This window comes from Caloenas nicobarica, chromosome 6 (assembly GCF_036013445.1).
Source record: "Caloenas nicobarica isolate bCalNic1 chromosome 6, bCalNic1.hap1, whole genome shotgun sequence".
Classification (NCBI taxonomy): domain Eukaryota; kingdom Metazoa; phylum Chordata; class Aves; order Columbiformes; family Columbidae; genus Caloenas; species Caloenas nicobarica.
In genome coordinates this window covers 42682396-42743343 of record NC_088250.1, presented here as the reverse complement: position 1 = coordinate 42743343, position 60948 = coordinate 42682396, and the positions used below count along the sequence as shown (strand labels likewise).

General features: G+C 52.6%; 1 long non-coding RNA gene across 1 annotated transcript; it reads right to left on the bottom strand.

Annotated features, from left to right (window-relative positions):
* Positions 1–13428: 13428 nt before the first annotated feature.
* LOC135990499 (uncharacterized) lies at positions 13429–17180 on the bottom strand. Its single transcript, XR_010606421.1, has 3 exons — positions 16918–17180; positions 15947–16397; positions 13429–13573 (listed from the first exon to the last, which is right to left on the bottom strand). It is a non-coding gene; the product is annotated as an uncharacterized LOC135990499 (long non-coding RNA).
* Between the last annotated feature and the right edge of the window lie 43768 nt (positions 17181–60948).

Genomic DNA, 60948 nt, shown 5'->3' with positions numbered 1-60948 from the left:
TTATCTAACAATGTCTAAGGGTTAGCTACTACCGGGTGTCAATCTGCGGTAATTTTGTTTATTGCTCTCCAATCTTGCACTAACCTATAGCTTTTACTGTCTGGTTTCTTTACAGGCCGGACTGAAGTGTTCGCTTCTGACCCACCTTCTATCAGCAGCCTAAACTGCAAAAAGTTACCGGTCATTTCTTTTACCCCTTCTCTATCCTCTAATTTCAGAGGATATTGTCTAGTTCTGACTGGTCCAGCTCCAGCTTTCAAATTGATTTTCGCTGGTTCTGCATTCTTTGATTTACCAGGAACTGCCGAAGCCCATACCCCTGCAAATACTTGATCCAATATTTCCCGAGCTATTTGGCTTTGCTTGTCAGTTTGAATCATTGCCAATTAAAATCCCGGCTCTTTTATCTTGAATCTCACTTTCCCCCGTTTGAATGTTATGATTGCTTTCAATTGTTTTCATAGGTCTCGTCTTAGTAACAGTTTTGGAGACCTAGGCGTATATAAGAACTTATACATTCCGATTGGTTTTCCTAACTTATATTTGATTGGCCGTAAAAATAAAGCTTTCTCTTGTTGGCCCGTAGCTCCCACTACAGTTACAAAATCTTTATCTAAGGGTATCGTTTCCTGGTTCAAAATAGAACAAGATACTCCAGTATCAATTAAAAACTCCATTTCTTTTCTGTGTTTCCCTGGCTTTACTATGACCGGTGGATCTGCTCGGCTGGATTCCTCAGGTTCCCGTCAATCAACTTCTGCCACTGACCACTACATCTCATCGAGGTTTCTCTATTCACGTTATCCCCAGGTGGCTCCCCAATCCTCCCGGTGAGCTAAAATACACCCTAGCGGGCTCTTTTTCGGCGTTTTTTCTGATTGGCTGCTTTCCACGCCACCGCGCCGTCCCATTGGCTGCTCCTCCCCGTGTTCCGCCCCCACGAACCCTCCTCGGGGCGCAGCCGCGCGAGGACCGCGCCATTTGCGCCCGTTTTCCCCACAAGCACGGCTCCCAGAGCCGACTCTCCGGGGCGGCGGAGCCGCAGCGGAGCCGGCCGGGCCGGGCACTCACCGGGGCCGCGCAGAAACGGCGACGAACGGCGGCGCGGCGGGACCGCTCCGGGCTCCAGCGGGGCGCGCACACGGAAGGTAAATGGGGGCTCTCAGGTAACCAAAAGACAAGCTCAGCTGTCCTGAGAGGAGCAGGTAGAAATCAGAGGAGTTCTAAAGGGAGCGGAGGGGCAAACAGAGCGGTCTTGAGAGGGTACAAGAGGGAAAAATGAGGCCTCTGGGATGTGCCAAAAGCAAATGGGGAAGTTTTGAGGGGAAGAGAGAAAAAGAGGGGAATTTAATGAAGCAAAAGCTCAAACGGGCACCTTGATGCCACCAAAGAGCCTGCGGGCACGCAAAGGCAGGCGGGGCAATCACAGAGGAACTGGAAGGAAACGGGTTTCTGAGGGAACAAGGTGGCGAGTAAGCCTGTGAGAGGCCCAGAAGCAAATGGATGTGTCCTGAGGAGAGCAAATCGAAAGGTTCTTACCTCTGAGAAGTTCTCCTTGACTTTTGTTCCACCAGCAGCCGTCCTGTGGTCTCGGCACAGCCTGGGGATCCCTGACCTGCACCACCACAACCTTTAACAGGACATCCGGCAGTTCTAGAACCTGAATGACAAACAGCAAGTACTTCTCCAGGACAGCTTTGATGTAGGATTGTTTTATTTTGTTTTCCCTGCAGAGGACAGGGAGAAATTTCTCCTCCCCACAGTACCACTAAACACCCTACCCATGATCCTTCAGGCATTTTGGGGCTGTAACCCCCCCATCTCTCACTGGCCTGCTCCTCCAGTACCATCAGCACACCCCCCAGTAACATCATCATCACCCCCTCAAATCCCCCCTTCTTTTCTCTCCAAAAAAAGGTAGAAAAGGGAAATAGACCCCACAGGGCAGCTCCTTGCTCTCATAATGCCATTTACATATGTACATACCACAACTCCTCAAAACAGGGGGCAGCGCCCCGAACAGTCGCAGCCCCCATCCCACAGGCCGGCAGCTGCCCCATGGCACGGTGGGGAGGGAAGATGTTGCCACGTCTCCCGCTTGGGCTCTGCTCCCCCACGTTCTGTTCCCCGCCTGGGCTGCGGGATCTGCTGACCATCAGGTGTTCATAGCTCCCCCTATGAAAAACAAAAATTCAAAATTAGAGTTCAGCATCTTAAGAAAATAGCACAGAAAGAAGCAGAGGAATTAGTCAGAATAAGGGATCGCCCAGCGGCAGCGCTTGTTGGCCGTGCGCTGCAGAAAAGAAAAAAAGAAAGAAAAGAAAACAAGAAAAGGAATGATCTCTTCCAGGCGGTTTCTCTAAACAGTCGAGAGATTATAAAATTGCACGTGTCTTTTCCAAGCAGAATGAGCCTGTGATTCCACGAAAAAGGAGGGCAAGGAGCAGGTCAGCTTGTCAGAGAAAGACAGGGACAGGGCGCAAGACAAGGCGACACAGAGAGAGAGGCAAAAGGGACAGGGAGGCAGGGCAAAGGGAAGGAGAGGCCAAGATCAGAGACAAGCAGCAGGACAGAGACGGTGGGGAAAACTCCTAGAATGGGCAGCGGGAGAGACAGACCAAGGAGAAACGGGCGCCGGGCCGCGGGACAGGGAGCGGGGCAGAGCGTCACGGAAACAAAAACAAAGAGGGAACGGGACAGAGAAACGAGAGGAAAGACAAGGAGAAGGGCAGAGAAACAGGAATGGGGGCGGGCAGGGAGCAGGACCGAGAGATGGAGCGAGGAAGGGAAAAAAGGACGGGGGCAGAATGCAGGGAGAGAAACGACGACAGGGAGCAGGACAATAGCATGGGCTGCAGGACAGAGACGGAGGAATTGCAAAAACACAGACACGAGGAGCACCACAGAATGACAGCCAGGGGAAAGAGGCACAGAGAGCGGGACGGCGCCGGAGCGGAAAAAAACAAACCAAACCAACGGTGCTGGGCCGCTGGAGGGAGATACGCAGAAAGAAAAAAACACCCAGGAAGAGAGAAAAGAAAGAGGGGATGGCTGGCTGGGGGAGGGAGGGGAAAGCAGTTAGGAAGGGCGGGAGAAGGACCGCCACAGAACAACAGAAAAGCCAGCGAGGCCAGGCAGGGCAGGGGGGCCGTGACACTGCTTGTCTAGCAGTATAATCTGCGATCTGCCCATTTATTTCCAATTTCCTGATCACTGCTCCCTTTCGATGCCCTTTGCAACGCACGATGGCAACTTTTCTAGCAACGGCACAGCTTCCAACAACTGGAGTATCATATTTAATCTGTCTTCCTTCTGCTGTTAATCAACTTTGTTCTTTTCAAATGGCACGCACCATTCTAAAAACATACTTTGAAACAGTGCAAATATTAACCTTCTTCTCTTTGGGTAATTCTAAAGCTCGTGTGAGCGCAGCTTTCTGGGCAGAAGTCTCTGCAGGTAAAGGTTTAGTTTCGATTACCTTGTGGGTAGTTGTCACCGCACACCCGGCTTGACGTACTCCTCGCTTTACGCAGAGCTGCTTCCGACGGTGAACCAGGAGCCTTCGGCATCCTCCAGTGGCCGGCTGCTCCTTTAGATCCGGTCCGCTGGAGTAAACAGCTTCTGTTGTTTCCGAGCAATCGGACAGCACAGGCTCCGAAACAGATCCACTGAGGAGAGAAGCCGGATTGACAATGTCAGTAGTAGCAATATTTCCATCATCTTGTTCCACCCACACGGCCTGGTATTTCAGGGGACGCTAATACAGTCATTTGCTGTCCCACAGTGAGCTTACGAGCTTCCCGCACGTCGAGCGCGACAGCTGCCACGGCTCAAAGACAGCCAGGCCAGCCTTTGCTCGCTTCGTCTGGTTGCTTAGGGAAGCAGACCACGGCTCGCTCAGGAGACCTTAACCGCTGCGCCGGAACACCCAAAGCAATACTTTGCCTTTCGTGTGAGTGCAACCAAAATGGTTTGGTGACACCTGGGAGGCCCAGGGCCGGAGCCCTCGCCAGTTCCTTTTTCAGTTGCGAAAAAGCCCTCCCGGCTTCTCCCGTCCAATTCAACTCGGAGCTGTTTTCTTTTAACAGTTCGTACAAAGGCTTCACTGAGAGTCCATCATTAGGAATCCAAAGCCCGCACCAACCTGTCCTTTCGAGAAATGTCCGCAGCCCTTTTACCGTCGCCGGTTCCGGCGTCCGGCAAGCAGGTTCTTTCCGCTCTGTCCCCAGCTCTCGCCGTCCTCCGGAGATCTCCAATCCCAGATAAGTCACTCGGTGCCGCATCAGCCGGGCCTTCTGTTGGGAAACCCGATGCTCACTTAATCGCAGAAAATCAGTCAGCTTACAGTCCATCGCACACAACCCTCTTCGGGTTCTGTGCCTATAAGGAGACAACAAAGTCCCGTTGCCCGGAAGAGCTTCCCAGGCGTCACGTTCTCGTGCTAACTGGTTTCCGAAAATCACAGGGCTGCTCCTGAATCCCCGGGGTGACACGACCCAGGTTAATTGGGTCTTTCTCCCACTTAAAGGGATTTTCCCACTCAAAAGCAAAAAGCTTCTGACTCTCTTTGGCTAATGCAAGACAGAAAAAGGCATCTTTGAAATCCAACACAGTAGACCATTTGTGATTATCTCGCCATTTATCTAACAATGTGTAAGGGTTAGCTACTACCGGGTGTCAATCTGCGGTAATTTTGTTTATTGCTCTCCAATCTTGCACTAACCTATAGCTTTTACTGTCTGGTTTCTTTACAGGCCGGACTGAAGTGTTCGCTTCTGACCCACCTTCTATCAGCAGCCTAAACTGCAAAAAGTTACCGGTCATTTCTTTTACCCCTTCTCTATCCTCTAATTTCAGAGGATATTGTCTAGTTCTGACTGGTCCAGCTCCAGCTTTCAAATTGATTTTCGCTGGTTCTGCATTCTTTGATTTACCAGGAACTGCCGAAGCCCATACCCCTGCAAATACTTGATCCAATATTTCCCGAGCTATTTGGCTTTGCTTGTCAGTTTGAATCATTGCCAATTAAAATCCCGGCTCTTTTATCTTGAATCTCACTTTCCCCCGTTTGAATGTTATGATTGCTTTCAATTGTTTTCATAGGTCTCGTCTTAGTAACAGTTTTGGAGACCTAGGCGTATATAAGAACTTATACATTCCGATTGGTTTTCCTAACTTATATTTGATTGGCCGTAAAAATAAAGCTTTCTCTTGTTGGCCCGTAGCTCCCACTACAGTTACAAAATCTTTATCTAAGGGTATCGTTTCCTGGTTCAAAATAGAACAAGATACTCCAGTATCAATTAAAAACTCCATTTCTTTTCTGTGTTTCCCTGGCTTTACTATGACCGGTGGATCTGCTCGGCTGGATTCCTCAGGTTCCCGTCAATCAACTTCTGCCACTGACCACTACATCTCATCGAGGTTTCTCTATTCACGTTATCCCCAGGTGGCTCCCCAATCCTCCCGGTGAGCTAAAATACACCCTAGCGGGCTCTTTTTCGGCGTTTTTTCTGATTGGCTGCTTTCCACGCCACCGCGCCGTCCCATTGGCTGCTCCTCCCCGTGTTCCGCCCCCACGAACCCTCCTCGGGGCGCAGCCGCGCGAGGACCGCGCCATTTGCGCCCGTTTTCCCCACAAGCACGGCTCCCAGAGCCGACTCTCCGGGGCGGCGGAGCCGCAGCGGAGCCGGCCGGGCCGGGCACTCACCGGGGCCGCGCAGAAACGGCGACGAACGGCGGCGCGGCGGGACCGCTCCGGGCTCCAGCGGGGCGCGCACACGGAAGGTAAATGGGGGCTCTCAGGTAACCAAAAGACAAGCTCAGCTGTCCTGAGAGGAGCAGGTAGAAATCAGAGGAGTTCTAAAGGGAGCGGAGGGGCAAACAGAGCGGTCTTGAGAGGGTACAAGAGGGAAAAATGAGGCCTCTGGGATGTGCCAAAAGCAAATGGGGAAGTTTTGAGGGGAAGAGAGAAAAAGAGGGGAATTTAATGAAGCAAAAGCTCAAACGGGCACCTTGATGCCACCAAAGAGCCTGCGGGCACGCAAAGGCAGGCGGGGCAATCACAGAGGAACTGGAAGGAAACGGGTTTCTGAGGGAACAAGGTGGCGAGTAAGCCTGTGAGAGGCCCAGAAGCAAATGGATGTGTCCTGAGGAGAGCAAATCGAAAGGTTCTTACCTCTGAGAAGTTCTCCTTGACTTTTGTTCCACCAGCAGCCGTCCTGTGGTCTCGGCACAGCCTGGGGATCCCTGACCTGCACCACCACAACCTTTAACAGGACATCCGGCAGTTCTAGAACCTGAATGACAAACAGCAAGTACTTCTCCAGGACAGCTTTGATGTAGGATTGTTTTATTTTGTTTTCCCTGCAGAGGACAGGGAGAAATTTCTCCTCCCCACAGTACCACTAAACACCCTACCCATGATCCTTCAGGCATTTTGGGGCTGTAACCCCCCCATCTCTCACTGGCCTGCTCCTCCAGTACCATCAGCACACCCCCCAGTAACATCATCATCACCCCCTCAAATCCCCCCTTCTTTTCTCTCCAAAAAAAGGTAGAAAAGGGAAATAGACCCCACAGGGCAGCTCCTTGCTCTCATAATGCCATTTACATATGTACATACCACAACTCCTCAAAACAGGGGGCAGCGCCCCGAACAGTCGCAGCCCCCATCCCACAGGCCGGCAGCTGCCCCATGGCACGGTGGGGAGGGAAGATGTTGCCACGTCTCCCGCTTGGGCTCTGCTCCCCCACGTTCTGTTCCCCGCCTGGGCTGCGGGATCTGCTGACCATCAGGTGTTCATAGCTCCCCCTATGAAAAACAAAAATTCAAAATTAGAGTTCAGCATCTTAAGAAAATAGCACAGAAAGAAGCAGAGGAATTAGTCAGAATAAGGGATCGCCCAGCGGCAGCGCTTGTTGGCCGTGCGCTGCAGAAAAGAAAAAAAGAAAGAAAAGAAAACAAGAAAAGGAATGATCTCTTCCAGGCGGTTTCTCTAAACAGTCGAGAGATTATAAAATTGCACGTGTCTTTTCCAAGCAGAATGAGCCTGTGATTCCACGAAAAAGGAGGGCAAGGAGCAGGTCAGCTTCTCAGAGAAAGACAGGGACAGGGCGCAAGACAAGGCGACACAGAGAGAGAGGCAAAAGGGACAGGGAGGCAGGGCAAAGGGAAGGAGAGGCCAAGATCAGAGACAAGCAGCAGGACAGAGACGGTGGGGAAAACTCCTAGAATGGGCAGCGGGAGAGACAGACCAAGGAGAAACGGGCGCCGGGCCGCGGGACAGGGAGCGGGGCAGAGCGTCACGGAAACAAAAACAAAGAGGGAACGGGACAGAGAAACGAGGGGAAAGACAAGGAGAAGGGCAGAGAAACAGGAATGGGGGCGGGCAGGGAGCAGGACCGAGAGATGGAGCGAGGAAGGGAAAAAAGGACGGGGGCAGAATGCAGGGAGAGAAACGACGACAGGGAGCGGGACAATAGCATGGGCTGCAGGACAGAGACGGAGGAATTGCAAAAACACAGACACGAGGAGCACCACAGAATGACAGCCAGGGGAAAGAGGCACAGAGAGCGGGGCGGCGCCGGAGCGGAAAAAAACAAACCAAACCAACGGTGCTGGGCCGCTGGAGGGAGATACGCAGAAAGAAAAAAACACCCAGGAAGAGAGAAAAGAAAGAGGGGATGGCTGGCTGGGGGAGGGAGGGGAAAGCAGTTAGGAAGGGCGGGAGAAGGACCGCCACAGAACAACAGAAAAGCCAGCGAGGCCAGGCAGGGCAGGGGGGCCGTGACACTGCTTGTCTAGCAGTATAATCTGCGATCTGCCCATTTATTTCCAATTTCCTGATCACTGCTCCCTTTCGATGCCCTTTGCAACGCACGATGGCAACTTTTCTAGCAACGGCACAGCTTCCAACAACTGGAGTATCATATTTAATCTGTCTTCCTTCTGCTGTTAATCAACTTTGTTCTTTTCAAATGGCACGCACCATTCTAAAAACATACTTTGAAACAGTGCAAATATTAACCTTCTTCTCTTTGGGTAATTCTAAAGCTCGTGTGAGCGCAGCTTTCTGGGCAGAAGTCTCTGCAGGTAAAGGTTTAGTTTCGATTACCTTGTGGGTAGTTGTCACCGCACACCCGGCTTGACGTACTCCTCGCTTTACGCAGAGCTGCTTCCGACGGTGAACCAGGAGCCTTCGGCATCCTCCAGTGGCCGGCTGCTCCTTTAGATCCGGTCCGCTGGAGTAAACAGCTTCTGTTGTTTCCGAGCAATCGGACAGCACAGGCTCCGAAACAGATCCACTGAGGAGAGAAGCCGGATTGACAATGTCAGTAGTAGCAATATTTCCATCATCTTGTTCCACCCACACGGCCTGGTATTTCAGGGGACGCTAATACAGTCATTTGCTGTCCCACAGTGAGCTTACGAGCTTCCCGCACGTCGAGCGCGACAGCTGCCACGGCTCAAAGACAGCCAGGCCAGCCTCTGCTCGCTTCGTCTGGTTGCTTAGGGAAGCAGACCACGGCTCGCTCAGGAGACCTTAACCGCTGCGCCGGAACACCCAAAGCAATACTTTGCCTTTCGTGTGAGTGCAACCAAAATGGTTTGGTGACACCTGGGAGGCCCAGGGCCGGAGCCCTCGCCAGTTCCTTTTTCAGTTGCGAAAAAGCCCTCCCGGCTTCTCCCGTCCAATTCAACTCGGAGCTGTTTTCTTTTAACAGTTCGTACAAAGGCTTCACTGAGAGTCCATCATTAGGAATCCAAAGCCCGCACCAACCTGTCCTTTCGAGAAACGTCCGCAGCCCTTTTACCGTCGCCGGTTCCGGCGTCCGGCAAGCAGGTTCTTTCCGCTCTGTCCCCAGCTCTCGCCGTCCTCCGGAGATCTCCAATCCCAGATAAGTCACTCGGTGCCGCATCAGCCGGGCCTTCTGTTGGGAAACCCGATGCTCACTTAATCGCAGAAAATCAGTCAGCTTACAGTCCATCGCACACAACCCTCTTCGGGTTCTGTGCCTATAAGGAGACAACAAAGTCCCGTTGCCCGGAAGAGCTTCCCAGGCGTCACGTTCTCGTGCTAACTGGTTTCCGAAAATCACAGGGCTGCTCCTGAATCCCCGGGGTGACACGACCCAGGTTAATTGGGTCTTTCTCCCACTTAAAGGGATTTTCCCACTCAAAAGCAAAAAGCTTCTGACTCTCTTTGGCTAATGCAAGACAGAAAAAGGCATCTTTGAAATCCAACACAGTAGACCATTTGTGATTATCTCGCCATTTATCTAACAATGTCTAAGGGTTAGCTACTACCGGGTGTCAATCTGCGGTAATTTTGTTTATTGCTCTCCAATCTTGCACTAACCTATAGCTTTTACTGTCTGGTTTCTTTACAGGCCGGACTGAAGTGTTCGCTTCTGACCCACCTTCTATCAGCAGCCTAAACTGCAAAAAGTTACCGGTCATTTCTTTTACCCCTTCTCTATCCTCTAATTTCAGAGGATATTGTCTAGTTCTGACTGGTCCAGCTCCAGCTTTCAAATTGATTTTCGCTGGTTCTGCATTCTTTGATTTACCAGGAACTGCCGAAGCCCATACCCCTGCAAATACTTGATCCAATATTTCCCGAGCTATTTGGCTTTGCTTGTCAGTTTGAATCATTGCCAATTAAAATCCCGGCTCTTTTATCTTGAATCTCACTTTCCCCCGTTTGAATGTTATGATTGCTTTCAATTGTTTTCATAGGTCTCGTCTTAGTAACAGTTTTGGAGACCTAGGCGTATATAAGAACTTATACATTCCGATTGGTTTTCCTAACTTATATTTGATTGGCCGTAAAAATAAAGCTTTCTCTTGTTGGCCCGTAGCTCCCACTACAGTTACAAAATCTTTATCTAAGGGTATCGTTTCCTGGTTCAAAATAGAACAAGATACTCCAGTATCAATTAAAAACTCCATTTCTTTTCTGTGTTTCCCTGGCTTTACTATGACCGGTGGATCTGCTCGGCTGGATTCCTCAGGTTCCCGTCAATCAACTTCTGCCACTGACCACTACATCTCATCGAGGTTTCTCTATTCACGTTATCCCCAGGTGGCTCCCCAATCCTCCCGGTGAGCTAAAATACACCCTAGCGGGCTCTTTTTCGGCGTTTTTTCTGATTGGCTGCTTTCCACGCCACCGCGCCGTCCCATTGGCTGCTCCTCCCCGTGTTCCGCCCCCACGAACCCTCCTCGGGGCGCAGCCGCGCGAGGACCGCGCCATTTGCGCCCGTTTTCCCCACAAGCACGGCTCCCAGAGCCGACTCTCCGGGGCGGCGGAGCCGCAGCGGAGCCGGCCGGGCCGGGCACTCACCGGGGCCGCGCAGAAACGGCGACGAACGGCGGCGCGGCGGGACCGCTCCGGGCTCCAGCGGGGCGCGCACACGGAAGGTAAATGGGGGCTCTCAGGTAACCAAAAGACAAGCTCAGCTGTCCTGAGAGGAGCAGGTAGAAATCAGAGGAGTTCTAAAGGGAGCGGAGGGGCAAACAGAGCGGTCTTGAGAGGGTACAAGAGGGAAAAATGAGGCCTCTGGGATGTGCCAAAAGCAAATGGGGAAGTTTTGAGGGGAAGAGAGAAAAAGAGGGGAATTTAATGAAGCAAAAGCTCAAACGGGCACCTTGATGCCACCAAAGAGCCTGCGGGCACGCAAAGGCAGGCGGGGCAATCACAGAGGAACTGGAAGGAAACGGGTTTCTGAGGGAACAAGGTGGCGAGTAAGCCTGTGAGAGGCCCAGAAGCAAATGGATGTGTCCTGAGGAGAGCAAATCGAAAGGTTCTTACCTCTGAGAAGTTCTCCTTGACTTTTGTTCCACCAGCAGCCGTCCTGTGGTCTCGGCACAGCCTGGGGATCCCTGACCTGCACCACCACAACCTTTAACAGGACATCCGGCAGTTCTAGAACCTGAATGACAAACAGCAAGTACTTCTCCAGGACAGCTTTGATGTAGGATTGTTTTATTTTGTTTTCCCTGCAGAGGACAGGGAGAAATTTCTCCTCCCCACAGTACCACTAAACACCCTACCCATGATCCTTCAGGCATTTTGGGGCTGTAACCCCCCCATCTCTCACTGGCCTGCTCCTCCAGTACCATCAGCACACCCCCCAGTAACATCATCATCACCCCCTCAAATCCCCCCTTCTTTTCTCTCCAAAAAAAGGTAGAAAAGGGAAATAGACCCCACAGGGCAGCTCCTTGCTCTCATAATGCCATTTACATATGTACATACCACAACTCCTCAAAACAGGGGGCAGCGCCCCGAACAGTCGCAGCCCCCATCCCACAGGCCGGCAGCTGCCCCATGGCACGGTGGGGAGGGAAGATGTTGCCACGTCTCCCGCTTGGGCTCTGCTCCCCCACGTTCTGTTCCCCGCCTGGGCTGCGGGATCTGCTGACCATCAGGTGTTCATAGCTCCCCCTATGAAAAACAAAAATTCAAAATTAGAGTTCAGCATCTTAAGAAAATAGCACAGAAAGAAGCAGAGGAATTAGTCAGAATAAGGGATCGCCCAGCGGCAGCGCTTGTTGGCCGTGCGCTGCAGAAAAGAAAAAAAGAAAGAAAAGAAAACAAGAAAAGGAATGATCTCTTCCAGGCGGTTTCTCTAAACAGTCGAGAGATTATAAAATTGCACGTGTCTTTTCCAAGCAGAATGAGCCTGTGATTCCACGAAAAAGGAGGGCAAGGAGCAGGTCAGCTTGTCAGAGAAAGACAGGGACAGGGCGCAAGACAAGGCGACACAGAGAGAGAGGCAAAAGGGACAGGGAGGCAGGGCAAAGGGAAGGAGAGGCCAAGATCAGAGACAAGCAGCAGGACAGAGACGGTGGGGAAAACTCCTAGAATGGGCAGCGGGAGAGACAGACCAAGGAGAAACGGGCGCCGGGCCGCGGGACAGGGAGCGGGGCAGAGCGTCACGGAAACAAAAACAAAGAGGGAACGGGACAGAGAAACGAGGGGAAAGACAAGGAGAAGGGCAGAGAAACAGGAATGGGGGCGGGCAGGGAGCAGGACCGAGAGATGGAGCGAGGAAGGGAAAAAAGGACGGGGGCAGAATGCAGGGAGAGAAACGACGACAGGGAGCAGGACAATAGCATGGGCTGCAGGACAGAGACGGAGGAATTGCAAAAACACAGACACGAGGAGCACCACAGAATGACAGCCAGGGGAAAGAGGCACAGAGAGCGGGACGGCGCCGGAGCGGAAAAAAACAAACCAAACCAACGGTGCTGGGCCGCTGGAGGGAGATACGCAGAAAGAAAAAAACACCCAGGAAGAGAGAAAAGAAAGAGGGGATGGCTGGCTGGGGGAGGGAGGGGAAAGCAGTTAGGAAGGGCGGGAGAAGGACCGCCACAGAACAACAGAAAAGCCAGCGAGGCCAGGCAGGGCAGGGGGGCCGTGACACTGCTTGTCTAGCAGTATAATCTGCGATCTGCCCATTTATTTCCAATTTCCTGATCACTGCTCCCTTTCGATGCCCTTTGCAACGCACGATGGCAACTTTTCTAGCAACGGCACAGCTTCCAACAACTGGAGTATCATATTTAATCTGTCTTCCTTCTGCTGTTAATCAACTTTGTTCTTTTCAAATGGCACGCACCATTCTAAAAACATACTTTGAAACAGTGCAAATGTTAACCTTCTTCTCTTTGGGTAATTCTAAAGCTCGTGTGAGCGCAGCTTTCTGGGCAGAAGTCTCTGCAGGTAAAGGTTTAGTTTCGATTACCTTGTGGGTAGTTGTCACCGCACACCCGGCTTGACGTACTCCTCGCTTTACGCAGAGCTGCTTCCGACGGTGAACCAGGAGCCTTCGGCATCCTCCAGTGGCCGGCTGCTCCTTTAGATCCGGTCCGCTGGAGTAAACAGCTTCTGTTGTTTCCGAGCAATCGGACAGCACAGGCTCCGAAACAGATCCACTGAGGAGAGAAGCCGGATTGACAACGTCAGTAGTAGCAATATTTCCATCGTCTTGTTCCACCCACACGGCCTGGTATTTCAGGGGACGCTAATACAGTCATTTGCTGTCCCACAGTGAGCTTACGAGCTTCCCGTACGTCGAGCGCGACAGCTGCCACGGCTCAAAGACAGCCAGGCCAGCCTTTGCTCGCTTCGTCTGGTTGCTTAGGGAAGCAGACCGCGGCTCGCTTAGGAGACCTTAACCGCTGCGCCGGAACACCCAAAGCAATACTTTGCCTTTCGTGTGAGTACAACCAAAATGGTTTGGTGACACCTGGGAGGCCCAGGGCCGGAGCCCTCGCCAGTTCCTTTTTCAGTTGCGAAAAAGCCCTCCCGGCTTCTCCCGTCCAATTCAACTCGGAGCTGTTTTCTTTTAACAGTTCGTACAAAGGCTTCACTGAGAGTCCATCATTAGGAATCCAAAGCCCGCACCAACCTGTCCTTTCGAGAAACGTCCGCAGCCCTTTTACCGTCGCCGGTTCCGGCGTCCGGCAAACAGGTTCTTTCCGCTCTGTCCCCAGCTCTCGCCGTCCTCCGGAGATCTCCAGTCCCAGATAAGTCACTCGGTGCCGCATCAGCCGGGCCTTCTGTTGGGAAACCCGATGCTCACTTAATCGCAGAAAATCAGTCAGCTTACAGTCCATCGCACACAACCCTCTTCGGGTTTTGTGCCTATAAGGAGACAACAAAGTCCCGTTGCCCGGAAGAGCTTCCCAGGCGTCACGTTCTCGTGCTAACTGGTTTCCGAAAATCACAGGGCTGCTCCTGAATCCCCGGGGTGACACGACCCAGGTTAATTGGGTCTTTCTCCCAGTAAAGGGATTTTCCCACTCAAAAGCAAAAAGCTTCTGACTCTCTTTGGCTAATGCAAGACAGAAAAAGGCATCTTTGAAATCCAACACAGTAGACCATTTGTGATTATCTCGCCATTTATCTAACAATGTGTAAGGGTTAGCTACTACCGGGTGTCAATCTGCGGTAATTTTGTTTATTGCTCTCCAATCTTGCACTAACCTATAGCTTTTACTGTCTGGTTTCTTTACAGGCCGGATTGAAGTGTTCGCTTCTGACCCACCTTCTATCAGCAGCCTAAACTGCAAAAAGTTACCGGTCATTTCTTTTACCCCTTCTCTATCCTCTAATTTCAGAGGATATTGTCTAGTTCTGACTGGTCCAGCTCCAGCTTTCAAATTAATTTTCGCTGGTTCTGCATTCTTTGATTTACCAGGAACTGCCGAAGCCCATACCCCTGCAAATACTTGATCCAATATTTCCCGAGCTATTTGGCTTTGCTTGTCAGTTTGAATCATTGCCAATTAAAATCCCGGCTCTTTTATCTTGAATCTCACTTTCCCCCGTTTGAATGTTATGATTGCTTTCAATTGTTTTCATAGGTCTCGTCTTAGTAACAGTTTTGGAGACCTAGGCATATATAAGAAGTTATACATTCCGATTGGTTTTCCTAACTTATATTTGATTGGCCGTAAAAATAAAGCTTTCTTTTGCTGGCCAGTAGCTCCCGCTACAGGTACAAAATCTTTATCTAAGGGTATCGTTTCCTGGTTCAAAATAGAACAAGATACTCCAGTATCAATTAAAAACTCCATTCCTTTCCTGTGTTTCCCTGGCTTTACTAGGACCGGTGGATCTGCTCGGCTGGATTCCTCAGGTTCCCGTCAATCAACTTCTGCCACTGGCCATTACATGCCATCGAGGTTTCTCTATTCACGTTATCCCCAGGGGGCTCCCCAATCCTCCCGGTGAGCTAAAATACACCCTAGCGGGCTCTTTTTCGGCGTTTTTTCTGATTGGCTGCTTTCCACGCCACCGCGCCGTCCCATTGGCTGCTCCTCCCCGTGTTCCGCCCCCACGAACCCTCCTCGGGGCGCAGCCGCGCGAGGACCGCGCCATTTGCGCCCGTTTTCCCCACAAGCACGGCTCCCAGAGCCGACTCTCCGGGGCGGCGGAGCCGCAGCGGAGCCGGCCGGGCCGGGCACTCACCGGGGCCGCGCAGAAACGGCGACGAACGGCGGCGCGGCGGGACCGCTCCGGGCTCGAGCGGGGCGCGCACACGGCCGCCGAGAGCGCCGCCCGCGCTTGCCAGCGGCCATCTTTGCGCATGCGTACCGGGAAGCCCGCGGGACTCGCCCCCTCCTGCCCGCCCCTTCGCTTCCCTTCCCGCAACCCGATTGGCTGCCTATGCACGTCAATTTCCATTCTCCCCGCCTATCACCACCCCTCCCCGTTTGCCCCGCGCTGCGCTCCGCTCCGCCCCTCCAGCTTTCTCGCGCGTCCTGATTGGCCCGCTCTGCACCCCCCTTCGCGTTCTCTCCACCCACTCGCTGGAACCTCCAGGCGATTTGCATAGCCGGCGCGGCTTTCCCTTCTATTTAATTTCTGCTTCCATTTCCAGTTCTTTCTCGGTCCCTTAGAGCCCTCGGATGCTCCATCTGCATACATATATATATACACACATATATAAAATATACATATAGGTATCTCTCTATATAGCATCTATAGAAACTTAATTTCATATGTGTATATATACATATGCATAAATATATATGACTAGAAATAGAAATACAGCTTCCCAGGGAAAACAACTCCCATGGCGCTGGGCTGCAGAGCAGCGAGTGGGTGGGGAGGACAGAGCTACGGGGGGAGACAAGGGGCGCTTTGGGGCAGCGCAGGTGCCCCGGGGGTCCGCGAGCAACGGGGCGACGGGGGGGCAGTGTGGAACGGGGGGGCCGGAGAGGAGAGAGGAGGGAGCGGGGACACGTCTCACGGGGGAAAAAATGCCCGCGGGGCACGTTTGGAGAGAAATCGTTTGGGGAGGGGCAGAGACACGCGGGAGGCAGCGCAAGTAGAAAGGTGCGCGGGGCGGGGGGGGCACGGGACGTGTGTGGGGGTGACCTGCACCTGGGGGGTCCACCCGGGACCACCCACAGCAGACGACTCACCTGGGACAACCCGCAAAGGAGAATTCGCTCTGAAGAACTGACCCACGACAGAGACTCCACACCGGATCATCCCCAGCAATGCCCCTGCAACTGCTGGCGTTTCACTCCGTATTTGCCCCAAAACGGGGGTAGTGTGCCTGTCCGTAAGACAAGTTGGTTTTTTTTTTTTTTCCTTAACCTCTTCAAAAATGCCTAATTTTGAGAGGTTTGGGCACTTTTTCACAACATGCTTTTGGTTTAATGCACGAAAATATGGTTCATTTTGCTTTCCAGCTGCACGCAGCCAGGGAGAGTTCGCTTTCCCCAGGGCCTAAAATTGTTCTTTTTCTTATTATTTTCCCCATTGCACATGCAGACTCGGGGTGTTCGGCGTGTTTCGCAGCTGCTGTGGCGGTTCATGCTCTCTGTGCGCAGCCCCAGAAGGGGGCATCAGGCGTTCACAGCTCCCCCTCTGAAAAACAAAAGCTCCAAATTAGAGTTCAGCGTCTGAAAAAAAATAGCGCAGAAGAAAGCAGAGGAATTCAGTCGGAATAAGGGAGAGGAGAGCAGCTGAGCTAACGGAGGATTTGGGGGAAATGAGCCACCTTGAAACACAAGGCATCTTTTAAAAGACAGAGCGAGTTGAGCAATTCGAGACAACATTAAGACAAACTGACACCATTTGGGACACACTCAGCGGACAAGGAAACGCTCTCGCTGACGCTAGAAAGCGTCTCGCCCCTTCCCTCCGGCACCGCCGCAGGAGACAACCCCAGCGAGGCCGCGGGACGGGCTCGCGCCGCCAGCGGGATCTGCGCTCACGGATCCGCCGCCACAGCTCCGGCCCTCGCGACGCTGCTGCTGCTGCTGCTGCGCATCTGGCTCAGTCAGTAAAGCTGAAAGCGTGCAGCTCCAGAGAGCGACGCTAAAAAGTAAAGAACCAACCGCGGTCATTCACTTTATACTAAAAAGGCGTGCGGATGGTTACTTACACCAGAAAAAACCCTTCTCTTCCATTTTCCTTTGGCGTTTCCTTTGGCACGGGCGCCTGCGCCATCGCCCAGCGGCAGCGCTTGCTGGCCGTGCGCTGCAGTACCCGAGTTTCGCCACACGACGGCAGCACCGAGGCGCGCCGCGGCACCGCATTGGGGCGGCCGCCTGCAGTACCGCGCTTTGCCCACAGGGCGGCAGCACTGAGACCCGGCGCGGCAGCCCCGGGCGAGCAGGCGGGCCGCGTTCCGCGGGAATCCCGCAAAAAAACCCAAACCAAAACAAACCAAAAAAACCAGAGAGCCGCGGCAGGAAAGCGCCCCTGTCGCAGGGACGGCCGCAAGTCCCAAAAACGAACACCGCCGCCCGCCAGCCCGGTGCCGGAAGGCTAACGCGCCCCGCTTGCTCTGCTGGCCGACGGCACCCGGAGGCAGCGCCTCTGAGTCCCGACCCCAGCAGTCCCCGGCCCGCGGCAGCATGCAAGCACGCGATCGGCCCGCTCTGCACTTGAATTGCCATTCCCTCCGCCCATCGCCTCCCCGCCCGAAGCGCAAAGCCACGTGCATATTGGGCGCGAGGTCTTGCGCTGTCTTTTTGTGTGTGCGTTTTCTTTTTCTTTCTCTTGTGCCACGTTGTCCAGAAAGGGGAAGCTGAGCGCGTGGGTGCCACGGCTCCACGGGGCTCCTCTCCACGGGGAGGGCGCTCGGGCCGGGAAGGACCCTGAGCCTGGCGTGGGTGGACACATCCCATCACACGTACAGACACAGAACCCGCCGGGCCTCGCCCTGAGCTTCCGCACTTCCGCCAAAGCGGCAACCCGCTCGCCACGCCGCCGAACCTGCAACCGCACCTTAGCTCTGTTTTTAAACATCCCCCTGACAAAAGGGGGCTGCGCCGCTCCCGGAGAGACTGCAATACCGGGAACGGGCGCTGCACCGGAGACACGGCTCCAGGCCGCAGACCTTTAGCCCACCTGCCCTAAGAGTCACATGCCTCTCACCAGCTTCGCGAGCTCGGCCATGAGGGCAGGAGGGGGAAACCTAACTAAACACCTCCCCACCGCACTGGCCCATCCCGTTCCTCCTGTTCCAACGTCACGGTCACCCTCGCCACGCCCGCACTCACCTGCCGCCTATTTCGCCGCTCCGTTCCCCTCGCTCCCTCCCACCGTCCCGCCGCGCTCAGCGGGCACCGACACCCGGCGGGAGGTTCCCGCCTGTCACCTCATGCCCCTCTGCCGGCTCCGGGGACCTCACCAAGGACTGCCCTGCCCTGAACCGCCTGCCTCCAGATCCCCGGGAGCCGGCCGCAGCGAGAGCTCCGCAGCCTCCCGTCCCTCGCCCCGACGCCCGTCCCGTTCATTCCCGGTACCCCCCCGAGACACCACGGACACGCTTGCCAGGGAGCTAGCTATTCCAACTGGATTGAGTCGGCGCGCTCTCATTGGCTGCTTTCCACTCCACCGCGCTGTCCTCCTATTGGATGCTCCTTCCCGCGCTCCGCCCCCACAAGCCCGCGCCTGCGCCGGACCTGACTGAGGACTGCGCCCATTTGGGCATGCGCAGTAGGGACTTCACAAGCACCGCCCCTCCCGCAACCTCATTGGCTGCCTACGCACGTCAATCGCCATTCTCTCCGCCTATCAGCGCTCCGCCCCTCAACCTTGCTCGCGCCGTCTGATTGGCCCGCTCTGCATCCTCACTCGCCTGCTCGCCGCCCTGCGGGGACCCCGAGCCCATTTGGCCGTGCAGCTTCAAAGACGGAAACTAAAAAGCAAAGAACAAACCGCGGTCATTCGCTTATCCTAAAAAGGTGTGCGGATGCCTACCCACACCACAAAAAGCCCTTAGCTTTCATTTTCCTCCGGCACTACAATTGCATAGGTGTGAACTCGTAAAATTAAACCATCCATCTCCCAGACACACGCTTCGAACTTGACTACGGTGGGTTTCTGTTTGTCTTACACCAACGGACTTGCACATTTCTGAGCAAACACATTCCTTTTGAAGCACAGCCCCTCCCGGGGGAAAAACACGTCTTAGTCATTGAAAAAAATAAAATCCGACTTGGAGCTCCCAAACATTAGGGAGCGGCGGGGAAACAAACGAAAGCGAAGACCAACAGCAGCATCGTAAAGTAGTATTCAGCTTCAATTCTGATCACGTACTTAAAAGCCTCTCTCAGCCCTACGAACGATTAGTCCTTTTCTGGAAGGACACATTTTTTCACCTGAATGTCCTCAATTGAAGACTCCACTAAACAGAACGGGGATCGAGCCGCAGGACAACATGCCATCGACATATTAACAAGGAAAAAAAACCCACAAGTAAACCCCAGGTTCGATTACTAGTTTCCATCCCGTTGCATTCCTTACATTTCAACTGGCACCCAGGTGCTCCAAAATTAACTATACCCATGCCACTTCTCACTAAAAATTCAGTTCTACGTTTAAACATTCAAGGCTATTTCCAGTGTGCCCATAAATTCACTGTGAACAAAGACAAGAGAAACGCTCGACCCTAAGGAGCGCCAGCCGGCAGGTTTCTCCCCCCTCTGCCCGGGACCGAGAAGACGCCGCCGCCGCTGCCGCCTCCTGCCGCCTCCTCGCCCGTGCCCACTCGCAGCGGGGCTGCCCCACGACAGCCGGGGGCCTCTTTTTTTTTCCCGGCGGCCGGTCCGACCGCTGCCCCCCCGCTTTCTGACGGCCACGGCCACGACCCCGCCCGCAGCGGCAGCGCCCCCCTCGCCCCCGCCCCGGCACGGGCACAGGGCGCCGCTTCCCAGCTGCAGTACCGGCCTGTGGCCACCAGACGGCAGCACCGAGCGCGGTCGCGCCGCGCACCCCGCGCCGCCGCAGCGCGCCCGCTTCTTTTCAGACCCCTGGCCCTTCTTCTTGACCCGTGGGCAGCTTCAGCTGCCCTGGAACGCGCTTTCCCAGAGCCGCGCGGATGACAGACACGCATACCCACGTACACTTCCCCAAGCCTAAGCGTAGCCAGGATTCCCTTCCTCGCCCTCAACGTTTTTGTTCAAGAGTCCAGCAGCTCACCTGTCCTCGCGAGCTGCCTCGCTGCAAACAAACGAACAGAAAAGGAAAAAAAAAGAAAAGAAAACAAGAAAAGGAATGATCTCTTCCAGGCAGTTTCTCGAAAGAGTCGAGAGATTATAAAATTGCACGTGTCTTTTCCAAGCAGAATGAGCCTGTGATTCCACGAAAAAGGAGGGCAAGGAGCAGGTCAGCTTGTCAGAGAAAGACAGGGACAGGGCGCAAGACAAGGCGACACAGAGAGAGAGGCAAAAGGGACAGAGAGGCAGGGCAAAGGGAAGGAGAGGCCAAGATCAGAGACAAGCAGCAGGACAGAGACGGTGGGGAAAACTCCTAGAATGGGCAGCAGGAGAGACAGACCAAGGAGAAACGGGCGCCGGGCCGCGGGACAGGGAGCGGGGCAGAGGGTCACGGAAACAAAAACAAAGAGGGAACGGGACAGAGAAACGAGGCGAAAGACAAGGAGAAGGGCAGAGAAACAGGAATGGGGGCGGGCAGGGAGCAGGACCGAGAGATGGAGCGAGGAAGGGAAAAAAGGACGGGGGCAGAATGCAGGGAGAGAAACGACGACAGGGAGCGGGACAATAGCATGGGCTGCAGGACAGAGACGGAGGAATTGCAAAAACACAGACACGAGGAGCACCACAGAATGACAGCCAGGGGAAAGAGGCACAGAGAGCGGGGCGGCGCCGGAGCGGAAAAAAACAAACCAAACCAACGGTGCTGGGCCGCTGGAGGGAGATACGCAGAAAGAAAAAAACACCCAGGAAGAGAGAAAAGAAAGAGGGGATGGCTGGCTGGGGGAGGGAGGGGAAAGCAGTTAGGAAGGGCGGGAGAAGGACCGCCACAGAACAACAGAAAAGCCAGCGAGGCCAGGCAGGGCAGGGGGGCCGTGACACTGCTTGTCTAGCAGTATAATCTGCGATCTGCCCATTTATTTCCAATTTCCTGATCACTGCTCCCTTTCGATGCCCTTTGCAACGCACGATGGCAACTTTTCTAGCATCGGCACAGCTTCCAACAACTGGAGTATCATATTTAATCTGTCTTCCTTCTGCTGTTAATCAACTTTGTTCTTTTCAAATGGCACGCACCATTCTAAAAACATACTTTGAAACAGTGCAAATATTAACCTTCTTCTCTTTGGGTAATTCTAAAGCTCGTGTGAGCGCAGCTTTCTGGGCAGAAGTCTCTGCAGGTAAAGGTTTAGTTTCGATTACCTTGTGGGTAGTTGTCACCGCACACCCGGCTTGACGTACTCCTCGCTTTACGCAGAGCTGCTTCCGACGGTGAACCAGGAGCCTTCGGCATCCTCCAGTGGCCGGCTGCTCCTTTAGATCCGGTCCGCTGGAGTAAACAGCTTCTGTTGTTTCCGAGCAATCGTACAGCACAGGCTCCGAAACAGATCCACTGAGGAGAGAAGCCGGATTGACAATGTCAGTAGTAGCAATATTTCCATCATCTTGTTCCACCCACACGGCCTGGTATTTCAGGGGACGCTAATACAGTCATTTGCTGTCCCACAGTGAGCTTACGAGCTTCCCGCACGTCGAGCGCGACAGCTGCCACGGCTCAAAGACAGCCAGGCCAGCCTTTGCTCGCTTCGTCTGGTTGCTTAGGGAAGCAGACCACGGCTCGCTCAGGAGACCTTAACCGCTGCGCCGGAACACCCAAAGCAATACTTTGCCTTTCGTGTGAGTGCAACCAAAATGGTTTGGTGACACCTGGGAGGCCCAGGGCCGGAGCCCTCGCCAGTTCCTTTTTCAGTTGCGAAAAAGCCCTCCCGGCTTCTCCCGTCCAATTCAACTCGGAGCTGTTTTCTTTTAACAGTTCGTACAAAGGCTTTACTGAGAGTCCATCATTAGAAATCCAAAGCCCGCACCAACCTGTCCTTTCGAGAAACGTCCGCAGCCCTTTTACCGTCGCCGGTTCCGGCGTCCGGCAAGCAGGTTCTTTCCGCTCTGTCCCCAGCTCTCGCCGTCCTCCGGAGATCTCCAATCCCAGATAAGTCACTCGGTACCGCATCAGCTGGGCCTTCTGTTGGGAAACCCGATGCTCACTTAATCGCAGAAAATCAGTCAGCTTACAGTCCATCGCACACAACCCTCTTCGGGTTCTGTGCCTATAAGGAGACAACAAAGTCCCGTTGCCCGGAAGAGCTTCCCAGGCGTCACGTTCTCGTGCTAACTGGTTTCCGAAAATCACAGGGCTGCTCCTGAATCCCCGGGGTGACACGACCCAGGTTAATTGGGTCTTTCTCCCACTTAAAGGGATTTTCCCACTCAAAAGCAAAAAGCTTCTGACTCTCTTTGGCTAATGCAAGACAGAAAAAGGCATCTTTGAAATCCAACACAGTAGACCATTTGTGATTATCTCACCATTTATCTAACAATGTGTAAGGGTTAGCTACTACCGGGTGTCAATCTGCGGTAATTTTGTTTATTGCTCTCCAATCTTGCACTAACCTATAGCTTTTACTGTCTGGTTTCTTTACAGGCCGGATTGAAGTGTTCGCTTCTGACCCACCTTCTATCAGCAGCCTAAACTGCAAAAAGTTACCGGTCATTTCTTTTACCCCTTCTCTATCCTCTAATTTCAGAGGATATTGTCTAGTTCTGACTGGTCCAGCTCCAGCTTTCAAATTAATTTTCGCTGGTTCTGCATTCTTTGATTTACCAGGAACTGCCGAAGCCCATACCCCTGCAAATACTTGATCCAATATTTCCCGAGCTATTTGGCTTTGCTTGTCAGTTTGAATCATTGCCAATTAAAATCCCGGCTCTTTTATCTTGAATCTCACTTTCCCCCGTTTGAATGTTATGATTGCTTTCAATTGTTTTCATAGGTCTCGTCTTAGTAACAGTTTTGGAGACCTAGGCGTATATAAGAACTTATACATTCCGATTGGTTTTCCTAACTTATATTTGATTGGCCGTAAAAATAAAGCTTTCTCTTGTTGGCCCGTAGCTCCCACTACAGTTACAAAATCTTTATCTAAGGGTATCGTTTCCTGGTTCAAAATAGAACAAGATACTCCAGTATCAATTAAAAACTCCATTTCTTTTCTGTGTTTCCCTGGCTTTACTATGACCGGTGGATCTGCTCGGCTGGATTCCTCAGGTTCCCGTCAATCAACTTCTGCCACTGACCACTACATCTCATCGAGGTTTCTCTATTCACGTTATCCCCAGGTGGCTCCCCAATCCTCCCGGTGAGCTAAAATACACCCTAGCGGGCTCTTTTTCGGCGTTTTTTCTGATTGGCTGCTTTCCACGCCACCGCGCCGTCCCATTGGCTGCTCCTCCCCGTGTTCCGCCCCCACGAACCCTCCTCGGGGCGCAGCCGCGCGAGGACCGCGCCATTTGCGCCCGTTTTCCCCACAAGCACGGCTCCCAGAGCCGACTCTCCGGGGCGGCGGAGCCGCAGCGGAGCCGGCCGGGCCGGGCACTCACCGGGGCCGCGCAGAAACGGCGACGAACGGCGGCGCGGCGGGACCGCTCCGGGCTCCAGCGGGGCGCGCACACGGAAGGTAAATGGGGGCTCTCAGGTAACCAAAAGACAAGCTCAGCTGTCCTGAGAGGAGCAGGTAGAAATCAGAGGAGTTCTAAAGGGAGCGGAGGGGCAAACAGAGCGGTCTTGAGAGGGTACAAGAGGGAAAAATGAGGCCTCTGGGATGTGCCAAAAGCAAATGGGGAAGTTTTGAGGGGAAGAGAGAAAAAGAGGGGAATTTAATGAAGCAAAAGCTCAAACGGGCACCTTGATGCCACCAAAGAGCCTGCGGGCACGCAAAGGCAGGCGGGGCAATCACAGAGGAACTGGAAGGAAACGGGTTTCTGAGGGAACAAGGTGGCGAGTAAGCCTGTGAGAGGCCCAGAAGCAAATGGATGTGTCCTGAGGAGAGCAAATCGAAAGGTTCTTACCTCTGAGAAGTTCTCCTTGACTTTTGTTCCACCAGCAGCCGTCCTGTGGTCTCGGCACAGCCTGGGGATCCCTGACCTGCACCACCACAACCTTTAACAGGACATCCGGCAGTTCTAGAACCTGAATGACAAACAGCAAGTACTTCTCCAGGACAGCTTTGATGTAGGATTGTTTTATTTTGTTTTCCCTGCAGAGGACAGGGAGAAATTTCTCCTCCCCACAGTACCACTAAACACCCTACCCATGATCCTTCAGGCATTTTGGGGCTGTAACCCCCCCATCTCTCACTGGCCTGCTCCTCCAGTACCATCAGCACACCCCCCAGTAACATCATCATCACCCCCTCAAATCCCCCCTTCTTTTCTCTCCAAAAAAAGGTAGAAAAGGGAAATAGACCCCACAGGGCAGCTCCTTGCTCTCATAATGCCATTTACATATGTACATACCACAACTCCTCAAAACAGGGGGCAGCGCCCCGAACAGTCGCAGCCCCCATCCCACAGGCCGGCAGCTGCCCCATGGCACGGTGGGGAGGGAAGATGTTGCCACGTCTCCCGCTTGGGCTCTGCTCCCCCACGTTCTGTTCCCCGCCTGGGCTGCGGGATCTGCTGACCATCAGGTGTTCATAGCTCCCCCTATGAAAAACAAAAATTCAAAATTAGAGTTCAGCATCTTAAGAAAATAGCACAGAAAGAAGCAGAGGAATTAGTCAGAATAAGGGATCGCCCAGCGGCAGCGCTTGTTGGCCGTGCGCTGCAGAAAAGAAAAAAAGAAAGAAAAGAAAACAAGAAAAGGAATGATCTCTTCCAGGCGGTTTCTCTAAACAGTCGAGAGATTATAAAATTGCACGTGTCTTTTCCAAGCAGAATGAGCCTGTGATTCCACGAAAAAGGAGGGCAAGGAGCAGGTCAGCTTGTCAGAGAAAGACAGGGACAGGGCGCAAGACAAGGCGACACAGAGAGAGAGGCAAAAGGGACAGGGAGGCAGGGCAAAGGGAAGGAGAGGCCAAGATCAGAGACAAGCAGCAGGACACAGACGGTGGGGAAAACTCCTAGAATGGGCAGCGGGAGAGACAGACCAAGGAGAAACGGGCGCCGGGCCGCGGGACAGGGAGCGGGGCAGAGCGTCACGGAAACAAAAACAAAGAGGGAACGGGACAGAGAAACGAGGGGAAAGACAAGGAGAAGGGCAGAGAAACAGGAATGGGGGCGGGCAGGGAGCAGGACCGAGAGATGGAGCGAGGAAGGGAAAAAAGGACGGGGGCAGAATGCAGGGAGAGAAACGACGACAGGGAGCGGGACAATAGCATGGGCTGCAGGACAGAGACGGAGGAATTGCAAAAACACAGACACGAGGAGCACCACAGAATGACAGCCAGGGGAAAGAGGCACAGAGAGCGGGGCGGCGCCGGAGCGGAAAAAAACAAACCAAACCAACGGTGCTGGGCCGCTGGAGGGAGATACGCAGAAAGAAAAAAACACCCAGGAAGAGAGAAAAGAAAGAGGGGATGGCTGGCTGGGGGAGGGAGGGGAAAGCAGTTAGGAAGGGCGGGAGAAGGACCGCCACAGAACAACAGAAAAGCCAGCGAGGCCAGGCAGGGCAGGGGGGCCGTGACACTGCTTGTCTAGCAGTATAATCTGCGATCTGCCCATTTATTTCCAATTTCCTGATCACTGCTCCCTTTCGATGCCCTTTGCAACGCACGATGGCAACTTTTCTAGCAACGGCACAGCTTCCAACAACTGGAGTATCATATTTAATCTGTCTTCCTTCTGCTGTTAATCAACTTTGTTCTTTTCAAATGGCACGCACCATTCTAAAAACATACTTTGAAACAGTGCAAATATTAACCTTCTTCTCTTTGGGTAATTCTAAAGCTCGTGTGAGCGCAGCTTTCTGGGCAGAAGTCTCTGCAGGTAAAGGTTTAGTTTCGATTACCTTGTGGGTAGTTGTCACCGCACACCCGGCTTGACGTACTCCTCGCTTTACGCAGAGCTGCTTCCGACGGTGAACCAGGAGCCTTCGGCATCCTCCAGTGGCCGGCTGCTCCTTTAGATCCGGTCCGCTGGAGTAAACAGCTTCTGTTGTTTCCGAGCAATCGGACAGCACAGGCTCCGAAACAGATCCACTGAGGAGAGAAGCCGGATTGACAATGTCAGTAGTAGCAATATTTCCATCATCTTGTTCCACCCACACGGCCTGGTATTTCAGGGGACGCTAATACAGTCATTTGCTGTCCCACAGTGAGCTTACGAGCTTCCCGCACGTCGAGCGCGACAGCTGCCACGGCTCAAAGACAGCCAGGCCAGCCTTTGCTCGCTTCGTCTGGTTGCTTAGGGAAGCAGACCACGGCTCGCTCAGGAGACCTTAACCGCTGCGCCGGAACACCCAAAGCAATACTTTGCCTTTCGTGTGAGTGCAACCAAAATGGTTTGGTGACACCTGGGAGGCCCAGGGCCGGAGCCCTCGCCAGTTCCTTTTTCAGTTGCGAAAAAGCCCTCCCGGCTTCTCCCGTCCAATTCAACTCGGAGCTGTTTTCTTTTAACAGTTCGTACAAAGGCTTCACTGAGAGTCCATCATTAGGAATCCAAAGCCCGCACCAACCTGTCCTTTCGAGAAACGTCCGCAGCCCTTTTACCGTCGCCGGTTCCGGCGTCCGGCAAGCAGGTTCTTTCCGCTCTGTCCCCAGCTCTCGCCGTCCTCCGGAGATCTCCAATCCCAGATAAGTCACTCGGTGCCGCATCAGCCGGGCCTTCTGTTGGGAAACCCGATGCTCACTTAATCGCAGAAAATCAGTCAGCTTACAGTCCATCGCACACAACCCTCTTCGGGTTCTGTGCCTATAAGGAGACAACAAAGTCCCGTTGCCCGGAAGAGCTTCCCAGGCGTCACGTTCTCGTGCTAACTGGTTTCCGAAAATCACAGGGCTGCTCCTGAATCCCCGGGGTGACACGACCCAGGTTAATTGGGTCTTTCTCCCACTTAAAGGGATTTTCCCACTCAAAAGCAAAAAGCTTCTGACTCTCTTTGGCTAATGCAAGACAGAAAAAGGCATCTTTGAAATCCAACACAGTAGACCATTTGTGATTATCTCGCCATTTATCTAACAATGTGTAAGGGTTAGCTACTACCGGGTGTCAATCTGCGGTAATTTTGTTTATTGCTCTCCAATCTTGCACTAACCTATAGCTTTTACTGTCTGGTTTCTTTACAGGCCGGACTGAAGTGTTCGCTTCTGACCCACCTTCTATCAGCAGCCTAAACTGCAAAAAGTTACCGGTCATTTCTTTTACCCCTTCTCTATCCTCTAATTTCAGAGGATATTGTCTAGTTCTGACTGGTCCAGCTCCAGCTTTCAAATTGATTTTCGCTGGTTCTGCATTCTTTGATTTACCAGGAACTGCCGAAGCCCATACCCCTGCAAATACTTGATCCAATATTTCCCGAGCTATTTGGCTTTGCTTGTCAGTTTGAATCATTGCCAATTAAAATCCCGGCTCTTTTATCTTGAATCTCACTTTCCCCCGTTTGAATGTTATGATTGCTTTCAATTGTTTTCATAGGTCTCGTCTTAGTAACAGTTTTGGAGACCTAGGCGTATATAAGAACTTATACATTCCGATTGGTTTTCCTAACTTATATTTGATTGGCCGTAAAAATAAAGCTTTCTCTTGTTGGCCCGTAGCTCCCACTACAGTTACAAAATCTTTATCTAAGGGTATCGTTTCCTGGTTCAAAATAGAACAAGATACTCCAGTATCAATTAAAAACTCCATTTCTTTTCTGTGTTTCCCTGGCTTTACTATGACCGGTGGATCTGCTCGGCTGGATTCCTCAGGTTCCCGTCAATCAACTTCTGCCACTGACCACTACATCTCATCGAGGTTTCTCTATTCACGTTATCCCCAGGTGGCTCCCCAATCCTCCCGGTGAGCTAAAATACACCCTAGCGGGCTCTTTTTCGGCGTTTTTTCTGATTGGCTGCTTTCCACGCCACCGCGCCGTCCCATTGGCTGCTCCTCCCCGTGTTCCGCCCCCACGAACCCTCCTCGGGGCGCAGCCGCGCGAGGACCGCGCCATTTGCGCCCGTTTTCCCCACAAGCACGGCTCCCAGAGCCGACTCTCCGGGGCGGCGGAGCCGCAGCGGAGCCGGCCGGGCCGGGCACTCACCGGGGCCGCGCAGAAACGGCGACGAACGGCGGCGCGGCGGGACCGCTCCGGGCTCCAGCGGGGCGCGCACACGGAAGGTAAATGGGGGCTCTCAGGTAACCAAAAGACAAGCTCAGCTGTCCTGAGAGGAGCAGGTAGAAATCAGAGGAGTTCTAAAGGGAGCGGAGGGGCAAACAGAGCGGTCTTGAGAGGGTACAAGAGGGAAAAATGAGGCCTCTGGGATGTGCCAAAAGCAAATGGGGAAGTTTTGAGGGGAAGAGAGAAAAAGAGGGGAATTTAATGAAGCAAAAGCTCAAACGGGCACCTTGATGCCACCAAAGAGCCTGCGGGCACGCAAAGGCAGGCGGGGCAATCACAGAGGAACTGGAAGGAAACGGGTTTCTGAGGGAACAAGGTGGCGAGTAAGCCTGTGAGAGGCCCAGAAGCAAATGGATGTGTCCTGAGGAGAGCAAATCGAAAGGTTCTTACCTCTGAGAAGTTCTCCTTGACTTTTGTTCCACCAGCAGCCGTCCTGTGGTCTCGGCACAGCCTGGGGATCCCTGACCTGCACCACCACAACCTTTAACAGGACATCCGGCAGTTCTAGAACCTGAATGACAAACAGCAAGTACTTCTCCAGGACAGCTTTGATGTAGGATTGTTTTATTTTGTTTTCCCTGCAGAGGACAGGGAGAAATTTCTCCTCCCCACAGTACCACTAAACACCCTACCCATGATCCTTCAGGCATTTTGGGGCTGTAACCCCCCCATCTCTCACTGGCCTGCTCCTCCAGTACCATCAGCACACCCCCCAGTAACATCATCATCACCCCCTCAAATCCCCCCTTCTTTTCTCTCCAAAAAAAGGTAGAAAAGGGAAATAGACCCCACAGGGCAGCTCCTTGCTCTCATAATGCCATTTACATATGTACATACCACAACTCCTCAAAACAGGGGGCAGCGCCCCGAACAGTCGCAGCCCCCATCCCACAGGCCGGCAGCTGCCCCATGGCACGGTGGGGAGGGAAGATGTTGCCACGTCTCCCGCTTGGGCTCTGCTCCCCCACGTTCTGTTCCCCGCCTGGGCTGCGGGATCTGCTGACCATCAGGTGTTCATAGCTCCCCCTATGAAAAACAAAAATTCAAAATTAGAGTTCAGCATCTTAAGAAAATAGCACAGAAAGAAGCAGAGGAATTAGTCAGAATAAGGGATCGCCCAGCGGCAGCGCTTGTTGGCCGTGCGCTGCAGAAAAGAAAAAAAGAAAGAAAAGAAAACAAGAAAAGGAATGATCTCTTCCAGGCGGTTTCTCTAAACAGTCGAGAGATTATAAAATTGCACGTGTCTTTTCCAAGCAGAATGAGCCTGTGATTCCACGAAAAAGGAGGGCAAGGAGCAGGTCAGCTTGTCAGAGAAAGACAGGGACAGGGCGCAAGACAAGGCGACACAGAGAGAGAGGCAAAAGGGACAGGGAGGCAGGGCAAAGGGAAGGAGAGGCCAAGATCAGAGACAAGCAGCAGGACACAGACGGTGGGGAAAACTCCTAGAATGGGCAGCGGGAGAGACAGACCAAGGAGAAACGGGCGCCGGGCCGCGGGACAGGGAGCGGGGCAGAGCGTCACGGAAACAAAAACAAAGAGGGAACGGGACAGAGAAACGAGGGGAAAGACAAGGAGAAGGGCAGAGAAACAGGAATGGGGGCGGGCAGGGAGCAGGACCGAGAGATGGAGCGAGGAAGGGAAAAAAGGACGGGGGCAGAATGCAGGGAGAGAAACGACGACAGGGAGCGGGACAATAGCATGGGCTGCAGGACAGAGACGGAGGAATTGCAAAAACACAGACACGAGGAGCACCACAGAATGACAGCCAGGGGAAAGAGGCACAGAGAGCGGGGCGGCGCCGGAGCGGAAAAAAACAAACCAAACCAACGGTGCTGGGCCGCTGGAGGGAGATACGCAGAAAGAAAAAAACACCCAGGAAGAGAGAAAAGAAAGAGGGGATGGCTGGCTGGGGGAGGGAGGGGAAAGCAGTTAGGAAGGGCGGGAGAAGGACCGCCACAGAACAACAGAAAAGCCAGCGAGGCCAGGCAGGGCAGGGGGGCCGTGACACTGCTTGTCTAGCAGTATAATCTGCGATCTGCCCATTTATTTCCAATTTCCTGATCACTGCTCCCTTTCGATGCCCTTTGCAACGCACGATGGCAACTTTTCTAGCAACGGCACAGCTTCCAACAACTGGAGTATCATATTTAATCTGTCTTCCTTCTGCTGTTAATCAACTTTGTTCTTTTCAAATGGCACGCACCATTCTAAAAACATACTTTGAAACAGTGCAAATATTAACCTTCTTCTCTTTGGGTAATTCTAAAGCTCGTGTGAGCGCAGCTTTCTGGGCAGAAGTCTCTGCAGGTAAAGGTTTAGTTTCGATTACCTTGTGGGTAGTTGTCACCGCACACCCGGCTTGACGTACTCCTCGCTTTACGCAGAGCTGCTTCCGACGGTGAACCAGGAGCCTTCGGCATCCTCCAGTGGCCGGCTGCTCCTTTAGATCCGGTCCGCTGGAGTAAACAGCTTCTGTTGTTTCCGAGCAATCGGACAGCACAGGCTCCGAAACAGATCCACTGAGGAGAGAAGCCGGATTGACAATGTCAGTAGTAGCAATATTTCCATCATCTTGTTCCACCCACACGGCCTGGTATTTCAGGGGACGCTAATACAGTCATTTGCTGTCCCACAGTGAGCTTACGAGCTTCCCGCACGTCGAGCGCGACAGCTGCCACGGCTCAAAGACAGCCAGGCCAGCCTTTGCTCGCTTCGTCTGGTTGCTTAGGGAAGCAGACCACGGCTCGCTCAGGAGACCTTAACCGCTGCGCCGGAACACCCAAAGCAATACTTTGCCTTTCGTGTGAGTGCAACCAAAATGGTTTGGTGACACCTGGGAGGCCCAGGGCCGGAGCCCTCGCCAGTTCCTTTTTCAGTTGCGAAAAAGCCCTCCCGGCTTCTCCCGTCCAATTCAACTCGGAGCTGTTTTCTTTTAACAGTTCGTACAAAGGCTTCACTGAGAGTCCATCATTAGGAATCCAAAGCCCGCACCAACCTGTCCTTTCGAGAAACGTCCGCAGCCCTTTTACCGTCGCCGGTTCCGGCGTCCGGCAAGCAGGTTCTTTCCGCTCTGTCCCCAGCTCTCGCCGTCCTCCGGAGATCTCCAATCCCAGATAAGTCACTCGGTGCCGCATCAGCCGGGCCTTCTGTTGGGAAACCCGATGCTCACTTAATCGCAGAAAATCAGTCAGCTTACAGTCCATCGCACACAACCCTCTTCGGGTTCTGTGCCTATAAGGAGACAACAAAGTCCCGTTGCCCGGAAGAGCTTCCCAGGCGTCACGTTCTCGTGCTAACTGGTTTCCGAAAATCACAGGGCTGCTCCTGAATCCCCGGGGTGACACGACCCAGGTTAATTGGGTCTTTCTCCCACTTAAAGGGATTTTCCCACTCAAAAGCAAAAAGCTTCTGACTCTCTTTGGCTAATGCAAGACAGAAAAAGGCATCTTTGAAATCCAACACAGTAGACCATTTGTGATTATCTCGCCATTTATCTAACAATGTGTAAGGGTTAGCTACTACCGGGTGTCAATCTGCGGTAATTTTGTTTATTGCTCTCCAATCTTGCACTAACCTATAGCTTTTACTGTCTGGTTTCTTTACAGGCCGGACTGAAGTGTTCGCTTCTGACCCACCTTCTATCAGCAGCCTAAACTGCAAAAAGTTACCGGTCATTTCTTTTACCCCTTCTCTATCCTCTAATTTCAGAGGATATTGTCTAGTTCTGACTGGTCCAGCTCCAGCTTTCAAATTGATTTTCGCTGGTTCTGCATTCTTTGATTTACCAGGAACTGCCGAAGCCCATACCCCTGCAAATACTTGATCCAATATTTCCCGAGCTATTTGGCTTTGCTTGTCAGTTTGAATCATTGCCAATTAAAATCCCGGCTCTTTTATCTTGAATCTCACTTTCCCCCGTTTGAATGTTATGATTGCTTTCAATTGTTTTCATAGGTCTCGTCTTAGTAACAGTTTTGGAGACCTAGGCGTATATAAGAACTTATACATTCCGATTGGTTTTCCTAACTTATATTTGATTGGCCGTAAAAATAAAGCTTTCTCTTGTTGGCCCGTAGCTCCCACTACAGTTACAAAATCTTTATCTAAGGGTATCGTTTCCTGGTTCAAAATAGAACAAGATACTCCAGTATCAATTAAAAACTCCATTTCTTTTCTGTGTTTCCCTGGCTTTACTATGACCGGTGGATCTGCTCGGCTGGATTCCTCAGGTTCCCGTCAATCAACTTCTGCCACTGACCACTACATCTCATCGAGGTTTCTCTATTCACGTTATCCCCAGGTGGCTCCCCAATCCTCCCGGTGAGCTAAAATACACCCTAGCGGGCTCTTTTTCGGCGTTTTTTCTGATTGGCTGCTTTCCACGCCACCGCGCCGTCCCATTGGCTGCTCCTCCCCGTGTTCCGCCCCCACGAACCCTCCTCGGGGCGCAGCCGCGCGAGGACCGCGCCATTTGCGCCCGTTTTCCCCACAAGCACGGCTCCCAGAGCCGACTCTCCGGGGCGGCGGAGCCGCAGCGGAGCCGGCCGGGCCGGGCACTCACCGGGGCCGCGCAGAAACGGCGACGAACGGCGGCGCGGCGGGACCGCTCCGGGCTCCAGCGGGGCGCGCACACGGAAGGTAAATGGGGGCTCTCAGGTAACCAAAAGACAAGCTCAGCTGTCCTGAGAGGAGCAGGTAGAAATCAGAGGAGTTCTAAAGGGAGCGGAGGGGCAAACAGAGCGGTCTTGAGAGGGTACAAGAGGGAAAAATGAGGCCTCTGGGATGTGCCAAAAGCAAATGGGGAAGTTTTGAGGGGAAGAGAGAAAAAGAGGGGAATTTAATGAAGCAAAAGCTCAAACGGGCACCTTGATGCCACCAAAGAGCCTGCGGGCACGCAAAGGCAGGCGGGGCAATCACAGAGGAACTGGAAGGAAACGGGTTTCTGAGGGAACAAGGTGGCGAGTAAGCCTGTGAGAGGCCCAGAAGCAAATGGATGTGTCCTGAGGAGAGCAAATCGAAAGGTTCTTACCTCTGAGAAGTTCTCCTTGACTTTTGTTCCACCAGCAGCCGTCCTGTGGTCTCGGCACAGCCTGGGGATCCCTGACCTGCACCACCACAACCTTTAACAGGACATCCGGCAGTTCTAGAACCTGAATGACAAACAGCAAGTACTTCTCCAGGACAGCTTTGATGTAGGATTGTTTTATTTTGTTTTCCCTGCAGAGGACAGGGAGAAATTTCTCCTCCCCACAGTACCACTAAACACCCTACCCATGATCCTTCAGGCATTTTGGGGCTGTAACCCCCCCATCTCTCACTGGCCTGCTCCTCCAGTACCATCAGCACACCCCCCAGTAACATCATCATCACCCCCTCAAATCCCCCCTTCTTTTCTCTCCAAAAAAAGGTAGAAAAGGGAAATAGACCCCACAGGGCAGCTCCTTGCTCTCATAATGCCATTTACATATGTACATACCACAACTCCTCAAAACAGGGGGCAGCGCCCCGAACAGTCGCAGCCCCCATCCCACAGGCCGGCAGCTGCCCCATGGCACGGTGGGGAGGGAAGATGTTGCCACGTCTCCCGCTTGGGCTCTGCTCCCCCACGTTCTGTTCCCCGCCTGGGCTGCGGGATCTGCTGACCATCAGGTGTTCATAGCTCCCCCTATGAAAAACAAAAATTCAAAATTAGAGTTCAGCATCTTAAGAAAATAGCACAGAAAGAAGCAGAGGAATTAGTCAGAATAAGGGATCGCCCAGCGGCAGCGCTTGTTGGCCGTGCGCTGCAGAAAAGAAAAAAAGAAAGAAAAGAAAACAAGAAAAGGAATGATCTCTTCCAGGCGGTTTCTCTAAACAGTCGAGAGATTATAAAATTGCACGTGTCTTTTCCAAGCAGAATGAGCCTGTGATTCCACGAAAAAGGAGGGCAAGGAGCAGGTCAGCTTCTCAGAGAAAGACAGGGACAGGGCGCAAGACAAGGCGACACAGAGAGAGAGGCAAAAGGGACAGGGAGGCAGGGCAAAGGGAAGGAGAGGCCAAGATCAGAGACAAGCAGCAGGACACAGACGGTGGGGAAAACTCCTAGAATGGGCAGCGGGAGAGACAGACCAAGGAGAAACGGGCGCCGGGCCGCGGGACAGGGAGCGGGGCAGAGCGTCACGGAAACAAAAACAAAGAGGGAACGGGACAGAGAAACGAGGGGAAAGACAAGGAGAAGGGCAGAGAAACAGGAATGGGGGCGGGCAGGGAGCAGGACCGAGAGATGGAGCGAGGAAGGGAAAAAAGGACGGGGGCAGAATGCAGGGAGAGAAACGACGACAGGGAGCGGGACAATAGCATGGGCTGCAGGACAGAGACGGAGGAATTGCAAAAACACAGACACGAGGAGCACCACAGAATGACAGCCAGGGGAAAGAGGCACAGAGAGCGGGACGGCGCCGGAGCGGAAAAAAACAAACCAAACCAACGGTGCTGGGCCGCTGGAGGGAGATACGCAGAAAGAAAAAAACACCCAGGAAGAGAGAAAAGAAAGAGGGGATGGCTGGCTGGGGGAGGGAGGGGAAAGCAGTTAGGAAGGGCGGGAGAAGGACCGCCACAGAACAACAGAAAAGCCAGCGAGGCCAGGCAGGGCAGGGGGGCCGTGACACTGCTTGTCTAGCAGTATAATCTGCGATCTGCCCATTTATTTCCAATTTCCTGATCACTGCTCCCTTTCGATGCCCTTTGCAACGCACGATGGCAACTTTTCTAGCAACGGCACAGCTTCCAACAACTGGAGTATCATATTTAATCTGTCTTCCTTCTGCTGTTAATCAACTTTGTTCTTTTCAAATGGCACGCACCATTCTAAAAACATACTTTGAAACAGTGCAAATATTAACCTTCTTCTCTTTGGGTAATTCTAAAGCTCGTGTGAGCGCAGCTTTCTGGGCAGAAGTCTCTGCAGGTAAAGGTTTAGTTTCGATTACCTTGTGGGTAGTTGTCACCGCACACCCGGCTTGACGTACTCCTCGCTTTACGCAGAGCTGCTTCCGACGGTGAACCAGGAGCCTTCGGCATCCTCCAGTGGCCGGCTGCTCCTTTAGATCCGGTCCGCTGGAGTAAACAGCTTCTGTTGTTTCCGAGCAATCGGACACCACAGGCTCCGAAACAGATCCACTGAGGAGAGAAGCCGGATTGACAATGTCAGTAGTAGCAATATTTCCATCATCTTGTTCCACCCACACGGCCTGGTATTTCAGGGGACGCTAATACAGTCATTTGCTGTCCCACAGTGAGCTTACGAGCTTCCCGCACGTCGAGCGCGACAGCTGCCACGGCTCAAAGACAGCCAGGCCAGCCTCTGCTCGCTTCGTCTGGTTGCTTAGGGAAGCAGACCACGGCTCGCTCAGGAGACCTTAACCGCTGCGCCGGAACACCCAAAGCAATACTTTGCCTTTCGTGTGAGTGCAACCAAAATGGTTTGGTGACACCCGGGAGGCCCAGGGCCGGAGCCCTCGCCAGTTCCTTTTTCAGTTGCGAAAAAGCCCTCCCGGCTTCTCCCGTCCAATTCAACTCGGAGCTGTTTTCTTTTAACAGTTCGTACAAAGGCTTCACTGAGAGTCCATCATTAGGAATCCAAAGCCCGCACCAACCTGTCCTTTCGAGAAACGTCCGCAGCCCTTTTACCGTCGCCGGTTCCGGCGTCCGGCAAGCAGGTTCTTTCCGCTCTGTCCCCAGCTCTCGCCGTCCTCCGGAGATCTCCAATCCCAGATAAGTCACTCGGTGCCGCATCAGCCGGGCCTTCTGTTGGGAAACCCGATGCTCACTTAATCGCAGAAAATCAGTCAGCTTACAGTCCATCGCACACAACCCTCTTCGGGTTCTGTGCCTATAAGGAGACAACAAAGTCCCGTTGCCCGGAAGAGCTTCCCAGGCGTCACGTTCTCGTGCTAACTGGTTTCCGAAAATCACAGGGCTGCTCCTGAATCCCCGGGGTGACACGACCCAGGTTAATTGGGTCTTTCTCCCACTTAAAGGGATTTTCCCACTCAAAAGCAAAAAGCTTCTGACTCTCTTTGGCTAATGCAAGACAGAAAAAGGCATCTTTGAAATCCAACACAGTAGACCATTTGTGATTATCTCGCCATTTATCTAACAATGTCTAAGGGTTAGCTACTACCGGGTGTCAATCTGCGGTAATTTTGTTTATTGCTCTCCAATCTTGCACTAACCTATAGCTTTTACTGTCTGGTTTCTTTACAGGCCGGACTGAAGTGTTCGCTTCTGACCCACCTTCTATCAGCAGCCTAAACTGCAAAAAGTTACCGGTCATTTCTTTTACCCCTTCTCTATCCTCTAATTTCAGAGGATATTGTCTAGTTCTGACTGGTCCAGCTCCAGCTTTCAAATTGATTTTCGCTGGTTCTGCATTCTTTGATTTACCAGGAACTGCCGAAGCCCATACCCCTGCAAATACTTGATCCAATATTTCCCGAGCTATTTGGCTTTGCTTGTCAGTTTGAATCATTGCCAATTAAAATCCCGGCTCTTTTATCTTGAATCTCACTTTCCCCCGTTTGAATGTTATGATTGCTTTCAATTGTTTTCATAGGTCTCGTCTTAGTAACAGTTTTGGAGACCTAGGCGTATATAAGAACTTATACATTCCGATTGGTTTTCCTAACTTATATTTGATTGGCCGTAAAAATAAAGCTTTCTCTTGTTGGCCCGTAGCTCCCACTACAGTTACAAAATCTTTATCTAAGGGTATCGTTTCCTGGTTCAAAATAGAACAAGATACTCCAGTATCAATTAAAAACTCCATTTCTTTTCTGTGTTTCCCTGGCTTTACTATGACCGGTGGATCTGCTCGGCTGGATTCCTCAGGTTCCCGTCAATCAACTTCTGCCACTGACCACTACATCTCATCGAGGTTTCTCTATTCACGTTATCCCCAGGTGGCTCCCCAATCCTCCCGGTGAGCTAAAATACACCCTAGCGGGCTCTTTTTCGGCGTTTTTTCTGATTGGCTGCTTTCCACGCCACCGCGCCGTCCCATTGGCTGCTCCTCCCCGTGTTCCGCCCCCACGAACCCTCCTCGGGGCGCAGCCGCGCGAGGACCGCGCCATTTGCGCCCGTTTTCCCCACAAGCACGGCTCCCAGAGCCGACTCTCCGGGGCGGCGGAGCCGCAGCGGAGCCGGCCGGGCCGGGCACTCACCGGGGCCGCGCAGAAACGGCGACGAACGGCGGCGCGGCGGGACCGCTCCGGGCTCCAGCGGGGCGCGCACACGGAAGGTAAATGGGGGCTCTCAGGTAACCAAAAGACAAGCTCAGCTGTCCTGAGAGGAGCAGGTAGAAATCAGAGGAGTTCTAAAGGGAGCGGAGGGGCAAACAGAGCGGTCTTGAGAGGGTACAAGAGGGAAAAATGAGGCCTCTGGGATGTGCCAAAAGCAAATGGGGAAGTTTTGAGGGGAAGAGAGAAAAAGAGGGGAATTTAATGAAGCAAAAGCTCAAACGGGCACCTTGATGCCACCAAAGAGCCTGCGGGCACGCAAAGGCAGGCGGGGCAATCACAGAGGAACTGGAAGGAAACGGGTTTCTGAGGGAACAAGGTGGCGAGTAAGCCTGTGAGAGGCCCAGAAGCAAATGGATGTGTCCTGAGGAGAGCAAATCGAAAGGTTCTTACCTCTGAGAAGTTCTCCTTGACTTTTGTTCCACCAGCAGCCGTCCTGTGGTCTCGGCACAGCCTGGGGATCCCTGACCTGCACCACCACAACCTTTAACAGGACATCCGGCAGTTCTAGAACCTGAATGACAAACAGCAAGTACTTCTCCAGGACAGCTTTGATGTAGGATTGTTTTATTTTGTTTTCCCTGCAGAGGACAGGGAGAAATTTCTCCTCCCCACAGTACCACTAAACACCCTACCCATGATCCTTCAGGCATTTTGGGGCTGTAACCCCCCCATCTCTCACTGGCCTGCTCCTCCAGTACCATCAGCACACCCCCCAGTAACATCATCATCACCCCCTCAAATCCCCCCTTCTTTTCTCTCCAAAAAAAGGTAGAAAAGGGAAATAGACCCCACAGGGCAGCTCCTTGCTCTCATAATGCCATTTACATATGTACATACCACAACTCCTCAAAACAGGGGGCAGCGCCCCGAACAGTCGCAGCCCCCATCCCACAGGCCGGCAGCTGCCCCATGGCACGGTGGGGAGGGAAGATGTTGCCACGTCTCCCGCTTGGGCTCTGCTCCCCCACGTTCTGTTCCCCGCCTGGGCTGCGGGATCTGCTGACCATCAGGTGTTCATAGCTCCCCCTATGAAAAACAAAAATTCAAAATTAGAGTTCAGCATCTTAAGAAAATAGCACAGAAAGAAGCAGAGGAATTAGTCAGAATAAGGGATCGCCCAGCGGCAGCGCTTGTTGGCCGTGCGCTGCAGAAAAGAAAAAAAGAAAGAAAAGAAAACAAGAAAAGGAATGATCTCTTCCAGGCGGTTTCTCTAAACAGTCGAGAGATTATAAAATTGCACGTGTCTTTTCCAAGCAGAATGAGCCTGTGATTCCACGAAAAAGGAGGGCAAGGAGCAGGTCAGCTTGTCAGAGAAAGACAGGGACAGGGCGCAAGACAAGGCAACACAGAGAGAGAGGCAAAAGGGACAGGGAGGCAGGGCAAAGGGAAGGAGAGGCCAAGATCAGAGACAAGCAGCAGGACAGAGACGGTGGGGAAAACTCCTAGAATGGGCAGCGGGAGAGACAGACCAAGGAGAAACGGGCGCCGGGCCGCGGGACAGGGAGCGGGGCAGAGCGTCACGGAAACAAAAACAAAGAGGGAACGGGACAGAGAAACGAGAGGAAAGACAAGGAGAAGGGCAGAGAAACAGGAATGGGGGCGGGCAGGGAGCAGGACCGAGAGATGGAGCGAGGAAGGGAAAAAAGGACGGGGGCAGAATGCAGGGAGAGAAACGACGACAGGGAGCAGGACAATAGCATGGGCTGCAGGACAGAGACGGAGGAATTGCAAAAACACAGACACGAGGAGCACCACAGAATGACAGCCAGGGGAAAGAGGCACAGAGAGCGGGACGGCGCCGGAGCGGAAAAAAACAAACCAAACCAACGGTGCTGGGCCGCTGGAGGGAGATACGCAGAAAGAAAAAAACACCCAGGAAGAGAGAAAAGAAAGAGGGGATGGCTGGCTGGGGGAGGGAGGGGAAAGCAGTTAGGAAGGGCGGGAGAAGGACCGCCACAGAACAACAGAAAAGCCAGCGAGGCCAGGCAGGGCAGGGGGGCCGTGACACTGCTTGTCTAGCAGTATAATCTGCGATCTGCCCATTTATTTCCAATTTCCTGATCACTGCTCCCTTTCGATGCCCTTTGCAACGCACGATGGCAACTTTTCTAGCAACGGCACAGCTTCCAACAACTGGAGTATCATATTTAATCTGTCTTCCTTCTGCTGTTAATCAACTTTGTTCTTTTCAAATGGCACGCACCATTCTAAAAACATACTTTGAAACAGTGCAAATATTAACCTTCTTCTCTTTGGGTAATTCTAAAGCTCGTGTGAGCGCAGCTTTCTGGGCAGAAGTCTCTGCAGGTAAAGGTTTAGTTTCGATTACCTTGTGGGTAGTTGTCACCGCACACCCGGCTTGACGTACTCCTCGCTTTACGCAGAGCTGCTTCCGACGGTGAACCAGGAGCCTTCGGCATCCTCCAGTGGCCGGCTGCTCCTTTAGATCCGGTCCGCTGGAGTAAACAGCTTCTGTTGTTTCCGAGCAATCGGACAGCACAGGCTCCGAAACAGATCCACTGAGGAGAGAAGCCGGATTGACAATGTCAGTAGTAGCAATATTTCCATCATCTTGTTCCACCCACACGGCCTGGTATTTCAGGGGACGCTAATACAGTCATTTGCTGTCCCACAGTGAGCTTACGAGCTTCCCGCACGTCGAGCGCGACAGCTGCCACGGCTCAAAGACAGCCAGGCCAGCCTTTGCTCGCTTCGTCTGGTTGCTTAGGGAAGCAGACCACGGCTCGCTCAGGAGACCTTAACCGCTGCGCCGGAACACCCAAAGCAATACTTTGCCTTTCGTGTGAGTGCAACCAAAATGGTTTGGTGACACCTGGGAGGCCCAGGGCCGGAGCCCTCGCCAGTTCCTTTTTCAGTTGCGAAAAAGCCCTCCCGGCTTCTCCCGTCCAATTCAACTCGGAGCTGTTTTCTTTTAACAGTTCGTACAAAGGCTTCACTGAGAGTCCATCATTAGGAATCCAAAGCCCGCACCAACCTGTCCTTTCGAGAAACGTCCGCAGCCCTTTTACCGTCGCCGGTTCCGGCGTCCGGCAAGCAGGTTCTTTCCGCTCTGTCCCCAGCTCTCGCCGTCCTCCGGAGATCTCCAATCCCAGATAAGTCACTCGGTGCCGCATCAGCCGGGCCTTCTGTTGGGAAACCCGATGCTCACTTAATCGCAGAAAATCAGTCAGCTTACAGTCCATCGCACACAACCCTCTTCGGGTTCTGTGCCTATAAGGAGACAACAAAGTCCCGTTGCCCGGAAGAGCTTCCCAGGCGTCACGTTCTCGTGCTAACTGGTTTCCGAAAATCACAGGGCTGCTCCTGAATCCCCGGGGTGACACGACCCAGGTTAATTGGGTCTTTCTCCCACTTAAAGGGATTTTCCCACTCAAAAGCAAAAAGCTTCTGACTCTCTTTGGCTAATGCAAGACAGAAAAAGGCATCTTTGAAATCCAACACAGTAGACCATTTGTGATTATCTCGCCATTTATCTAACAATGTGTAAGGGTTAGCTACTACCGGGTGTCAATCTGCGGTAATTTTGTTTATTGCTCTCCAATCTTGCACTAACCTATAGCTTTTACTGTCTGGTTTCTTTACAGGCCGGACTGAAGTGTTCGCTTCTGACCCACCTTCTATCAGCAGCCTAAACTGCAAAAAGTTACCGGTCATTTCTTTTACCCCTTCTCTATCCTCTAATTTCAGAGGATATTGTCTAGTTCTGACTGGTCCAGCTCCAGCTTTCAAATTGATTTTCGCTGGTTCTGCATTCTTTGATTTACCAGGAACTGCCGAAGCCCATACCCCTGCAAATACTTGATCCAATATTTCCCGAGCTATTTGGCTTTGCTTGTCAGTTTGAATCATTGCCAATTAAAATCCCGGCTCTTTTATCTTGAATCTCACTTTCCCCCGTTTGAATGTTATGATTGCTTTCAATTGTTTTCATAGGTCTCGTCTTAGTAACAGTTTTGGAGACCTAGGCGTATATAAGAACTTATACATTCCGATTGGTTTTCCTAACTTATATTTGATTGGCCGTAAAAATAAAGCTTTCTCTTGTTGGCCCGTAGCTCCCACTACAGTTACAAAATCTTTATCTAAGGGTATCGTTTCCTGGTTCAAAATAGAACAAGATACTCCAGTATCAATTAAAAACTCCATTTCTTTTCTGTGTTTCCCTGGCTTTACTATGACCGGTGGATCTGCTCGGCTGGATTCCTCAGGTTCCCGTCAATCAACTTCTGCCACTGACCACTACATCTCATCGAGGTTTCTCTATTCACGTTATCCCCAGGTGGCTCCCCAATCCTCCCGGTGAGCTAAAATACACCCTAGCGGGCTCTTTTTCGGCGTTTTTTCTGATTGGCTGCTTTCCACGCCACCGCGCCGTCCCATTGGCTGCTCCTCCCCGTGTTCCGCCCCCACGAACCCTCCTCGGGGCGCAGCCGCGCGAGGACCGCGCCATTTGCGCCCGTTTTCCCCACAAGCACGGCTCCCAGAGCCGACTCTCCGGGGCGGCGGAGCCGCAGCGGAGCCGGCCGGGCCGGGCACTCACCGGGGCCGCGCAGAAACGGCGACGAACGGCGGCGCGGCGGGACCGCTCCGGGCTCCAGCGGGGCGCGCACACGGAAGGTAAATGGGGGCTCTCAGGTAACCAAAAGACAAGCTCAGCTGTCCTGAGAGGAGCAGGTAGAAATCAGAGGAGTTCTAAAGGGAGCGGAGGGGCAAACAGAGCGGTCTTGAGAGGGTACAAGAGGGAAAAATGAGGCCTCTGGGATGTGCCAAAAGCAAATGGGGAAGTTTTGAGGGGAAGAGAGAAAAAGAGGGGAATTTAATGAAGCAAAAGCTCAAACGGGCACCTTGATGCCACCAAAGAGCCTGCGGGCACGCAAAGGCAGGCGGGGCAATCACAGAGGAACTGGAAGGAAACGGGTTTCTGAGGGAACAAGGTGGCGAGTAAGCCTGTGAGAGGCCCAGAAGCAAATGGATGTGTCCTGAGGAGAGCAAATCGAAAGGTTCTTACCTCTGAGAAGTTCTCCTTGACTTTTGTTCCACCAGCAGCCGTCCTGTGGTCTCGGCACAGCCTGGGGATCCCTGACCTGCACCACCACAACCTTTAACAGGACATCCGGCAGTTCTAGAACCTGAATGACAAACAGCAAGTACTTCTCCAGGACAGCTTTGATGTAGGATTGTTTTATTTTGTTTTCCCTGCAGAGGACAGGGAGAAATTTCTCCTCCCCACAGTACCACTAAACACCCTACCCATGATCCTTCAGGCATTTTGGGGCTGTAACCCCCCCATCTCTCACTGGCCTGCTCCTCCAGTACCATCAGCACACCCCCCAGTAACATCATCATCACCCCCTCAAATCCCCCCTTCTTTTCTCTCCAAAAAAAGGTAGAAAAGGGAAATAGACCCCACAGGGCAGCTCCTTGCTCTCATAATGCCATTTACATATGTACATACCACAACTCCTCAAAACAGGGGGCAGCGCCCCGAACAGTCGCAGCCCCCATCCCACAGGCCGGCAGCTGCCCCATGGCACGGTGGGGAGGGAAGATGTTGCCACGTCTCCCGCTTGGGCTCTGCTCCCCCACGTTCTGTTCCCCGCCTGGGCTGCGGGATCTGCTGACCATCAGGTGTTCATAGCTCCCCCTATGAAAAACAAAAATTCAAAATTAGAGTTCAGCATCTTAAGAAAATAGCACAGAAAGAAGCAGAGGAATTAGTCAGAATAAGGGATCGCCCAGCGGCAGCGCTTGTTGGCCGTGCGCTGCAGAAAAGAAAAAAAGAAAGAAAAGAAAACAAGAAAAGGAATGATCTCTTCCAGGCGGTTTCTCTAAACAGTCGAGAGATTATAAAATTGCACGTGTCTTTTCCAAGCAGAATGAGCCTGTGATTCCACGAAAAAGGAGGGCAAGGAGCAGGTCAGCTTGTCAGAGAAAGACAGGGACAGGGCGCAAGACAAGGCGACACAGAGAGAGAGGCAAAAGGGACAGGGAGGCAGGGCAAAGGGAAGGAGAGGCCAAGATCAGAGACAAGCAGCAGGACACAGACGGTGGGGAAAACTCCTAGAATGGGCAGCGGGAGAGACAGACCAAGGAGAAACGGGCGCCGGGCCGCGGGACAGGGAGCGGGGCAGAGCGTCACGGAAACAAAAACAAAGAGGGAACGGGACAGAGAAACGAGGGGAAAGACAAGGAGAAGGGCAGAGAAACAGGAATGGGGGCGGGCAGGGAGCAGGACCGAGAGATGGAGCGAGGAAGGGAAAAAAGGACGGGGGCAGAATGCAGGGAGAGAAACGACGACAGGGAGCGGGACAATAGCATGGGCTGCAGGACAGAGACGGAGGAATTGCAAAAACACAGACACGAGGAGCACCACAGAATGACAGCCAGGGGAAAGAGGCACAGAGAGCGGGACGGCGCCGGAGCGGAAAAAAACAAACCAAACCAACGGTGCTGGGCCGCTGGAGGGAGATACGCAGAAAGAAAAAAACACCCAGGAAGAGAGAAAAGAAAGAGGGGATGGCTGGCTGGGGGAGGGAGGGGAAAGCAGTTAGGAAGGGCGGGAGAAGGACCGCCACAGAACAACAGAAAAGCCAGCGAGGCCAGGCAGGGCAGGGGGGCCGTGACACTGCTTGTCTAGCAGTATAATCTGCGATCTGCCCATTTATTTCCAATTTCCTGATCACTGCTCCCTTTCGATGCCCTTTGCAACGCACGATGGCAACTTTTCTAGCAACGGCACAGCTTCCAACAACTGGAGTATCATATTTAATCTGTCTTCCTTCTGCTGTTAATCAACTTTGTTCTTTTCAAATGGCACGCACCATTCTAAAAACATACTTTGAAACAGTGCAAATATTAACCTTCTTCTCTTTGGGTAATTCTAAAGCTCGTGTGAGCGCAGCTTTCTGGGCAGAAGTCTCTGCAGGTAAAGGTTTAGTTTCGATTACCTTGTGGGTAGTTGTCACCGCACACCCGGCTTGACGTACTCCTCGCTTTACGCAGAGCTGCTTCCGACGGTGAACCAGGAGCCTTCGGCATCCTCCAGTGGCCGGCTGCTCCTTTAGATCCGGTCCGCTGGAGTAAACAGCTTCTGTTGTTTCCGAGCAATCGGACAGCACAGGCTCCGAAACAGATCCACTGAGGAGAGAAGCCGGATTGACAATGTCAGTAGTAGCAATATTTCCATCATCTTGTTCCACCCACACGGCCTGGTATTTCAGGGGACGCTAATACAGTCATTTGCTGTCCCACAGTGAGCTTACGAGCTTCCCGCACGTCGAGCGCGACAGCTGCCACGGCTCAAAGACAGCCAGGCCAGCCTCTGCTCGCTTCGTCTGGTTGCTTAGGGAAGCAGACCACGGCTCGCTCAGGAGACCTTAACCGCTGCGCCGGAACACCCAAAGCAATACTTTGCCTTTCGTGTGAGTGCAACCAAAATGGTTTGGTGACACCTGGGAGGCCCAGGGCCGGAGCCCTCGCCAGTTCCTTTTTCAGTTGCGAAAAAGCCCTCCCGGCTTCTCCCGTCCAATTCAACTCGGAGCTGTTTTCTTTTAACAGTTCGTACAAAGGCTTCACTGAGAGTCCATCATTAGGAATCCAAAGCCCGCACCAACCTGTCCTTTCGAGAAACGTCCGCAGCCCTTTTACCGTCGCCGGTTCCGGCGTCCGGCAAGCAGGTTCTTTCCGCTCTGTCCCCAGCTCTCGCCGTCCTCCGGAGATCTCCAATCCCAGATAAGTCACTCGGTGCCGCATCAGCCGGGCCTTCTGTTGGGAAACCCGATGCTCACTTAATCGCAGAAAATCAGTCAGCTTACAGTCCATCGCACACAACCCTCTTCGGGTTCTGTGCCTATAAGGAGACAACAAAGTCCCGTTGCCCGGAAGAGCTTCCCAGGCGTCACGTTCTCGTGCTAACTGGTTTCCGAAAATCACAGGGCTGCTCCTGAATCCCCGGGGTGACACGACCCAGGTTAATTGGGTCTTTCTCCCACTTAAAGGGATTTTCCCACTCAAAAGCAAAAAGCTTCTGACTCTCTTTGGCTAATGCAAGACAGAAAAAGGCATCTTTGAAATCCAACACAGTAGACCATTTGTGATTATCTCGCCATTTATCTAACAATGTCTAAGGGTTAGCTACTACCGGGTGTCAATCTGCGGTAATTTTGTTTATTGCTCTCCAATCTTGCACTAACCTATAGCTTTTACTGTCTGGTTTCTTTACAGGCCGGACTGAAGTGTTCGCTTCTGACCCACCTTCTATCAGCAGCCTAAACTGCAAAAAGTTACCGGTCATTTCTTTTACCCCTTCTCTATCCTCTAATTTCAGAGGATATTGTCTAGTTCTGACTGGTCCAGCTCCAGCTTTCAAATTGATTTTCGCTGGTTCTGCATTCTTTGATTTACCAGGAACTGCCGAAGCCCATACCCCTGCAAATACTTGATCCAATATTTCCCGAGCTATTTGGCTTTGCTTGTCAGTTTGAATCATTGCCAATTAAAATCCCGGCTCTTTTATCTTGAATCTCACTTTCCCCCGTTTGAATGTTATGATTGCTTTCAATTGTTTTCATAGGTCTCGTCTTAGTAACAGTTTTGGAGACCTAGGCGTATATAAGAACTTATACATTCCGATTGGTTTTCCTAACTTATATTTGATTGGCCGTAAAAATAAAGCTTTCTCTTGTTGGCCCGTAGCTCCCACTACAGTTACAAAATCTTTATCTAAGGGTATCGTTTCCTGGTTCAAAATAGAACAAGATACTCCAGTATCAATTAAAAACTCCATTTCTTTTCTGTGTTTCCCTGGCTTTACTATGACCGGTGGATCTGCTCGGCTGGATTCCTCAGGTTCCCGTCAATCAACTTCTGCCACTGACCACTACATCTCATCGAGGTTTCTCTATTCACGTTATCCCCAGGTGGCTCCCCAATCCTCCCGGTGAGCTAAAATACACCCTAGCGGGCTCTTTTTCGGCGTTTTTTCTGATTGGCTGCTTTCCACGCCACCGCGCCGTCCCATTGGCTGCTCCTCCCCGTGTTCCGCCCCCACGAACCCTCCTCGGGGCGCAGCCGCGCGAGGACCGCGCCATTTGCGCCCGTTTTCCCCACAAGCACGGCTCCCAGAGCCGACTCTCCGGGGCGGCGGAGCCGCAGCGGAGCCGGCCGGGCCGGGCACTCACCGGGGCCGCGCAGAAACGGCGACGAACGGCGGCGCGGCGGGACCGCTCCGGGCTCCAGCGGGGCGCGCACACGGAAGGTAAATGGGGGCTCTCAGGTAACCAAAAGACAAGCTCAGCTGTCCTGAGAGGAGCAGGTAGAAATCAGAGGAGTTCTAAAGGGAGCGGAGGGGCAAACAGAGCGGTCTTGAGAGGGTACAAGAGGGAAAAATGAGGCCTCTGGGATGTGCCAAAAGCAAATGGGGAAGTTTTGAGGGGAAGAGAGAAAAAGAGGGGAATTTAATGAAGCAAAAGCTCAAACGGGCACCTTGATGCCACCAAAGAGCCTGCGGGCACGCAAAGGCAGGCGGGGCAATCACAGAGGAACTGGAAGGAAACGGGTTTCTGAGGGAACAAGGTGGCGAGTAAGCCTGTGAGAGGCCCAGAAGCAAATGGATGTGTCCTGAGGAGAGCAAATCGAAAGGTTCTTACCTCTGAGAAGTTCTCCTTGACTTTTGTTCCACCAGCAGCCGTCCTGTGGTCTCGGCACAGCCTGGGGATCCCTGACCTGCACCACCACAACCTTTAACAGGACATCCGGCAGTTCTAGAACCTGAATGACAAACAGCAAGTACTTCTCCAGGACAGCTTTGATGTAGGATTGTTTTATTTTGTTTTCCCTGCAGAGGACAGGGAGAAATTTCTCCTCCCCACAGTACCACTAAACACCCTACCCATGATCCTTCAGGCATTTTGGGGCTGTAACCCCCCCATCTCTCACTGGCCTGCTCCTCCAGTACCATCAGCACACCCCCCAGTAACATCATCATCACCCCCTCAAATCCCCCCTTCTTTTCTCTCCAAAAAAAGGTAGAAAAGGGAAATAGACCCCACAGGGCAGCTCCTTGCTCTCATAATGCCATTTACATATGTACATACCACAACTCCTCAAAACAGGGGGCAGCGCCCCGAACAGTCGCAGCCCCCATCCCACAGGCCGGCAGCTGCCCCATGGCACGGTGGGGAGGGAAGATGTTGCCACGTCTCCCGCTTGGGCTCTGCTCCCCCACGTTCTGTTCCCCGCCTGGGCTGCGGGATCTGCTGACCATCAGGTGTTCATAGCTCCCCCTATGAAAAACAAAAATTCAAAATTAGAGTTCAGCATCTTAAGAAAATAGCACAGAAAGAAGCAGAGGAATTAGTCAGAATAAGGGATCGCCCAGCGGCAGCGCTTGTTGGCCGTGCGCTGCAGAAAAGAAAAAAAGAAAGAAAAGAAAACAAGAAAAGGAATGATCTCTTCCAGGCGGTTTCTCTAAACAGTCGAGAGATTATAAAATTGCACGTGTCTTTTCCAAGCAGAATGAGCCTGTGATTCCACGAAAAAGGAGGGCAAGGAGCAGGTCAGCTTGTCAGAGAAAGACAGGGACAGGGCGCAAGACAAGGCGACACAGAGAGAGAGGCAAAAGGGACAGGGAGGCAGGGCAAAGGGAAGGAGAGGCCAAGATCAGAGACAAGCAGCAGGACACAGACGGTGGGGAAAACTCCTAGAATGGGCAGCGGGAGAGACAGACCAAGGAGAAACGGGCGCCGGGCCGCGGGACAGGGAGCGGGGCAGAGCGTCACGGAAACAAAAACAAAGAGGGAACGGGACAGAGAAACGAGGGGAAAGACAAGGAGAAGGGCAGAGAAACAGGAATGGGGGCGGGCAGGGAGCAGGACCGAGAGATGGAGCGAGGAAGGGAAAAAAGGACGGGGGCAGAATGCAGGGAGAGAAACGACGACAGGGAGCGGGACAATAGCATGGGCTGCAGGACAGAGACGGAGGAATTGCAAAAACACAGACACGAGGAGCACCACAGAATGACAGCCAGGGGAAAGAGGCACAGAGAGCGGGACGGCGCCGGAGCGGAAAAAAACAAACCAAACCAACGGTGCTGGGCCGCTGGAGGGAGATACGCAGAAAGAAAAAAACACCCAGGAAGAGAGAAAAGAAAGAGGGGATGGCTGGCTGGGGGAGGGAGGGGAAAGCAGTTAGGAAGGGCGGGAGAAGGACCGCCACAGAACAACAGAAAAGCCAGCGAGGCCAGGCAGGGCAGGGGGGCCGTGACACTGCTTGTCTAGCAGTATAATCTGCGATCTGCCCATTTATTTCCAATTTCCTGATCACTGCTCCCTTTCGATGCCCTTTGCAACGCACGATGGCAACTTTTCTAGCAACGGCACAGCTTCCAACAACTGGAGTATCATATTTAATCTGTCTTCCTTCTGCTGTTAATCAACTTTGTTCTTTTCAAATGGCACGCACCATTCTAAAAACATACTTTGAAACAGTGCAAATATTAACCTTCTTCTCTTTGGGTAATTCTAAAGCTCGTGTGAGCGCAGCTTTCTGGGCAGAAGTCTCTGCAGGTAAAGGTTTAGTTTCGATTACCTTGTGGGTAGTTGTCACCGCACACCCGGCTTGACGTACTCCTCGCTTTACGCAGAGCTGCTTCCGACGGTGAACCAGGAGCCTTCGGCATCCTCCAGTGGCCGGCTGCTCCTTTAGATCCGGTCCGCTGGAGTAAACAGCTTCTGTTGTTTCCGAGCAATCGGACAGCACAGGCTCCGAAACAGATCCACTGAGGAGAGAAGCCGGATTGACAATGTCAGTAGTAGCAATATTTCCATCATCTTGTTCCACCCACACGGCCTGGTATTTCAGGGGACGCTAATACAGTCATTTGCTGTCCCACAGTGAGCTTACGAGCTTCCCGCACGTCGAGCGCGACAGCTGCCACGGCTCAAAGACAGCCAGGCCAGCCTTTGCTCGCTTCGTCTGGTTGCTTAGGGAAGCAGACCACGGCTCGCTCAGGAGACCTTAACCGCTGCGCCGGAACACCCAAAGCAATACTTTGCCTTTCGTGTGAGTGCAACCAAAATGGTTTGGTGACACCTGGGAGGCCCAGGGCCGGAGCCCTCGCCAGTTCCTTTTTCAGTTGCGAAAAAGCCCTCCCGGCTTCTCCCGTCCAATTCAACTCGGAGCTGTTTTCTTTTAACAGTTCGTACAAAGGCTTCACTGAGAGTCCATCATTAGGAATCCAAAGCCCGCACCAACCTGTCCTTTCGAGAAACGTCCGCAGCCCTTTTACCGTCGCCGGTTCCGGCGTCCGGCAAGCAGGTTCTTTCCGCTCTGTCCCCAGCTCTCGCCGTCCTCCGGAGATCTCCAATCCCAGATAAGTCACTCGGTGCCGCATCAGCCGGGCCTTCTGTTGGGAAACCCGATGCTCACTTAATCGCAGAAAATCAGTCAGCTTACAGTCCATCGCACACAACCCTCTTCGGGTTCTGTGCCTATAAGGAGACAACAAAGTCCCGTTGCCCGGAAGAGCTTCCCAGGCGTCACGTTCTCGTGCTAACTGGTTTCCGAAAATCACAGGGCTGCTCCTGAATCCCCGGGGTGACACGACCCAGGTTAATTGGGTCTTTCTCCCACTTAAAGGGATTTTCCCACTCAAAAGCAAAAAGCTTCTGACTCTCTTTGGCTAATGCAAGACAGAAAAAGGCATCTTTGAAATCCAACACAGTAGACCATTTGTGATTATCTCGCCATTTATCTAACAATGTGTAAGGGTTAGCTACTACCGGGTGTCAATCTGCGGTAATTTTGTTTATTGCTCTCCAATCTTGCACTAACCTATAGCTTTTACTGTCTGGTTTCTTTACAGGCCGGACTGAAGTGTTCGCTTCTGACCCACCTTCTATCAGCAGCCTAAACTGCAAAAAGTTACCGGTCATTTCTTTTACCCCTTCTCTATCCTCTAATTTCAGAGGATATTGTCTAGTTCTGACTGGTCCAGCTCCAGCTTTCAAATTGATTTTCGCTGGTTCTGCATTCTTTGATTTACCAGGAACTGCCGAAGCCCATACCCCTGCAAATACTTGATCCAATATTTCCCGAGCTATTTGGCTTTGCTTGTCAGTTTGAATCATTGCCAATTAAAATCCCGGCTCTTTTATCTTGAATCTCACTTTCCCCCGTTTGAATGTTATGATTGCTTTCAATTGTTTTCATAGGTCTCGTCTTAGTAACAGTTTTGGAGACCTAGGCGTATATAAGAACTTATACATTCCGATTGGTTTTCCTAACTTATATTTGATTGGCCGTAAAAATAAAGCTTTCTCTTGTTGGCCCGTAGCTCCCACTACAGTTACAAAATCTTTATCTAAGGGTATCGTTTCCTGGTTCAAAATAGAACAAGATACTCCAGTATCAATTAAAAACTCCATTTCTTTTCTGTGTTTCCCTGGCTTTACTATGACCGGTGGATCTGCTCGGCTGGATTCCTCAGGTTCCCGTCAATCAACTTCTGCCACTGACCACTACATCTCATCGAGGTTTCTCTATTCACGTTATCCCCAGGTGGCTCCCCAATCCTCCCGGTGAGCTAAAATACACCCTAGCGGGCTCTTTTTCGGCGTTTTTTCTGATTGGCTGCTTTCCACGCCACCGCGCCGTCCCATTGGCTGCTCCTCCCCGTGTTCCGCCCCCACGAACCCTCCTCGGGGCGCAGCCGCGCGAGGACCGCGCCATTTGCGCCCGTTTTCCCCACAAGCACGGCTCCCAGAGCCGACTCTCCGGGGCGGCGGAGCCGCAGCGGAGCCGGCCGGGCCGGGCACTCACCGGGGCCGCGCAGAAACGGCGACGAACGGCGGCGCGGCGGGACCGCTCCGGGCTCCAGCGGGGCGCGCACACGGAAGGTAAATGGGGGCTCTCAGGTAACCAAAAGACAAGCTCAGCTGTCCTGAGAGGAGCAGGTAGAAATCAGAGGAGTTCTAAAGGGAGCGGAGGGGCAAACAGAGCGGTCTTGAGAGGGTACAAGAGGGAAAAATGAGGCCTCTGGGATGTGCCAAAAGCAAATGGGGAAGTTTTGAGGGGAAGAGAGAAAAAGAGGGGAATTTAATGAAGCAAAAGCTCAAACGGGCACCTTGATGCCACCAAAGAGCCTGCGGGCACGCAAAGGCAGGCGGGGCAATCACAGAGGAACTGGAAGGAAACGGGTTTCTGAGGGAACAAGGTGGCGAGTAAGCCTGTGAGAGGCCCAGAAGCAAATGGATGTGTCCTGAGGAGAGCAAATCGAAAGGTTCTTACCTCTGAGAAGTTCTCCTTGACTTTTGTTCCACCAGCAGCCGTCCTGTGGTCTCGGCACAGCCTGGGGATCCCTGACCTGCACCACCACAACCTTTAACAGGACATCCGGCAGTTCTAGAACCTGAATGACAAACAGCAAGTACTTCTCCAGGACAGCTTTGATGTAGGATTGTTTTATTTTGTTTTCCCTGCAGAGGACAGGGAGAAATTTCTCCTCCCCACAGTACCACTAAACACCCTACCCATGATCCTTCAGGCATTTTGGGGCTGTAACCCCCCCATCTCTCACTGGCCTGCTCCTCCAGTACCATCAGCACACCCCCCAGTAACATCATCATCACCCCCTCAAATCCCCCCTTCTTTTCTCTCCAAAAAAAGGTAGAAAAGGGAAATAGACCCCACAGGGCAGCTCCTTGCTCTCATAATGCCATTTACATATGTACATACCACAACTCCTCAAAACAGGGGGCAGCGCCCCGAACAGTCGCAGCCCCCATCCCACAGGCCGGCAGCTGCCCCATGGCACGGTGGGGAGGGAAGATGTTGCCACGTCTCCCGCTTGGGCTCTGCTCCCCCACGTTCTGTTCCCCGCCTGGGCTGCGGGATCTGCTGACCATCAGGTGTTCATAGCTCCCCCTATGAAAAACAAAAATTCAAAATTAGAGTTCAGCATCTTAAGAAAATAGCACAGAAAGAAGCAGAGGAATTAGTCAGAATAAGGGATCGCCCAGCGGCAGCGCTTGTTGGCCGTGCGCTGCAGAAAAGAAAAAAAGAAAGAAAAGAAAACAAGAAAAGGAATGATCTCTTCCAGGCGGTTTCTCTAAACAGTCGAGAGATTATAAAATTGCACGTGTCTTTTCCAAGCAGAATGAGCCTGTGATTCCACGAAAAAGGAGGGCAAGGAGCAGGTCAGCTTCTCAGAGAAAGACAGGGACAGGGCGCAAGACAAGGCGACACAGAGAGAGAGGCAAAAGGGACAGGGAGGCAGGGCAAAGGGAAGGAGAGGCCAAGATCAGAGACAAGCAGCAGGACACAGACGGTGGGGAAAACTCCTAGAATGGGCAGCGGGAGAGACAGACCAAGGAGAAACGGGCGCCGGGCCGCGGGACAGGGAGCGGGGCAGAGGGTCACGGAAACAAAAACAAAGAGGGAACGGGACAGAGAAACGAGGGGAAAGACAAGGAGAAGGGCAGAGAAACAGGAATGGGGGCGGGCAGGGAGCAGGACCGAGAGATGGAGCGAGGAAGGGAAAAAAGGACGGGGGCAGAATGCAGGGAGAGAAACGACGACAGGGAGCGGGACAATAGCATGGGCTGCAGGACAGAGACGGAGGAATTGCAAAAACACAGACACGAGGAGCACCACAGAATGACAGCCAGGGGAAAGAGGCACAGAGAGCGGGACGGCGCCGGAGCGGAAAAAAACAAACCAAACCAACGGTGCTGGGCCGCTGGAGGGAGATACGCAGAAAGAAAAAAACACCCAGGAAGAGAGAAAAGAAAGAGGGGATGGCTGGCTGGGGGAGGGAGGGGAAAGCAGTTAGGAAGGGCGGGAGAAGGACCGCCACAGAACAACAGAAAAGCCAGCGAGGCCAGGCAGGGCAGGGGGGCCGTGACACTGCTTGTCTAGCAGTATAATCTGCGATCTGCCCATTTATTTCCAATTTCCTGATCACTGCTCCCTTTCGATGCCCTTTGCAACGCACGATGGCAACTTTTCTAGCAACGGCACAGCTTCCAACAACTGGAGTATCATATTTAATCTGTCTTCCTTCTGCTGTTAATCAACTTTGTTCTTTTCAAATGGCACGCACCATTCTAAAAACATACTTTGAAACAGTGCAAATATTAACCTTCTTCTCTTTGGGTAATTCTAAAGCTCGTGTGAGCGCAGCTTTCTGGGCAGAAGTCTCTGCAGGTAAAGGTTTAGTTTCGATTACCTTGTGGGTAGTTGTCACCGCACACCCGGCTTGACGTACTCCTCGCTTTACGCAGAGCTGCTTCCGACGGTGAACCAGGAGCCTTCGGCATCCTCCAGTGGCCGGCTGCTCCTTTAGATCCGGTCCGCTGGAGTAAACAGCTTCTGTTGTTTCCGAGCAATCGGACACCACAGGCTCCGAAACAGATCCACTGAGGAGAGAAGCCGGATTGACAATGTCAGTAGTAGCAATATTTCCATCATCTTGTTCCACCCACACGGCCTGGTATTTCAGGGGACGCTAATACAGTCATTTGCTGTCCCACAGTGAGCTTACGAGCTTCCCGCACGTCGAGCGCGACAGCTGCCACGGCTCAAAGACAGCCAGGCCAGCCTCTGCTCGCTTCGTCTGGTTGCTTAGGGAAGCAGACCACGGCTCGCTCAGGAGACCTTAACCGCTGCGCCGGAACACCCAAAGCAATACTTTGCCTTTCGTGTGAGTGCAACCAAAATGGTTTGGTGACACCCGGGAGGCCCAGGGCCGGAGCCCTCGCCAGTTCCTTTTTCAGTTGCGAAAAAGCCCTCCCGGCTTCTCCCGTCCAATTCAACTCGGAGCTGTTTTCTTTTAACAGTTCGTACAAAGGCTTCACTGAGAGTCCATCATTAGGAATCCAAAGCCCGCACCAACCTGTCCTTTCGAGAAACGTCCGCAGCCCTTTTACCGTCGCCGGTTCCGGCGTCCGGCAAGCAGGTTCTTTCCGCTCTGTCCCCAGCTCTCGCCGTCCTCCGGAGATCTCCAATCCCAGATAAGTCACTCGGTGCCGCATCAGCCGGGCCTTCTGTTGGGAAACCCGATGCTCACTTAATCGCAGAAAATCAGTCAGCTTACAGTCCATCGCACACAACCCTCTTCGGGTTCTGTGCCTATAAGGAGACAACAAAGTCCCGTTGCCCGGAAGAGCTTCCCAGGCGTCACGTTCTCGTGCTAACTGGTTTCCGAAAATCACAGGGCTGCTCCTGAATCCCCGGGGTGACACGACCCAGGTTAATTGGGTCTTTCTCCCACTTAAAGGGATTTTCCCACTCAAAAGCAAAAAGCTTCTGACTCTCTTTGGCTAATGCAAGACAGAAAAAGGCATCTTTGAAATCCAACACAGTAGACCATTTGTGATTATCTCGCCATTTATCTAACAATGTGTAAGGGTTAGCTACTACCGGGTGTCAATCTGCGGTAATTTTGTTTATTGCTCTCCAATCTTGCACTAACCTATAGCTTTTACTGTCTGGTTTCTTTACAGGCCGGACTGAAGTGTTCGCTTCTGACCCACCTTCTATCAGCAGCCTAAACTGCAAAAAGTTACCGGTCATTTCTTTTACCCCTTCTCTATCCTCTAATTTCAGAGGATATTGTCTAGTTCTGACTGGTCCAGCTCCAGCTTTCAAATTGATTTTCGCTGGTTCTGCATTCTTTGATTTACCAGGAACTGCCGAAGCCCATACCCCTGCAAATACTTGATCCAATATTTCCCGAGCTATTTGGCTTTGCTTGTCAGTTTGAATCATTGCCAATTAAAATCCCGGCTCTTTTATCTTGAATCTCACTTTCCCCCGTTTGAATGTTATGATTGCTTTCAATTGTTTTCATAGGTCTCGTCTTAGTAACAGTTTTGGAGACCTAGGCGTATATAAGAACTTATACATTCCGATTGGTTTTCCTAACTTATATTTGATTGGCCGTAAAAATAAAGCTTTCTCTTGTTGGCCCGTAGCTCCCACTACAGTTACAAAATCTTTATCTAAGGGTATCGTTTCCTGGTTCAAAATAGAACAAGATACTCCAGTATCAATTAAAAACTCCATTTCTTTTCTGTGTTTCCCTGGCTTTACTATGACCGGTGGATCTGCTCGGCTGGATTCCTCAGGTTCCCGTCAATCAACTTCTGCCACTGACCACTACATCTCATCGAGGTTTCTCTATTCACGTTATCCCCAGGTGGCTCCCCAATCCTCCCGGTGAGCTAAAATACACCCTAGCGGGCTCTTTTTCGGCGTTTTTTCTGATTGGCTGCTTTCCACGCCACCGCGCCGTCCCATTGGCTGCTCCTCCCCGTGTTCCGCCCCCACGAACCCTCCTCGGGGCGCAGCCGCGCGAGGACCGCGCCATTTGCGCCCGTTTTCCCCACAAGCACGGCTCCCAGAGCCGACTCTCCGGGGCGGCGGAGCCGCAGCGGAGCCGGCCGGGCCGGGCACTCACCGGGGCCGCGCAGAAACGGCGACGAACGGCGGCGCGGCGGGACCGCTCCGGGCTCCAGCGGGGCGCGCACACGGAAGGTAAATGGGGGCTCTCAGGTAACCAAAAGACAAGCTCAGCTGTCCTGAGAGGAGCAGGTAGAAATCAGAGGAGTTCTAAAGGGAGCGGAGGGGCAAACAGAGCGGTCTTGAGAGGGTACAAGAGGGAAAAATGAGGCCTCTGGGATGTGCCAAAAGCAAATGGGGAAGTTTTGAGGGGAAGAGAGAAAAAGAGGGGAATTTAATGAAGCAAAAGCTCAAACGGGCACCTTGATGCCACCAAAGAGCCTGCGGGCACGCAAAGGCAGGCGGGGCAATCACAGAGGAACTGGAAGGAAACGGGTTTCTGAGGGAACAAGGTGGTGAGTAAGCCTGTGAGAGGCCCAGAAGCAAATGGATGTGTCCTGAGGAGAGCAAATCGAAAGGTTCTTACCTCTGAGAAGTTCTCCTTGACTTTTGTTCCACCAGCAGCCGTCCTGTGGTCTCGGCACAGCCTGGGGATCCCTGACCTGCACCACCACAACCTTTAACAGGACATCCGGCAGTTCTAGAACCTGAATGACAAACAGCAAGTACTTCTCCAGGACAGCTTTGATGTAGGATTGTTTTATTTTGTTTTCCCTGCAGAGGACAGGGAGAAATTTCTCCTCCCCACAGTACCACTAAACACCCTACCCATGATCCTTCAGGCATTTTGGGGCTGTAACCCCCCCATCTCTCACTGGCCTGCTCCTCCAGTACCATCAGCACACCCCCCAGTAACATCATCATCACCCCCTCAAATCCCCCCTTCTTTTCTCTCCAAAAAAAGGTAGAAAAGGGAAATAGACCCCACAGGGCAGCTCCTTGCTCTCATAATGCCATTTACATATGTACATACCACAACTCCTCAAAACAGGGGGCAGCGCCCCGAACAGTCGCAGCCCCCATCCCACAGGCCGGCAGCTGCCCCATGGCACGGTGGGGAGGGAAGATGTTGCCACGTCTCCCGCTTGGGCTCTGCTCCCCCACGTTCTGTTCCCCGCCTGGGCTGCGGGATCTGCTGACCATCAGGTGTTCATAGCTCCCCCTATGAAAAACAAAAATTCAAAATTAGAGTTCAGCATCTTAAGAAAATAGCACAGAAAGAAGCAGAGGAATTAGTCAGAATAAGGGATCGCCCAGCGGCAGCGCTTGTTGGCCGTGCGCTGCAGAAAAGAAAAAAAGAAAGAAAAGAAAACAAGAAAAGGAATGATCTCTTCCAGGCGGTTTCTCTAAACAGTCGAGAGATTATAAAATTGCACGTGTCTTTTCCAAGCAGAATGAGCCTGTGATTCCACGAAAAAGGAGGGCAAGGAGCAGGTCAGCTTGTCAGAGAAAGACAGGGACAGGGCGCAAGACAAGGCGACACAGAGAGAGAGGCAAAAGGGACAGGGAGGCAGGGCAAAGGGAAGGAGAGGCCAAGATCAGAGACAAGCAGCAGGACACAGACGGTGGGGAAAACTCCTAGAATGGGCAGCGGGAGAGACAGACCAAGGAGAAACGGGCGCCGGGCCGCGGGACAGGGAGCGGGGCAGAGCGTCACGGAAACAAAAACAAAGAGGGAACGGGACAGAGAAACGAGGGGAAAGACAAGGAGAAGGGCAGAGAAACAGGAATGGGGGCGGGCAGGGAGCAGGACCGAGAGATGGAGCGAGGAAGGGAAAAAAGGACGGGGGCAGAATGCAGGGAGAGAAACGACGACAGGGAGCGGGACAATAGCATGGGCTGCAGGACAGAGACGGAGGAATTGCAAAAACACAGACACGAGGAGCACCACAGAATGACAGCCAGGGGAAAGAGGCACAGAGAGCGGGACGGCGCCGGAGCGGAAAAAAACAAACCAAACCAACGGTGCTGGGCCGCTGGAGGGAGATACGCAGAAAGAAAAAAACACCCAGGAAGAGAGAAAAGAAAGAGGGGATGGCTGGCTGGGGGAGGGAGGGGAAAGCAGTTAGGAAGGGCGGGAGAAGGACCGCCACAGAACAACAGAAAAGCCAGCGAGGCCAGGCAGGGCAGGGGGGCCGTGACACTGCTTGTCTAGCAGTATAATCTGCGATCTGCCCATTTATTTCCAATTTCCTGATCACTGCTCCCTTTCGATGCCCTTTGCAACGCACGATGGCAACTTTTCTAGCAACGGCACAGCTTCCAACAACTGGAGTATCATATTTAATCTGTCTTCCTTCTGCTGTTAATCAACTTTGTTCTTTTCAAATGGCACGCACCATTCTAAAAACATACTTTGAAACAGTGCAAATATTAACCTTCTTCTCTTTGGGTAATTCTAAAGCTCGTGTGAGCGCAGCTTTCTGGGCAGAAGTCTCTGCAGGTAAAGGTTTAGTTTCGATTACCTTGTGGGTAGTTGTCACCGCACACCCGGCTTGACGTACTCCTCGCTTTACGCAGAGCTGCTTCCGACGGTGAACCAGGAGCCTTCGGCATCCTCCAGTGGCCGGCTGCTCCTTTAGATCCGGTCCGCTGGAGTAAACAGCTTCTGTTGTTTCCGAGCAATCGGACACCACAGGCTCCGAAACAGATCCACTGAGGAGAGAAGCCGGATTGACAATGTCAGTAGTAGCAATATTTCCATCATCTTGTTCCACCCACACGGCCTGGTATTTCAGGGGACGCTAATACAGTCATTTGCTGTCCCACAGTGAGCTTACGAGCTTCCCGCACGTCGAGCGCGACAGCTGCCACAGCTCAAAGACAGCCAGGCCAGCCTCTGCTCGCTTCGTCTGGTTGCTTAGGGAAGCAGACCACGGCTCGCTCAGGAGACCTTAACCGCTGCGCCGGAACACCCAAAGCAATACTTTGCCTTTCGTGTGAGTGCAACCAAAATGGTTTGGTGACACCCGGGAGGCCCAGGGCCGGAGCCCTCGCCAGTTCCTTTTTCAGTTGCGAAAAAGCCCTCCCGGCTTCTCCCGTCCAATTCAACTCGGAGCTGTTTTCTTTTAACAGTTCGTACAAAGGCTTCACTGAGAGTCCATCATTAGGAATCCAAAGCCCGCACCAACCTGTCCTTTCGAGAAACGTCCGCAGCCCTTTTACCGTCGCCGGTTCCGGCGTCCGGCAAGCAGGTTCTTTCCGCTCTGTCCCCAGCTCTCGCCGTCCTCCGGAGATCTCCAATCCCAGATAAGTCACTCGGTGCCGCATCAGCCGGGCCTTCTGTTGGGAAACCCGATGCTCACTTAATCGCAGAAAATCAGTCAGCTTACAGTCCATCGCACACAACCCTCTTCGGGTTCTGTGCCTATAAGGAGACAACAAAGTCCCGTTGCCCGGAAGAGCTTCCCAGGCGTCACGTTCTCGTGCTAACTGGTTTCCGAAAATCACAGGGCTGCTCCTGAATCCCCGGGGTGACACGACCCAGGTTAATTGGGTCTTTCTCCCACTTAAAGGGATTTTCCCACTCAAAAGCAAAAAGCTTCTGACTCTCTTTGGCTAATGCAAGACAGAAAAAGGCATCTTTGAAATCCAACACAGTAGACCATTTGTGATTATCTCGCCATTTATCTAACAATGTGTAAGGGTTAGCTACTACCGGGTGTCAATCTGCGGTAATTTTGTTTATTGCTCTCCAATCTTGCACTAACCTATAGCTTTTACTGTCTGGTTTCTTTACAGGCCGGACTGAAGTGTTCGCTTCTGACCCACCTTCTATCAGCAGCCTAAACTGCAAAAAGTTACCGGTCATTTCTTTTACCCCTTCTCTATCCTCTAATTTCAGAGGATATTGTCTAGTTCTGACTGGTCCAGCTCCAGCTTTCAAATTGATTTTCGCTGGTTCTGCATTCTTTGATTTACCAGGAACTGCCGAAGCCCATACCCCTGCAAATACTTGATCCAATATTTCCCGAGCTATTTGGCTTTGCTTGTCAGTTTGAATCATTGCCAATTAAAATCCCGGCTCTTTTATCTTGAATCTCACTTTCCCCCGTTTGAATGTTATGATTGCTTTCAATTGTTTTCATAGGTCTCGTCTTAGTAACAGTTTTGGAGACCTAGGCGTATATAAGAACTTATACATTCCGATTGGTTTTCCTAACTTATATTTGATTGGCCGTAAAAATAAAGCTTTCTCTTGTTGGCCCGTAGCTCCCACTACAGTTACAAAATCTTTATCTAAGGGTATCGTTTCCTGGTTCAAAATAGAACAAGATACTCCAGTATCAATTAAAAACTCCATTTCTTCTCTGTGTTTCCCTGGCTTTACTATGACCGGTGGATCTGCTCGGCTGGATTCCTCAGGTTCCCGTCAATCAACTTCTGCCACTGACCACTACATCTCATCGAGGTTTCTCTATTCACGTTATCCCCAGGTGGCTCCCCAATCCTCCCGGTGAGCTAAAATACACCCTAGCGGGCTCTTTTTCGGCGTTTTTTCTGATTGGCTGCTTTCCACGCCACCGCGCCGTCCCATTGGCTGCTCCTCCCCGTGTTCCGCCCCCACGAACCCTCCTCGGGGCGCAGCCGCGCGAGGACCGCGCCATTTGCGCCCGTTTTCCCCACAAGCACGGCTCCCAGAGCCGACTCTCCGGGGCGGCGGAGCCGCAGCGGAGCCGGCCGGGCCGGGCACTCACCGGGGCCGCGCAGAAACGGCGACGAACGGCGGCGCGGCGGGACCGCTCCGGGCTCCAGCGGGGCGCGCACACGGAAGGTAAATGGGGGCTCTCAGGTAACCAAAAGACAAGCTCAGCTGTCCTGAGAGGAGCAGGTAGAAATCAGAGGAGTTCTAAAGGGAGCGGAGGGGCAAACAGAGCGGTCTTGAGAGGGTACAAGAGGGAAAAATGAGGCCTCTGGGATGTGCCAAAAGCAAATGGGGAAGTTTTGAGGGGAAGAGAGAAAAAGAGGGGAATTTAATGAAGCAAAAGCTCAAACGGGCACCTTGATGCCACCAAAGAGCCTGCGGGCACGCAAAGGCAGGCGGGGCAATCACAGAGGAACTGGAAGGAAACGGGTTTCTGAGGGAACAAGGTGGCGAGTAAGCCTGTGAGAGGCCCAGA